General features: G+C 39.9%; 1 protein-coding gene across 1 annotated transcript; it reads left to right on the top strand.

Moving 5' to 3' along the window:
- The first annotated feature begins 856 nt into the window (after positions 1-856).
- IFNAR1 (interferon alpha and beta receptor subunit 1) lies at positions 857-31,603 on the top strand. The gene is made up of 11 exons (XM_063094809.1): positions 857-1,034; positions 12,085-12,208; positions 17,630-17,808; positions 19,889-20,040; positions 20,145-20,286; positions 21,159-21,273; positions 24,210-24,409; positions 24,513-24,667; positions 26,844-26,994; positions 27,738-27,880; positions 28,602-31,603. The coding sequence occupies exons 1-11, from the start codon at positions 962-964 to the stop codon at positions 28,866-28,868; spliced, it is 1,701 nt and encodes a 566-aa protein (XP_062950879.1). The 5' UTR covers positions 857-961; the 3' UTR covers positions 28,869-31,603.
- The last annotated feature ends 40,486 nt before the right edge of the window (positions 31,604-72,089 follow it).

Genomic DNA, 72,089 nt, shown 5'->3' on the forward strand with positions numbered 1-72,089 from the left:
TACGCCACAAAAGCAAGCAAAAGAAACAGAGAAAGAGAGATGACAGTCGAGCGCTTGCGTATCTTGGAGGGATGTTCTTGAAGGCCTTGAATAACACCCTTGAAAAGGGTCTCATATCCTGATTTCCAATTATTAGAAAATTAACAGCTGTGCATATTCAATCGCGTTGTTCTTTACATTCATTTTAACATGTAAATGATAATAATAGTTTAGTTGTTATAAATATTTGATAGCTTACTTCATCTCTCATCCTTTAAATTTCATTTTGCCTATTTTCATAATGTACATAATCTATTATTAAGGTATTTAAGGAAACAGCCATTTGAATGGTGGGCTCCATTGTTTTCTGATAAGGTCGGTGATCATAAAAGCTCAGAGACCACTGTTCCGCAGACCACCTCAAGCTCAGAGGCTGTCACGGTTCTCTCCAACGGGCCCGCGCGCTCCTCGGCCAGGTCTCCCCGAAAACGAGCGCTCGACGTCTCTTTGCTCTCCTCTGGAGCTCCCATCCTTCGCTCACAGCGCTCTGCACACAGGAAACGGCCTGGTTCGCTCAGCGGCTTCCTCATTCAGCGGCTGGGGACTCCCAAGGCCGCTTGCCAAGGCCCCTAGATCAGTGACAGTAGGAGGGAAGGGCAGGACAGGAAGCGCGCGACACGCGCCCGCCCCCCGGCGGCCAAGAGCGGCGGAGGAACTCCAGCACTGCGACGTCTGCGCAGGCGCAGTAGCAACGAGCCGCATTGCGGGGAGGCCTCGGGTTGGGTGCGATCTTCTGGGAATGAGAGGGTGGGCCGCGACTGCGCAGTCACTTGCCGGAAAGCGGACTCGCGAGGAGGAGGCGGGGCGGCCTGCAGCTTTCCAAGGCCCGCGCGCGTGCGCGGGAGAGACGGCTCCAGCGTGGAGGTTTCCGGTTCGAGGCGACTGAAGATGTGACTGACGGGCCGGCGGCGGCCAGCGAACGATGCTCGCCCTTCTGGGCGCGACTACCCTGGTGCTGGTCGCCAGGGCGCCGTGGGTGCTGCCCGCAGCCGCAGGTGAGAGGCGAGGGGGCGGGGCGCGAGGCTGGGCTGCGGCGGCGGCGATGGAAGCCCCGGCTGCTGGGAGGTGGTGAGAGGGGACAGACGCCCTCTGTGGGGAGCCTCTGCGTCGGTGCGCGGTGGTTTAGGGTCGGTAGCCTCAGCGCTCAGATCGAAGCTGACTTGGGCTGGAAAATCGAACAGGAGAAAGTGGTGTTCAGAACCCTTCCACGCCGCTTGCTTGGAGCCGGCGTCCCCGTTCCCGGGCTGGCGGACCCTCCCGGCCGAGAGTCTGCGGGCTCCCACCCCCGGGAAGCGGGCTGTGCGAGGGAGCCCTGAGTCGAGTTGGCTTCTTTCTGAAAAAACCGGCAGCTCGGCTGGCCCGATTGATCACAAACACGGCAATTCCTGAAACGCATTTGCTGAATTTAGTAAACAATTGCTCAATCCCAAGTGAGAGTGAGATGTATTGGAAGAATTCCTCCGCCCTCAGGGTTCGTACAGCCTATTAAAAATAATGATAGTAAATACAAAGGCAGGGAGACACCAGGCTAGTTTGCTGCAATTATTAATACTTAGCCTGGGTGCATCAGGGGAATGGCAAGTATTATAAGGTTGATGAAAGAGTGATAGGTAGTTCTGTAGTGAGGAGGGGTACCCAAAGAGAAAAAGTGCTTTGCATCCCAGAACAGAAATCCAGGAGGTCTGTGAGGCTGCTAGTGGGTTTAAAATACTTAACTATTTGCTTAGAAAGACATATAACTATGTGGTATGTGCTGCATGATATCCTATTTCTCAAACTCTACAAATAGGGTGCGAGGGTCCTGGTGCAACCCATAATAATTTCTTTGATGTCTTTTGTCCATAAGAAATTTGTATTAATCTTATGTTTGCTTTAACGTAAAAAGAATTTCTCTAGAATTTTTATGTAGAATTGACATTCCAGGAGGATGTGCATGAAGAAATTAATTTTAAACTTGGCTACAGGAGAGCTGCTAAAATATAATTTTTAGACAATTCGCCTTTATTGAGCTCTTAACTATGTGTCAAGCACTAATCTGTTTTAAAGGTATAAATTCATTTAACTTTTAGAACCACGAAAGATACTATTATCCTCATTTTATATATGACGAAACTGAGGCAGTGCAGTATTAAGTAACTTGCCTAAAGCCATACAGCCAGCCATAAAGCTTGAGTGGTATATTAAATCCTAAGAGTCTGGCCTGATAGCCCTGGTGCTTAACCAGCCTAGACTGTTTTACTAAAGGCCAAACAATTTAAATTCTTGATTATTCACCTACATGTTAGGTGCCTAACTATCAGTATCTTTCAATTAACTAATGTGCTTTTTTCCCAAATGGGTAATAATGTTCAAAACTAAATGAAATGTTAACACAAACTGGACATCATAAATGTTGCTCTTTCAAAAGTCATAAAAATATTCATACTTTTAACCTAGTACATTCACTTCTGTGATCCTAGACTAAGAAAACTATCCAAAATATGGGAGGACATTTTTATTCATATTTGTATGGAAATGTGTGTTTGGATTTATGTCACATAAAAAGATAGTGAACTGTTCTGGTCATGAAGATGAGTGTGATATGTTGGAAGCAACCGGGAGGGAGGGAGGGAGAGAGAGAGAGAGAGAGAGTTGGATTAAATGCCCATTTTTTAATTTTGCAAGCTAAAATGTGAAATTAACTTATTTTTTAAAGGGTATTGCTAATTTGAATAGAGCAAAATCTGTTAAAACGAAAATCCTGCTTGGTAACTTTATTTCCAGTCTCCCAAATGCCAGGATGCTTCTAACTCCAGAGTCTCCTTTCTTTAGCAATAGAGGAAGTTTTTTTTTTTTTCTCTGAGGAAATCCTAGCTCTACCCGCATCAGATTTCCTCTTCTTGTTTCAAGACCTGGAATTACTAGAATTGGAATATCCTGGACAGGATATTATAAATACTTTAAATGTTAATTGGATCTTTTGTTAGCCCCTGTGTATTAGTCCATTTTCTGTTGCTACAACAGAACACCTGAGACTGGGTAATTTATAAAGAAAAGAGATTTATTTGGCTTACGATTCTGGGACAGTGCATCTGGCATGGGCCTCAGGCTGCTTCTAAGCAGATCACATGGCAAGAGGAAGCAATGAGAGGGAGGTGCCAGGATCTTTTAAACAACCAACTCTGTGGGAACTAATAGAGCAAGATCTCACTGAGGCCCCCTCCCCCAGGGAGAGCATTAATCCATTCATGAAGGATCCACCCCCATGACTCAAACAGCTCCCAACACTGCCACATTGGGAATCAGAGTTCCACATGAGTTTTGGAGGGGACAGCACATCCAAACTCTGTCATTCCGCAGGGGTTTGGGGTATAATTCAATCCACTATACCCTATAAACCCAATTGCTGCCCTTTGGCTGCATACAATCTATAAATTCCAATAAATGGAATGGAAATTAAGAAGAATGGGATAGGGGGATGTGTTCTGTTCAGTTTCAGTTGAAGTTTCAGAGAATTTGTGAAACAAAATTGAGGGTAGTAAAATCTGATGGGCACCTTCTTAAATTAAAATAAATTAAGAATGTTCAAAAAATGTTTTCTCAGATGTTTCCCCTTTCAACCCCATACTATAATATCTAACTGGAAAATAGAGGAAGCAGTCCCAATTAAGAAAGTTCTATACAAGGACCTCTGAGGTAGAAAAAGTATGCAAGGAGATAACATGATTGCCCTAAGGCACAAGTAAAAGCTAGAAATATTGTAAGAACAAGAAATAAATTTAAAACCTGGTCTTTTAAAAATTATAGCTTATCAAAGCAAGAGATCAGTTCTTTATGATGTTTAAGAAATTCCTGTGAACCCAACATTATCTGAGTACTCTGACAGATACAAATTAAGTATAAAAGCTATATAGATTCTGCCTTTAAGAAACAATCTGGTTAGACACAGTTTAGCACAAATAAGCAGTTTTTTAAAATACATCTTTTAAAGATTCTGGAAAGATGGCAGAGTAGAAAGCACCAAGAATCTGTCTCTCCACCTAGAGGAAACTTGTACTGGCAGAATCTGTCTGATGTAACTGTTTTGGAACTCAGAGGTCTGTTGAAGGCTTGCAACTTCCAGGGGAAGGTTTGGATGGTCAATTGAGGTTAATTTCCGTCAATTTCAGCTCTTAGCACAGTAGCAGCTACCCATCTCCCACCTCCCAACACTTGTCAGGCAGCTGTGCTCATGTTTCTGGAGCAATCAGTACATGATTTGCAGGAGCCCTGTAGGCGAAAAGAAAACTGTAATCCAAATACTGGCTGTAATTGCTGATTGCTGCTTCTGATCACAGAAGTGCTCACAACAAAGAGGTGGGTGGCCATTGTTATACCTTCCCCCATTGTTGCAAACTCTCCCCCTCAAGTGATTTCCAGGAGATTTAAGGGCCAGCACCCTCTCCTTTGCCCACCCCACCCTCCTGCTTTTTTATTTTTTCCCCACTTTTGGGAGTTAGACATTAAAGACTAGGACATTAAAAAACACATGCATGTATGGAGAAAATTAGATAGCAACTGTGCATACCCAGGGAAAGGCTCAGAAAAGACCTTAAGTTTGCACCTTAGGTTGATCCTTGGCACAGAGACAGCCTTCAGCAATAAAAAGAGCCCCAAAACAATAAATAAAAACAATAACAACACAACAGCAAACCCTAGAAAGGGAGAGAATCTGATTTCCAGAGTTACCACGTTGTTAGATTTAAATGCCCAGTGTTCAGCAAAATATCACAGAGCATACAAAGAAATAGGAAAGTGTGACCCACTGAAAGGAAAAAAAGCAAATCAACAGAAACTGTCCCTGAAAAAGAGAGCTGACACACTAGGCAAGGACTTTAAAACACCTGTTTTAAATATGCCAAAAGAACTAAAGGAAGATGGGAAAAAAGTCAAGAAAATGATAAATGAACAAGATAGAACTGTCAATAAAGAGATAAAAAACCTAAAAAGAAACCAAAAAGAAATTCAGGAGCTGAAAAATACAATAACAAATGAAAAATTCACTAGTGGAATTCAAAGATAGATTTGAGCAGACAGAAGTGTTGGCTAATATAACCTCCGCCAGAAAAGTAAAATGGCGTTAAAGACCGAGATACACAAAATGGCATCTGAGAAAGTTTCCTGGAAAGCCCCCACCCAGAAAAATCCCCTAGCTGCAATGTCACCTTCCCATGCACACAATTTTGCCTGCCTATGAGAAAGTCCCAGCTCAGCTTAAACCCCACTCGCTTCTCTCCCCTTCCTTCTTAGCCAATAGGAACGGTCCAGCTCAGCCTAACTGGATATAAAAGGCCCACCCCGACTCTCCCTGCTGCTGCTCCCACTTTCGAGAGGGCAGCCCATTTGTTCATTTTGCCTGCCTAATACACTTTGGTTGAGTCCCTGTCTCCTGGTGTGTCTTATTTTGCGCTCGGGCCAGGGTTTTTCCTTTCAAGAAGAAAGAATCAATAAATTTGAAAATGGGAGGATAGAATTATCAAATCTGAGGAACAGACAGAAAAAAGTTTGAAGAAAAGTGAACAGAGCCTAAAGGACCTGTGGGACACCATTGAGCGGACGAACATTCACATTTTGGGAGTCTCAGAAAGAGAAGAGAGAGAGAAAGGGGCAAAGAGAAAATTTAAAGAAATAATGGTTGAAAACTCCCCCAAATTTAATAAAATACGTGACTGTAAACATACAAGAAGCTCAGTGAACTCCAAGTAAAATGAACTCAAAAGAGTGGATGAACACAATATACTCAAAAGAGGAAAGAACACCAAAAGAGGAATGAACACCAAGATGCATTGTAATCAAACTTTCGAAAGACAGAGAGGAGTGACTCATCACATACAAGGGATCCTTAGTAAGATTATCAACAGATATCTTATCTGAAACTTTGGGGGTCAAAAGTCAATGGGTCAGTATATTCAAAGTGCTAAAAGAAAAAAACTGTCAACCAAGAATCCTGTATCAAGCAAAACTATCCTCCAGAAGTGAGGGAGAAATAAAGATGCTTTCAAATAAACAAAAGCTGAGGGAGTTTTTTTTTTTTTACCTCTACACCTATCCTGCAAGAAATGCTAAAGGAAATCCTGAAAGGTAAAATGAAAGAACACTAGAGAGTAACTCAAAGCAATATGAAGAAATAAAGATCTCAGTAAAGGTAAGTACGTGGGCAGTTATAAAACTGTTATTGTAACAACAGTTTGTAACTCTACTTTTGGTTTCTATATGACTTAAGAGAATAATACATTAAAAAAATAATTATTAGTCTAAACGCTAGTATTACTATAACATTGGTTTGTAACTCCACATTTTGTTTTCTGCATACTTTAAGAGACTATGCATTTAATTATATTTTGGGTCATAAACTTGTGATTTTGTGACATCAACAACTGTGAAATGAGTAGGGACAGAGCTGTAAAGGAGCATAGTTTTTGAATGTTATTGAAGTTAAGCTGGTATAAATTCAAATTAGAGTATTATAACTTTAGGATGTTAAATGTGATTCCCATTGTAACTACAAGGAAAATAGTTATCGAATATACACTAGCAAATGAGAAAGAAATTCAAACATTTCACTACAGAAAAAATCAGCTAAACACAGAAGAAGATAGTAATGCAGGAAATGAGTGACAAAAAAAGCTGAGGTATGTAGAAAACACATAGTAAAATTATAGAAGTAAGTCCCTCTTTATCATTAATTACATTAAAAGGAGTAAAGTAAAAGGCAGATTGGCAAAATGGATGAAAACACATGATCCAACTATATTCCATCTAGAAGGAATTCACTTTAAATCAAAAGACAAACAGATTGGAAGTGAAAGGATTGGAAAAAGATATTCTATGCAAAATAAACTTTAAATCAAAAAAGGTTACAAGAGACACAGAAGGACATTATGTATTAGTAAGAGGTTCACAAACATTTATGAACCTAATGATAAACCAATCAAAATATATGAAGCAGTGCTGGCTGGTTAGCTCACCTATTTAGAGGGTGGTGCTTTTAACACCAAAGTCAAGGGTTCAGATCCCCTTACCGGACAGCCACCCACCAAAAAAATACCAAAAAAAAAAAAACAAAAACCCAGAATATATGAAGCAAAAACTAACAGAATTGAAGAGACAAATAGACAGTTCTATAATAGTGGTTGCAGACTTCAATACCCCCCTCTGAAAAATGGATAGAACAGCTAAACAGAAGATAAGTAAGGAAATGGAGGACACTGTAAACAAAGTAAAAAGGCAACCAACAAAATGGGAGAAAATATTTGGAAATCATGTATCTGATAAATGATTAATATCCAGAATATATAGGGAACTCTTAAAACCCAAACCCAACATTTTCACTTGAACATATGCATGTTTTAGGGAAAAAAAGTTTTGAAAATCTAGAATTTCCATTTAAAATAAGAATAAAATAACTTTGTCCTTTAGACATGTGCATTACTTTTAAAATGAAAACTATTCTTAAGTCAAAACTCAGTGTTTATTTTTCCTAAGTTTCCTTATTTGTAAAACTATAAACCCTCAAATCTAAATAATGATACATTATAAGGAAACATTTAAATATTAATTAGATTAATAATCTAATTTAAAAATCTGGTAAAAAAAAAAAAAACAACAGCAGCAAAACCTGATTCAAAAATGGGCAAAGGACTTGAATAGATGTTTCTCCAAAGATATACAAATGGTCGATAAGCACATGAACAGGTGTTCAACATCGCCGATCATTAGAGAAATGCAAATTGAAACTACAATGACATACTGTCTCACATCCGCTAGGATGGCTGCTCTCAGAAAAACAAAGTAACAAGTGTTGATGAGGATGTGGAGAAATTGGAACCCTTTTGCACTGCTGGTGGAAATGTAAAATGGTAAAGCTACTGTGGAAAACAGTATGGCAGTTCCTCAAAAAATTGAACAGAATTACCATCTGATCCAGCAATTCTATGTCTGGGTATATATATCCAAAATAATTGAAAACAGGATCTTGAAAAGATAATTGTACATTTATGTTCATAGCAGCATTATTAACAATAGCTAAAATCTGGGAGCAACTCAGGTGTCCCTGGACAAATGAATGGATAAGCAAAATTTGCTATATACCTACAATGGAATACTATTCAGCCTTAAAAAGGAAGGAAATTCTAACATTTGCTACAAGACAGATGAACCTTGAGAAAATTATGCTAAGTGAAATTAACCAATCCACAAAAGACAAATACTGTATGATTCCACTTATATGAGGTAGTTAATATAGCCAAAATTATAGAGACAGAAGGTAGAGTGGTAGTTGCCCAGGGATAGTGGGAGGGAGGAATGGGAAGTGTTGGGCTGGATCTTGGACCCTTCTACCCTGTCCTGTGCAGGTCCTGAGCCAGGTAAATGAGTGAAAAACTGAGCAGCTGCTGGCAAAGTGGACATGCTTTTTCTTAGACGCGAGCTCCTCCGACCAGCAGTTCAGAGCTGCTGCCTTCCATACCAAAGAGCACACACAAGGCAGCAACGAGCCAAAGGGTACAGGGGAGTGCATGCACACTAACACTACTCTTACGTGACTTGTTTACAATGGATGTGCTGAATCATACCCAGCCAGACATGAGGCAAGAGGGCCTGACCAAACTAACTCCACTTTCCTCACAGGAAGTTATTGTTTAAGGGGTACAGAGTTTCAGTTTTACAAGATGAAGAGAGAGAGATCGATGGTGGTGATGGTTGTACAGCATTATTAAATATTTAATACCAATGAACTGTGCGCTTAAAAATGGTTAAGATGGTAAATTGTATGTTATGTGCATTTTACCACTAATTAAAATGAGAAAAATACATCTTGTACTCAACAAGTATTTGAGAGCTGAACACAGCCACTTAGATGTGAAATTGAGTTGTATGGATTAAATGATACAGAGTTAAAGAGAAGAGCAAGATCAACATGAGCTGGAGTATTCAGGGAAGTTTTTCTATAAGGGGTCAAATGTGAGGTGGGTTTTGGATGATTTGGGTGGTCAGAGAGGAAGAGAAGTGCATTGCAGATTGGAGAGGGCAGAGAAGAAAAATGAGAAGGGAGGTAACCCCATTGGTAGAAGATTTGTGTATGGAGTACTAAGAAATAAGGTAGGTCCATAGATGGAAGTTCTTAAAAATAAACAGAAGGGTTCAGACTTGATAATGTTCAGCAGTCAAGACCTTTGTAGGTTTCTGAAGGACTTGGCTGACACAAATATCCATACTTCTATCTCTCAATTTTGTTATGTGAGCATTCTGTTCCTGTAAACAGCTGCCACCTTTGAAATCACATCAGTTCTCTATCAGATGGTCCCCAACTTGTGTTAACTCAATTTATGATTTTTCAACTTTATGATAGGCTTATTGGGATATTAAATACATTTTCACATATGATATTTTTGACTTACAGTGGGTTTATCAGGACATAACCCCATCATAAGTCAGGGAACATCTATATCTATTTCTGAATATAGAATGTGAAACTAAATTGAAGCTGTCAAACAGTTTGAACCTTGTATTCTTTACATCAGTTTCACTTTTAAGACCTAAGAAAAATTCTATTTTATACAGACATGGTTTGTCTTTCAATTGAAAGACTCGTATATGTGGGAAAAAATCACCATTTTTTCCAGCTATCTCAGATGCAGAGATACATTAGCAGCCTCCCTGTGCTGAAGGCAATCATTAGGATTTTTAGATTTTTTAAAATACAAGTGTACTTCAAAAAGTTTGTGGAGGAATTGAATTAAAAGATAAAAAATATGAACTTTATTTCTCAACATAAGTTCCATCAAATTTAAGACACTTTTGTAAGCAATGATACCATTTAGTCCATCCCTAAAGAATTGAGGATCTTGGGAATTTAACTATGTCAATTCAGTCTTTTTTACATTATTAACTGAAGAAAAATAGGTGCTGTTTAAAGACTTTTTTAAGATTAGGAAACAAAATGAAGTCAGAAGGAGCCATATCAGGACTGTAAGGTGGGTGCCTAAGGATTTCCTCTAGAAACTGTTGCAAAATTGCCCTTTTTGATGAGAGAAATGAGCAAGAGCTTTGTCATGGTGGAGAAGGACTCTGGTGAAGCTTTCTTAGGTGTTTTTCTGCTAAAGCTTTGGCCAACTTCCTTAAAACGCTCTCATAGTAAGCAGATGTTATCACTCTTTGGCCTTCCAGAAAGTCAACAAGCAAAATGAATTGAGCATCCCCCAAAAAACTGTTACTGTGACCTTTGCTCTGTCTACTTTTGCTTTGACTGGACCACTTCCACCTCTTGGTAGCCATTGATGTCATTGTGCTTTGTCTTCAGGATCATTAATAGAGGTTTAATTGTGTCCCTCAAGTTTTATGTATTAGAAGCTTGATCCCTTCCATGACTGTTGGGAGGATGAGAAATCCTGTTATGCTAATTGAAAAGTGGGGCCTTGAAGAGGTGATTGGATTGCGAGGATTGTGCATACTGAATGGTGGTCGCGGGTGTGGTTCTGATGGCTTTAAAAGGAGCCCAGTGAGAAGGTTAGTGCTCTCCCTGCTCTGCCATTCTTGCCATGTGACACCCTGCATTCCTGTAGAGTCACATCCCCAGATGTGTTCTCTGGACTTTGGACTTCCCACCCTCTGAAACTGTAAGCAATAAATTTCATTTCTTACTGTTGGGAAAATATAAGGAAAATGGTCAGGGCCCCACGGATGTTTGGAGTCTTGCCGAGCATCTGAGGTGGGTATGTGCGTGCGCATGGGTGTTCGTTGTCTAATGTGATTGCGCATGTGCACCCGGGTGTTTTTTTGGATTATGGACTTGAGTGTAAAGGACTACGGGCGCAGATGCGGAAAGCTTTGAGAGGATGACCCAGGAAGCCATATTAGGTCGAATGTTCCTAGTTCAGAATAAAGCCTATTATTTCTTCACCCATGGCAACAAGGAACTTTTCCTGTTACCTAGCGTGTAGACCTGAACGTGGAGGGTTCGTGACCCAGTCTGGACAATGGGCTCAAGGGGTCTTTGAGCCCTAGCACTAGCTTTACACTTACAAATCACGATTTCTTAAAAATTATGGAGTTTTGCAATCCATGCACAGTTTCAGGCATTTTTGTTACAAGCAACAGAAATGGACTAATACAATCATACTGGTAAAGCCATTTTTCATCTCCTGTTACAAAAATGCTTCAGGATCTTGATCCCCCTCATTTAAAATTTCCATGGAAAGCTCTGCTTTTGTCTGCAGCTGACCTGGGTGCAACTGTTTTAGTAGCCATCAAGCAGAAAGTTTGCTAAACTTTATTTATTTCTTCTTGTTGTTGTTTTGTTTTGGTGGGGGTTGGCAGTTGGCTGGGTATGGGGATCCGAACCCTTGGCCTTCGTGTTATTGGCACCATGCTCTAAACAAGTGAGCTAACTGGCTAGCCCTGCTCTACTTAAATTTTTCAGTCAGAATTGTGTAAGCTGAGCCAAATGAGATGTCTCTGGCATTGGCTATTGTTTCTGCTGTTAATCAGTAGTCCTGTTAAATTAGAGCATAAACAAGATTAATTTTTTCTTGCAAATAGATGTGGATGGTCTGTCACTGTGAGCTTCACCCTCAACATCATCTCATCCCTTCTTAAAATGATTTATCCATTGTAAACTGCTGATTTCTGTGGGGCTTTGTCCCCATAAACTCTTTGTAAAACAGCCATGATTTCACAATACCAACACTATAAATTTGATGTTTGCTTCAATTTCAGCAGAATTCATGTTGCTCTGATAGGTGCTCTTTTCAAACTGATGTCTTATTTTTCGTGGTGCCTCAGACTAGATCCTGTTCAGACATGTATAACAAGTTAATATGAATTTATTTTGGTGCAAAATAATTTTGCAATCCATGCATAGTTTTTTCATAATACCCATTTTCCATGAACTTTTTGAAGATCTCTCGTATACTTTGTTATATTTGAATGTATTATTTCTTTTAATCAGGGATGTGAGGGGAAGAATAACACTATAAAAAAATCTGTACAGTGTATTTATAACTGTCTTCTTTCTTGTTACCTTTATAGGTGTAGAAAAACTAAAATCTCCTCAAAATGTAGAGGTCTACATCATGGATGACAACTTTATCCTGAAGTGGAACAGGAGCAATGAGTCTGTTGGGAATGTGACTTTTTCAGCAGAATATCAAATGTATGTTACTCTACTTAATTTGCCAGGATAGCCTGAATAATTTTTTTTTTTATTAAATCATAATTGATTATACATATTTTTGGGGTTCAGCATTGACATATGTTGATCAAATCAATATTACTAGCATATGTATTGTTACAAATCATACTTATCCTTTATGCTCCTTGTTCAATCTCTCCCTATCCCCCTCCCCCCCACCCTTGATAATCCTAGATTTCTTCTCTCCTCTGAAAGAGTGATGGTTACTCTGTTGATTTGTTGCCTAGATGATCTGTCCAATGCTGAGAGGTGTGTTCAGGTCCCCCAATATTATCATAGAGCAGATGCCTCTTCTGTCACTCTGGAATGGGCTTTGTGGAGAGAGACATCCTCTTCTTTTCTTTGGTCTCTGCTGGTGACTCTCCTTGTGTCAATGCACTGGAGTGGCTGGCAGAACATCTGCACAGTGGTTGTGGCATCTATCCACTTTCATGGGCTGTGATTATGGTGGCTGTGGTGGGCCACCCACATGGATATGATGTTTTTGTCATGCCCCTTACCTAGTTGGTGGTGGCAATGGTGGTGTGCCTGGTTGTGGGCTGGGGGTCCAGTCCCTAGCTCCATTCCTCAAGACCCTGCGTGGGCCCCATGGCACTGGCAGTGTGCCTGGTCATGGGGGGGGGGGGGCGGTCCCTGGTTGCAGGCCTCAGGACCCCGGGCAGGCCCCATGGTGCTGGCGGTGTGCCTGGTTGTCCCCCCTTTCTGGCTTGGTAGCCCAGGGGACTTCTGGTCCTTCTAGGTGTTATAGGTGTTCTTTGGTGAAAAGAGACCTTAACTAGTTAATATAAAACTTTGTCTCTGGTTGTGAGTACTCTATTTTTTCTTTCAGTTCTGTGTTGGATTATTTGCTGTTTCCACCACTTAAACTCTGTGCTGGAACTAATTTGTTGTCCTTTGCTTACTTCTAAAATGGGGGAACTTCCTGTGGGGACCAGTACTTGAGCTCTGTGGTTGAGCTAAATTGCTGCTTTGCTGTTGATTCCTTAGGTAAGGGTTTCTGTGCAGCTCAGGTTTTAATGGTTGACTTTATAGGACTTCCAAGTTTAGTGAAATCCAATGCACCTGGGTCGTGTAGAAACACTGGTTCGGGCCTGAGTCTTTTCATCAAACTGCACCCCATATATTCCTGACCAGTCTCCTCTGAGTGGTCCTACACTGATTGGGGGGCAGATCAGCTGTTCTTACTGTGTCTCAGTGTTCTCGTGGGCCTGTCTCCCCCCACTGCCCATGCTGCAAACACTTCCCATGGGACGGTCTGTATGCCGGTCCCTTGCGATGACTCACCAGCCTCTGAGTGGCTCCTTTTTTTCAGTAGTTCCTCACTCCTATGTGGGTCCACAGGAGCCCTATTAGTGGTCTTGCTAGCCTGGGGGCCACCAAGGCCCTCTTCTCCCCTGCCACCTCCATGCAGCTTCATCCTAAGGGCACAGCTGTGGCTTTTGCTGGCTCCTGCTCTGTGCGCTCAGCAGCTCCAGCCTGGAAGCAGCCGGGACTCAAAACGGTTGGAGAGGTTTTTTATTTCTCTCACAGGCTTTTCTGGCCTTCATGAAGGTCTTTCCTCCTCTTCCCCTGAGCTCTAGGCACCCCAGCTTGGCTGTCGTTGCTTTTTAATAGTTGTAAGTTAGTTGATTTGTGAGAGAGAGTGAAGCTGGGGATCGTCTATTCCACCATCTTGACCAGAAGTCCTGAATAATTTTTACAATTTTAACACCATAATTCCTTTTCAGATTTGAGAAACATTTGGTTTTTCCATTTTTTAGAAATTTTATGTCTGTTTCACCTGATATTTATAACTTCATTTCTACAAAATAGATGCTTAGTCAAATTTATTTGGGCATTGAAGCAGAAGAGATTTGGGGATGAGAGTGGTAGTCAGCTTCTCTAATCCACAGCTGTACCTTCTCTGCTCTGGATGTTGCAGCTTCATTAAATATAAATTGGGGTGTGAACTGGAGCATATCTTGAGGATATGGGCAAGTACCCCAAAAGGCTTGTCCCAGGTCTTGGAATAGGCCACTAGGCTTCCTATTGCTCAGGCTTTTCTACTATCTCCATCATACACAATATTTTAATTTTAGGTACAGTGTGTATATGTCAATATATTTGACCCTGCATTTCCAAAGACTTGATGTTTCTAGAATTTCAGTGCTTCCTTGCTAGTACTGACTTTCTACTTAATAGTTGCCAAGAGTATAGGCACTCAGAGATTTGCAGAAGAAAGGACTGCAGAAGGGAACACAGCTCAGGAAGTACAGTACTTTGCCTCCTAGTCAGATATTGAAGCCCTGTCTGTTAACCATGTTCTCCTGTCCAAGAAAAAAGCAGGCAGAGAAGAAACAAGGTGTCAAGATCTCCAGAACCAGGATCCCACCACTTCAACCACAGTCATGGCACTATTGTCCTCTAATTGTTACTAAAACTGGGGTATTACCCACACAGCTTTAGTAATTGTGTGTGTACACACATATATAGGGCTTTTCTCAGAATTGATAATTTAAGAATTTTTATCTCTAGAGATTTTCTTTAAATTGAACTTTGAGTTTTATTACCAATTTTGTTCTTTGCCTCAGTTTGGAAGTTTCTTATGAACAACTGTTTTAGATACAGCAGGGACTATTGAGACCCTTATTTGTTTTTTGGTTTTTTTTTTTGACCAGCAAGGGGATCACAACCCTCGGCACCATGCTCAGCGCACCGGCCATCCCTATATAGGATCCGAACCCGCGGCCTCAGCACTACCAGCGCCGCCCTCTCCCGAGTGAGCCATGTGTCTGGCCCTTGAGACCCTTATTTTAAAGGGGTTATCCTTATGTAATGAACAAAGAGCTACAGACCATGCTCTCATACTCTTGTTCCTTCACACGTTATTGGTTATATTAATTCTGCAGCCCATAATCATCTTTACTCTTCCATTCTGACTTTAGCATCAAATGCATTATTCATTGCTTTCTTACCTTATTTTGTTCTGCTAGCTCTATAAACAAATTACCTTGTAAAAATATGTCAGACTACAAGTTTGGGAGACAATATAACACTAGCGTAGTGTAGTATGGATTTGAGCCAGGCTACATTTAAATCCATCCTCTGCTGATTATTCTCTGTCTCAGTTTCTTTATCTGTTAAATGGAGATAATAACTAATATGACCATATATAATTTATCATCCAAACCATGATACTTTTGAAAGTGAAAAGAGGCACTTCATTGTAGATAAGCTGGAACAAGTTTAAAGCAGGACTGCCCCAAGTAAACTTGGATCGGACACCCCAGTAATAAAGTATCTAACTTAGAAGGTTGTTCTGAGTTCGAATAATTATATTGAATAATTGTATATAAAGTATTGAATATTTAATAATTGTCTTGAATAATTGTATATAAAGTGCTTAGGAGAGTGGCACAAAGTAAGCAATCTACTGAGTTATATTTATATAATTATAATTAATAGCAGCAGACAGGTATATTTGAATATAGTCTTTCTCAGAACATAGGACATATACCACTGGTAATAAATGAAACACTGATGAATAAATAAGCTATTATGATTTCAGTGCCTACAGAACATGTGGAATCTAAAATATCAGTGATTGTAACTTACATCTAACATATCTAAATTTGTAACTTATTATGTTTATAATGTATACAATTCATTCTTTCATTCAACAAATATTGATTAGCTTCTATGCCAGACACTCTTCTGGGCACATAGAATACCTCAATGAATAGGAAAGACAAAGATGGCATGAATTTAAATTATGGCACTAGTTTTATGAAATGAATATTATATTGATTACTTATTCATATTTCAAGTTATATTTTATGATCTAATTATTGTATATGATAAAGGTTTTTTTGTTGTGGTTGTTGTTTTCAAGAAAATATAAAAGTAGCTACTGCTGCAGTAGTAGCTCCCTTAAATGCACAAGCAATTTTAATGGAACATGCAACCACCTCTCCTGGAGCAGGAAACACAGACAGATATAAAGGGTGACGGTGGGTTAAAAACCATAATAAGGCTTAGTTTTAAATTTTTGATAAGATTTTCGGTTTATAATAAGAGTTTCTGGATTTTTAAAAATAGATTTTGATGTGGAAGAGTTTTTCAGGAATATTTGTTTAAGGTATTTTTAATGCCAGTTCTAATCTCAGACCTCACACAGGTAAAGTGGAAGGGGGAACTTGCCAAAAATAAAGTGTTCCATAGGCTAGTACATATTTTTGGTAATTTTTTTAAAAGTTTCCTCTTTGAAAAATAAGGTAGATTTGTATTGAGGTCAGCACAATAATCATTTTGATACCGTCTCTGGTTTCTAATATCTTAAAGCATCTTTAAAATGATGTCTGCAGTATTACTTTTAAAATTAGTTAATATGGATCTATGAAATAAGCTTGACAAAATTGCCATCTCGGAGGATAGCTTCTCTGCCTTAACACAGGCAAAAATTCTAAAATATGTTAAGTTTTTCTGTCCCCCACTTTTATTGTAGCCTTTTTTCTCCTTTGTAGCAGGCACTCCATGCTAACTTGATTTTTTCATCTATTTTCCCCTTTTTTATTTATTTATTTATTTTTAAAAAGATGACCGGTAAGGGGATCTTAACCCTTGACTTGGTGTTGTCAGCACCAGGCTCACCCAGTGAGCCAACCAGCCATCCCTATATGGGATCTGAACCCGTGGCCTTGGTGTTATCAGCACCACACTCTCCCGAGTGAGCCATGGGCTGGCCCCTATTTTCCCCTTTTTAAAAAAGATGAACTTTTTGATTAACCAGTTCCACTTTGAAGAATTTATTCATTTATGTTAACATTTTAAGTTTTTTGTTTCTGGTGATGTACTAGAAGGAATTATGGAGACGGGAGGGATAGTTTGATTTTGGAGAGGGCAAATGAAGCCCAGAAACTGTACTGATTCTGAAGTCTTCCTTAGGGCAGGTAAGTGTGTTCGTAGAAGGAACTCAGAAGGGAATCATGAAATCCAGTTCCCATATTTTTAGTAAGATAAGATCCAGCAACTCAAAATAGTTTGCCAGAAGTCAAGGTATTTTGAACAAAGCCAACACAAAATTCACTTTTGCCTTATGGGTCATCTATTTCTTTGCTTCCTTGAAATCTGAATGGCAACCACCCATAAAATTATATATAGAACTGTATTAAAAAATTAACTATATGTCCAAATAATTCCATTTTATAAATAATAACTTGGTTTAAATGCACTCAAAAGGTGGAAGGGCATACACTGAAATGTTAACAGGACATTAACTCAAGTAGAAGAAATAACTACTTAAACTATTAGTAAATAGAAAATATTAGTAAGTAGAAAATATATTTAATACTCTTCTGTATTTATACATTTGCTCATTCATTTATTTGCTTTTTTACTTTAAAGGCCTAAGATGGATAATTGGATAAAACTGCCTGGGTGTCAGTATATTACTAGTACCAAATGCAACTTTTCTTCACTCAAGCCAAATGTTTATGAAAAAATTAAATTGCGTATAAGAGCAGAAAAAGGAAATGACACTTCTTCATGGTATGAGGTTGACTCATTTGTACCATTTCTAAAAGGTAAGAGAAGTTGCTAGCTGAATTATATTCTTTAGCAAATACTACCAGACGAGTTCATATCCTAAGCTCATTCATTTGCATGATATAAACTCTTCTGTCTTAAAAAAAGAAAAAAAAAGATTCCCTTAAACCTGTATTGCTCTCCTGCTATGACTTCATTTTTCTGCTTTCTGTATAGTAGTGGTTCTGAAAGAGTGGTCCCCAAGACCCTTTCAGAGGGTACATCAAGACAAAATTGTTTTTATAATAATTCTAAGACTTATTTGCCTTTTTTGTTTTCATTCTCTTGTATACACAGTGGAGTTTTCCAAAGGAGGCTGTTTGATGTGTGATGTGGTGACTGGTGACTGATCAAATGCACAAATCAGTATGGGATCCATCTGTCTTCTTTGTTAATCCAGACATTAAAGAAATTTGGGAAAATATGTAGAACAGCACCACTCTTCACTAAGTTTTTTGTTGTTTTGGAAAATATAACAGGTTTATCATTGTTATTTTTTAATGGATTAATACATTCTTTTAAATTTTATCAGTTTTAATTTTTAATATGCTGAATATCAAAAGACATAACCCATATAAACAAAAGCTCTTTGGGAGCCTCAATAATTTCTTTTAAGAGTATAAAGTTCCCTGTTACTGGCCAGGCACCAAAAAGAGTATAAAGGGATCCTGCGACCGAAAAGTTTGAGAGCCCCTACCCTACACCAAAACTCAAAAACATTATCTGGACTCCCTTTCTGTTCTTTTTCTCCCATTCCCTCTTTAACCCTCTCCAATCAAGCTTTGTTTCTCATCACTATACTGAAACCACTCTTCTCAAGGTCACCACAACCTCCACAGTGCCAAGTGAATTTCCAGTCCTCTTCTGGCTCAGTCCCTCTGTGGTGTAGGCATGGTCATCACTCTCTCTTTCTTGAAACACTTCATTTACTGGATCTCTAGGATGCTTCTCTTTTCTAGTTCTCCTGCTCATTGGTTGCTCCAGTGCCAGTTCCTCCTCATCTCCCAGACTTTTAAGTGTTAGACTGCTGCAGGGCTCAGTCATTGAACTTCTTCTCTTTCTGTGCTTACTCCACTGGTAATCTTATGGCTTTCCATGTACTCTTGACTCCCAAAAGTGTATCACTAGCCCCATTTCACCCCTGACCTTTAGACTTGTATCACCGTCTCTATTCAGCATGTCTACTTAGATCTTTAGTCATCTCAAATTGAAAATGATCAAATAAAGCTCTTGATTTTTCCCTCAAAACCTGCTCTTCCTGCAGTTTTTTTCATCTCAGCTAATGACATTACCTATTTGTTTGCTTACGCCAAGAGCTTGGAGTCGTCTTTGAGACCTGTTTTTCTCACATCCTACATCCAGTCAATCAACAAATTCCTTCTGATCCATCTTCAAAGTACATCTGATTTGTTCTCACTTCTGTCCCTGCTACCAGCCTTTTCCCAAGCCTCTTAATTTTTCGCTTGATTTCTTACCAGTAGCCTGCTTCCTCATGCATTAACTAGGATGATCTTCCTAAAATGTAAACGAGATCATGGCGCTTCTCCAGTCTCAACCCTCCGATGACTTCACAGCTCTGCTATGACTGCAAAGTTCTTCCTTTATTATCTGGCCTCCAGCCACCTCTCTCACTCATCTTATTTTCAACCACTTTCAGCCATTCTAGCCCCCTTACTGTCTTTTGAAAATGTTAAACACATTCCCATTTGGGGGGCTTTGCACTTGATCCTGCCTTAACCTGGAGTACTTTTTTCCTGAATATTTGTATGTCTACTCTCTTACTTTATCCAGGCTGCAGTTCAGATGTCTTTCTCAGAGGGGCTTTTCCTGACTAACTTACCTAAAACAGCACTTGCTACCATTTTTTGTCCCTTTATACTTTATTTTTCTTTATAGCCCACATGATATTCTATGTTTGTTTGAGGTTTTTTGCCATATCCCCCTTGCATATAAGCTCCATGAGTGACTTCCTCTGTTTTACTATGCCAGGCCTCTGTTAAGCACTAAGAATTATTTGTTGAATGAGAGTTTTGGTATTGTATTAATAAAGTTGCATAGTAATTGTTTTGATTTTTACAGCTCAAGTTGGTCCTCCAGAAGTACATTTAGAAGCTGAAGATAAGGCAATAATAATAAACATCTCTCCTCCTGGAACAAAAAATAGTATCATGTGGAATCAGGAGGACTTTAAATATAGCTTGGTTATCTGGAAAAACTCTTCAAGTATAGAAGTAAGCATTATTTTTAACCTTTGATGTGAGAGAAAAATGAGGTGAATTAATTCTAAAATTTGACTTTATACTTTTTTTTAAAGAACATCAATTTTTTATTATAGGAAAGAGCTGAAACTGTTCATGCTAGAGATAAAATTTATAAACTCTCACCAGAGACTATATACTGTTTAAAAGTTAAAGCAGAACTATATTTGCAGATGAAAGTTGGTGTCTATAGTCCAGTGCATTGTATCAGTACCACAGGTAAGGAGGATGTTTTGCTTTAGATTCAATAACAATATATATAGATTGGCAATATTACATTAGTTTTGGCATTTTCCCAATAGTTGCTGAAGTTTATATAATGGCTTAATAGATATTAAAACCATTATAACAGCATTTATATAAGCAAAGATATGCTGTCTGGGATTTTTGTCTCAAGTAAATAGTAATGAAAAGTAATTCTACTTAAAAGTCCAAATAGGGGCCGAGCCCGTGGCGCACTCGGGAGAGTGCGGTGCTGGGAGCACGGCGACACTCCCGCCGCGGGTTCGAATCCTATATGGGAATGGCCGGTGCACTCACTGGCTGAGTGCCGGTCACGAAAAAGACAAAAAAAAAAAAAAAAGTCCAAATAGTTTTAAATGACAAAAACTGTTTTTATTTGTTCAGAATCCACAAAAAAGGAGAAGGTCATTGCTTTAAAGTAAAGTTTTTCTCTCCTGCCTTCTTACCTCCAATTTCATTTGCCAGAGATAAGCATTGCTAGCAGTTTGTGTATATCCTTTCATAGTTTTTTCAGAACTTATATGAGTATATACACAGACCCACAGTTTTTTGGGTTTTGTTCTGGTAATTTGAAAAATAGGATTCTGCTAGGTATGTTTTACATCTTGTTTGTTTAACCTAATATATTGAGGATATCTTTCTATATCCATACATACATATCTGTCACATTCTTTTAAATGGCTGCATAGTATTACATTGTGTGAATATACACCATAATTTATTTAACTATTATAATGATAAAATGTAAGCATTTAATCTTCTTGCCTATGCTGTTAAGAATTCTTGCCATATATTAACTCAATAGAATAAAAATGTATGCTTTTTTTAATGTATTCTTTGGCTTCTAGTTGAAAATAAACTGCTTCCACCAGAAAATATAGAAATCAGTGCTAAAAATCACAGCTATGTTCTGAAATGGGATTATGCATATTTAAATGTGACATTTCAAGTTCAGAGGCTCCAGTAAGTTCTATTCCGTAAACTTCCTTTTGCTCAATTTATTTATGATTGTTTATACCCAGTTTGATCATGCTTCTTTTCACTTTACTCCTTGCATATAGAATGACTGAGAGATGGATATGAGATATTGGAAACTTGGGAAAATTAATTCCAGCCCCAGCTCTGCCAGTAACTAGTTAGATGACATTAATCTAATCACTTAATGTCTGTGGGCCTCAGTTTCTTTATTTGTTGTAAAATGGGTGTATTCTAATACCTCGGGTTTTTACTGGCTCTTTTATTAAAAAGGTGTGACTCTAGTTGCATGTATTATTTCCCCAGTCTGGACAGTGGGGATTTAGGCTTCAATGAGGTTGGGGCAGTGCGGTGGGGGTGGTGGGGGAGGATCCAGTCTACAGCACAGGTGAAGTTAAGTTGATAATTAGTAAAATAGTTTATTATAACTACAAGGTATTTAGTGTAAGCCTCATGGTAACCACAAAGCAAAAAATTACGGCAGTCAAACAGTAGAGAGAAAGGAATTAAAGTTTGGCATTACAGAAAATCACCAAATCACAAAGGTAAACGAGAGAGGAAGCAAAGAACAAAGGATCTACAAAACAGCCATAAAAGAGTTAACAAAATGGCAGTAGTAAGTTCTTACCTATCAATAATTACTTTGAATTTATAAATGGATTAAATTCTCTAATCAAAAGACAGAGTGGCTGAATGCATAAAAAAGCAAGATTTGAGTATATACTGCCTACAAGAGACCCACTTTAGCCTTAGGATACACATAGGCAGAAAGTGAAGGGATATAAGAAGATAATTTCATGCAAATATAAACCAAAAGAGAGAGTGGATGATTATACTTACATCAGATAAAATAGACTTCAAGTCAAAAACTCACAACACACAAAGAAAGCTATTATTTAATGAAAAAGGGTTCAATTCATAAAGAGAACATAAAAATTGTAAATGTGGATATATATTGCACCCACCATCAGAGTACCTAAATATATAAAGCAAATATAAATGAAAATGAAGAGAGAAACAGGTAGCAATACAATAATAGTAGGGCAATTTAATACCCCACTTTCAACAACGGACAGATCAACCAGACAGAAAGTTAATAAGGAAATACTGGAATTGAACTGCATTTAGATAAAACGGACCTAACATGTATAGAGAACATTCAGTCCAACACCAACAGAATACACATTCTTCTCTAGTGCACATGGAACACTCTCCAGGATAGGTATTATGTTAGGCCACAAAATAAGTCTCACCAAATTTAAGAAGACAGAAGTCAAATCAAGTATGATTTCCTATTACAATGGTATGAAACTAGAAATGAATAACAAATTTTGGAAAATTGACAGACATGTGGAAATTAAACAACATGCTCCTGAACAACCAATGGGTCAAAGAAGAAATCAAAAGGGAAATTTTATTTGCCCAAAGGTTAGCAGAAAGAAGAAAATAATAAAGATCAGAATAGAAACAAGTCAAATAGAGAATAGAAAAACCATGGAAAAAATTAATAAAACTCACAGTTGGCTTTTTAGAAAAAATAAGCAAAATTGACAAACCCATAGCTAGACTTAAGAAAAAAAAGAGAGAAGACTCAAATACATGAAATCAGAAATGAAAGTGGAGACATTATAACAGATGCCTCAGAAATGAAAAGGATCATAACGACTATTATGAACAATTATGTGCCAACGAATTTGATAACCTAGGGGAAATGGGTAAATTCCTAAAAACAAATAAGCAGAAACAGCCTACGAATGTTGAATCAGGAAGAAATAGAAAGCCTGAACAGACTGATAACAAAGAAAGAGATTGAAGTAATACCAACCTAACAAAGTACAGCTCAGGACCAGATTTCTTTACAGCTGAATTCAGTCAAACTTTGAAAGAGGAATTAATAGCAATACTTCTTAAACTCTTCCAAAAAATAGAGCTGGAGGGAATGCTTCCTAACACATTTTCTGAGGCCAGCATCACCACAAAAAAGAAAACTACAGGCCCGTATCTGTGAACATTGATTTTCCTGAATATTTTCAATGCGTGGTTGGTTGACCCCACAGGTGAAGAACGCGTGGACATGGAGGGCTAGCTGTGCTTGAGGAAGGTGTATGTGGCTTCATTGTATGTGGGCAGTGGACTAAGGAGACACCAAAGACTAGGAAATCAGTTAAGAGGATATTGTTGTTCAAGACTTGAACTGAGATGCTTTTAGATGTTGGTTTCTGAGCAAGTTACTTAACCTGTTTAGTCTCAGCTGAGTGTCAATACTTCATTCAGACTTGCTCTCATAACACTGTGACGTGTATATCTATTACAGCACTAATCCGTTGATGTACTGGTACATGGCTTTCCAGAGGGGAACGGTCCTATTTGTAGTGCTTGCTGATTATTGTGCTATATAAATATTCCCACTATGCCATTTTCAAGCTACCAGCATGATATCCTTTAATGTGGAATTGGAAAGATATGCACAGTCGCACAACATTATGTATTTCTACCATATAGATACAATAGACATAAATAGCCTCAAAAACATGGATAATAAAATACAGTAAAGGAACTAGGACAAGATGGGTTTTGAGTAGTTATTATCTTTTATTTGCAAGTTTTTATAACAACTTTTAGTAATGGCTATGTTTAAAAACCAGCATGCAACATTCCTGAAAATTTAACAGTTGTGCACACTGGCATGAGCCACCTCTAACACACTACTACTTTATTACATGCTGGGGAAATCTTTGGTTTTCTTTTGCCTTGGTTACATGTCTCTTCCACTGTATTGTGAGTTTCCTGAGGGTGGGAACTTTATTTCTCTAACCTTAAGCCCTAACAGAGTGTCTGGCATACTATAAATACTTATATAAATACTCAATGAATATTTATTGAATTAATGTGTTTGAATTAAAAATAAAAATTTGTCTTTAAAGTGCCTATTTAAAAAGGGATTCTGAGAACTATTCAGATAAATGGGAATCAATACCTAACTGTGAAGATATCAGAATTACCCAGTGTGTTATTCCTCAAAAAAAATCCTCAAAAGAAATTTACTTTCTCCGTGTACGGGCATCTGATGGAAATAACACATCTCTTTGGTCTGAAGAGAAAAAATTTGATACTGAACAACAAAGTAAGTCAATAGTTTTTACTTGAGTTTGTAATTCTCAGATTTGGTGCAAGTTCTTAAAATTGTTTTTCTAATTGAACATTATGTCTTTACAAATTTTTTCTAGCTATCATGCTTCCTCCAGTCATTAACATAAAATCCAGTAGCGATTCAATGCGTATCTATGTCAGTGACTCAGAAGAGTCTGAAAAAAGACCTGTGAGCCAGGATTACCCACCAATTTATGAAATTGTTTTTTGGAAAAACACTTCAAATTCTGAGGTAAAAAGACTATACTTGTATAATTTTGTAACTTAGAGTCATAGCTGTGATTTGGGGTAAACAAAGCTTGAATGTGAAATTTGGGGGAAGTTTTTAAACTTTAAGACTATGTGATTAACTCAGATATTTAGAATATGAAGAATATTAGCATTTTTCGTGTTTTGCGTGGTAGAGTTATGTATCACCTGCATCTGGGCCCAGTTTGATTTTAAAAAACAGATTCCTGAGCCCATTGCTGCTGAATCACAATCTCTGGGGGTAGAACTCAGGAATTTGCACTTTTAACATGATTCCTAGTTATTCATCTAACCAGGGTTTCTCAACACTATTGACATTTGGGCCAGATAATTCCTTGTGGGGGCTGTGCTGTGCATTGTGGGATGCTTAGCATCACCTCTGCCTCTCCACACTGGATGCCAGTAGCACTCCCTCCCAGTTGTGACCATGAAAAACAATCTCCAGACATTGTCAAATGTCCTCTGGTGGCACCTCCAAGGGGACAAAAATTGGTTCTCATGGGGCAAAAGAATCTTAGATATCACAGTCATTTGTGGCCCTCAAGAGAGAAAGCATGCCTCCAGAGTTCAACTTTGCCCAACAAAATCTCATTCCTTAGTATTTAATTCCATGATGGGGGAGGGATTAGAAAAAAATTATCTGAGAAGTCTCTTTAGGGGGGTAGTAAAAAAAAAGAGTTGAGAAACACTGGTCTAAACACAAATTCAAAAACTGGGGCTGGCCAGTTAGCTCAAACACTGGCAAAGATAATACACAGTGTCCTAAAATCTGCATGATTCCTAGATTGCTTTTCCTTTGTGCAATTACAATCAAGGAATCAACCTTTAAAAATCTTGTGCAGTAGAGTTGGTAAATTCTGTAACTTCATTTTCTTTTGGAATTCTAAGCATATTGCTTAGATTTGAGGAGTGACTTGGCTCTTTTCATTTTGACTGTCTGACTACTGTAACCACAGCATAATTTAGGCCATTGAGAATTATGGTCAGTTTTTGACTGTCCCTGGATCAGACAAACCTAAATTTGTGTCTCACGCAACCAGATTGTATAACTTCAGGTAAGGTGCTTTATCTCTTTGAGACTTTGTTTCCCACCTGCCAGTGGTGGTAATCATAGCAACTAAGTTTTTCAAAAGGGTGCTTATAAGGTTTCAAATGAGGTAACATATATGAAAATACCTAGCACATCATTTGACAAACAGTAAAGATTTGATAAATTTTAGTCGCCACCCGATCCTGTGCTAGATAATACATCAATAATTATGATAACAGCAACTCATTTATTGAATACTTAGTATGCATCAGCTACTATGTTAAGTATTTTACTTGAATTATCTCATTCATTGTTCAAAACACACCTGCCAGACGATGTGGTCCATTACATTGCTGTTATTACATGCTTGGGATGGAGGCTTTATCCCTGCTCCACTGATGCTGAGCTTTAGACAGTGGAGCCTCAGTGGGTGCGCTGTGAGCTGAGGCCTTAAGTGTGCTTGCATGGTTTGGTTTGGCTCTTATGTTTTCTCCTGTCTGCCAGGAGGAAAGCGTATTCCATGTACTTGTAGTCCAAGGGGGATGAGAGGCTGGTGGAGCAGACCTAAACCTCATCCACGGCCTCAGGGGGAGCTCCCCCAGCCAGTCCGTACACTTGTGAGTGAGAAGAAGAAATAGTTATGTTTCAAGCCACTGAATGGTGAGGTGGATTTGTTACACAACATTATTGTGGCAATAGCTAACTAATACAGATAGGAGCAGTAATTGTCCACGTTTTACAGGTCAGGAAAGAAGGCACCAAGAAATTAACTTGCTCAAGGCCACACAGATGTACGTGATACCATAATATGGCAGTTTGAGGCCAAAACCCCTACACTGAACCATTCTATCATTAATCAGACATAACTGGCAATTAAATCAAATCAGCATGTACTTAAGTTGGAGTTGTCTTAGGAATATATCATATGCATTTTAGGCAGCAGCATTTTTAACTGTCTTGATTTGGTTATAATTAGTTGCTGAAAACAAATTTGTATTTCTTAAACACATGCCACCTGAGTGGGAGAGGCCAATCTTAGATTGAATGTAAAAGAATTCAGAAAATAGATATTTCCTGTCTGATTTCATGAGGTGACTAAATTTTATCAATGATTTAATTGTTTTTATAGAGAAAAATACTAGAGGAAAATGCTGATTTTACTGTTCCTAACTTACAACCGCTGACTGTATATTGTGTCAAAGCCAGAGCACATCTTATGAATGGAAAGTGGAATAAAAGCAGTGTTTTTAGTGAGATTGTGTGTGAGAAAACAAAACCAGGTCAGAATCTTCTATTATATCTTTTTTTTAAAGTGTAGCTAGATGTAAAAATAATTCAGTACATTGGAATTGTAAAATATTTACTCTTAACTGCCAAAAATAGAGTATTTTCTTCATGAACTAGATGAATCAAAAGTAGACCTTCAAGCTAAGTATTTCAGTTTTACAAAATATTTTTAATGTTCAACTCAGTTCAGTGTTTTTGAATGCTTTATAATTCATCCAGTATCCACATAATTAATTTCTTTAATTATTGCTCTCCAGCATTTAGTAAGACTATTCATTTTAAATTTGCTTCCATAATCCTTAATATAATTATCATGTGGCAATCACTTAATTAGTTCAATTGTGAATTTTTTTAATGTGGGAATGGTTTAGTCTCATTTTATATTTTTAAAGTTTCTGGTGTTGACTTGGAGCCTTAGTCACAGAATGTATTTTAAAATTTTGCTAGTTGTATGTTGTAGAAGTGCTGAAGGATACTTACGGGTTTGGGCCTACATGTCAATACTTTATTCTTCCGAAAGGATCTCTTACTTCAGTTCCCAGGCCAGTCTTTAAATGTAGATGTCATTGCCTACAGTTGTGTACTCAGTGCTACCAGAAATATTTTTAAGGGTATTATTTAATAGATTTTATATTTCCTCTCATATGGCTAGTCTCTCACATAAGCTGTCAGCACTGTGAACGCATTTGTGTGTCAGAACATGTATTGATGCTAAACATTATTTGTGTATTTTCAGGACATACTTCCAAAGTTAGGCTTATAGCTGGAATTTGCACTGCATTATTTGCTGTCCCAGTTGTCATCTGTGCTGTGAAAGGCCTCTGGAGGTGCATCAATTACGTGTTCTTTCCATCAGTTAAACTTTCCCATGTGGCTGAGGTATGTTACTTTTTTTGTCAAGAGCTAGGAAATGAATAGGAAATATGAGGTACTTCAAAATGTTCATCAAAAAATAGAATTAAAAAATAATACGAATATTTCTATGAACTTTGTGAAGTACCCTTGTATATTTGATTTCAACAGAATATATAAGTTTTCTTGGTATCCAGAAAATAATACAGCCTGATTAGGGTATTTCCTTCAAAGTTTTCATAAGTTAAGTTTAGAAACAGTCATGTAGCATAATAACATAGCATGGAATACTAAGGCTTGTCCTTAATCTCATATTTTTCTGGCAATTTGGCTTCTTTGGCAGTTGTTTTACCATTTAAAGTCTTTGTGATTCTTCACGATATATCAAAAAGACTGAAACATCTATCAGTGTAGAAAGTATGTTCTGTGGATGAAGTCACAGATAATGAAACAACTGATGAAAACATGAGTTTACTTTCATAGCACATCACAGTTTTTTGTTTCACTCTCCTAAGAGGTTAGCATATTTCATGAAAACACTAAATGCTGAGGGCCTACACGTAGAGTCTGTGCCTGGCAGGTGCATTCACCTGGGGTGGTTTTATGCTTGCCTTGGGAGGCAGTCTAGGTAAGAGTTCAGGCTTTGGAGTTAAAGAGACCTAATGGTGAAGGGTTGGTAAGCTGTAGTTGGTTTGCATTTTTGTTATTTTAAAGACTACATTTCTATTTTTTTCCTTTCTTAAATTAGTATTTCTCTGAACAAACATTAAAGAATCTTCTACTTTCAACTTCTGAGGAACAAACTGAAAGGTGTTTTATAATTGAAAATGCAAACATGATTTCTGCGGTAGAAGAAACTAATCAAATTGATGAAGATAACAAAAAATACAATTCCCAAACTACTCAAGATTCAGGAAACTATTCTAATGAAGATGAAAATAATGGAAGTAAAACAAGTGAAGAACTTCTACAACAGGAAATCATATGGCCAGAGATTAACTCTGTGTACTGTTAGGTGGTTTTGTGGGAATTACACTGGCAGCCTGAGCTCCCTGCTCCTCTCAGTGACTATAAAGAGGATCCTCGCTTGTTGGGGAAAGAAAACATCTTCAGATCATAGGTCCTAAAAATACAGGCAACACTTAACTATTTAAAACTGAAATTACAGGAGTTTGGAGAAAAGTTTTCTGTGTTCTTTTCTGTGTGTAAGATCTTGACTTTTCTGTGTGTAAGATCTCGAAAGACCCGGCGTGGGACAGTCTTCTATGAGGAGTTAAATCAAGAAGATGGCCACCCGTGTTTCTAATGAGAGCTTAAGTCCTGCTGTGCTATGTGTTGTGGCTAAGGAGAGTATGAGGGCACTTCAAAAAGTTCATGGCAAGATTCATATTATCTCTTAATTATATTTTTCCCTTGTATTTGTGTTTCTGTCAGTTGATGCTGTCATGGGTGCTGCTGGTTACTACGTACGTCATCTATTCGTTCTCCATTCCCAGTATTATAGTTCATTATTTTTCAGGAGATATTTTGAACATTGGGTCTTTTAACACTGAGGTAGGCCCTTAGGAAATTTATTTAGAAAAATCTGAATTCCATTATCACTTGGTTTGCTGAAAAGTAGCTTATCCTAGAAAAGAGCCACAGATTCCAGAAAGATGACTCTTAAAAATGTTTGGGGAAGTTCTGTCCGTTTATACCAAGAACATTGGCTTCTGCATCACATTATCTTTCCCTTACATGGTTTAGGTTTAAAATCAGGTGATCTTTTACTACACATTAAGACTTCCTGATTTCATAATTTATTAAAACAATAGCTTCTCATTAGAATTGGCAGTCCCTGAAGTCATAGAGAAGTGGGTAGTCACCTAATTAGAGAAGTCATTATTACACTTTAAGATCTGAGAGCATTTACAGGTTAGTCACGGTGTATGCAAGAAGTCTTGTGACCAGAAAATGCCAATGACAGAAGAGACAGAGAAGTAGAATAATTTAGCAGGTAAAGAAGTAGGTGAGAAAATAAGAATAGTATATGTAATCAACTTTTAATTATTAACTCTCTACATTTGTTTGTTTTTATGGCTCATCTGTATCTCTTTTAATACCAGGCCAGCTGCTCTACACTGTCTGCCAGTGTTCAGGCACCCCTTCTGCTCAGCCTGCACGTACTCAAGAAAATGCAAATTATTTAATATCAGGGTGAGAGAAAAAAATGTAACTAGGAAGAAAAACCTAATTTTAAAAATTACATAATGCTTTCCAAAGGCACCTGTAGCCTATTTTTAGATTACTTGATATTTGGGATTATCCGTGAATATCCTTTGAAGGCAGGAAGTCTAGGAATTTGGGTGGCCCCTAGGGCAGAATTCTCACTCCATTTGTTGCAGCAGGGACCTGCAAAAGAGAAAGTTACAGAGGGCAGCATGCTGGGGAGTGTGTGTCACTAAGGCCAGTCTTACTTTTGTAGTTTCCTCTGCTGAGGTAACAGCATCGTCCTGGTAGAAGAAAAGGTTGAAAGCAGCTACACTGGGGAGGGCTGTGACAATCAGCACACCCTGGGCACATACACAAGTCTGCAGACCACACCATATGGGTTCCTGGCCCTGCCGCTCCAGCTTCCTGAGCCATTCTAGCAGAGTGTGACAGGCCATAGAGAAGGCCCAGGAATCTCCTCCAAGACAGCTCTGCTGGAGAATCCCTACGGTGACCCGAACACATCTTTTCATCTTTCTGACCAGAGGCAATTGGTTTAAAGCACGTCTTCTGGGTTGGCCTCATGTTTGTAAAGGCCCTGTCACTTTGGAAGTTTGCTTCTTTAAGGAGACTGGGAGCATGTCATGACACCCTGCCACCATTGCCTTTCAGAATGTGCCAGTTCAATGATCCTGTCCAGCACTTCTGGCCCTGCGTTAACCACAGGGAAAAGGATGCCTCAGACTGGATAGCCTGAAAAGAAACAACAGCTTTGCAGGATGTGGAGAAGAGAAAACTCAGACATTAGCATTAAAAGGCACCAGTGAGATAATTAGGTCCCTAAGATGTAGGAACACACATCTTCAAGTTATGAGACTATCTGGTTTTCAGTGAACAAGCACCTGAGCCAGCAGCAGCAGCAAAAAAAAATTTTTTTTGCTTTGTCTTCTAGAAATAGTTCTATTTCATCCTTCATTATACTGCTTAATCAGGATGTGCTTAGTTGTAAGGCAGTGAGTATTTGTTCTGAACAATAACATTCTTAGAAATGCCATGCACTGGGAACACCAATAAATTGCCTCAGAATTATAATATTCATAGTTCTTTGTCTGGATATAATCTAAGAATTGTATCTTTTCCCCAAAAGAGGCTATGATGTTTAAAGCAGCCTCAAATTGCTCTTAAGGCATTCAGGGGTGTACAGAAGCTCCCCCCACCCCCTACATGACTCAAACCACCTGACATGTTATACATTTGTTCTGTTTGGTGTCTGTCTGCCCCCACCAGAACAGAAGCTGGATAAGTGAGGACTTTATTTTACTCATTACTGTATCCCCAGCACCTATAACATTGCAGCGCCTTGCACACAGACAATACTCAGAAAGTAATTACAGAATGAATGAAATCTAAAATTGAACAAGCTGGGTGTTCTTGACTGTATTATTGGGTTTTGGAAGGACGTAAGCACGTTTTCAGTGTTTCTATGCAATAAACTTGTATCTTTTATTTGTATTTTTGTCTTAAACCCTGATGTTGTACACAATCTTTTATAATAAACACTGGGCCCCAAAGTCTTTGCATTTGTTTTGTTTTGTACTCAATACATTTTTATGCACCAAAGGTACTGCAGCTGATGCCTTTAAAAGGCATTCATTATAGAGGGGGCTGATACCTGTACCAAATGTCCCAATGCCACATCAAGCATCCTGAAGCAACCACTGTTGCCAATACTGTTGTGCAGAGCCTATGCAGAAAGAGCTTGTTTGCTTGCTTTTTTCTTTTGACACCCTCACATAAAGACTTGGCTGGAATACAACCTTCATTAAGTGAAAGTTTGCAGTGGTACTGCATACTCCTTGCTTTCTTTAACTGAGCTTCCTTCCATTTACAAATATTTCTCCTCTCAATCAGTATAAGTTCATTCTAAGGAGGCCCCTCAATCTGACAGGTAAATAGCTCTCTCCTGCCATCTAGACACATTGGGCTTAGAAGTTGATCACAGTTTGTAGTCAAGCGGAGAATCCTATATTTGTGTTTTTAAAAGTTTCCTCATTCTTTTTCTTGATGGATGGGGAAGCAAATATTAATAAATCAATTTATCTCTGATACCCGAGAAATGCCCTGTTACTTAACAGTAGTGACAAGTACCAGTAATACCCAGTTTTTCTCACTACTTTTTTTTCTTGGGCTTAGGGTCATCACAGAATTACAGATCTGGAGGGCAACATAAATATATGTGGATATTTGTGGTGGAGAATTTATGATGACAAAATAGAAATATTTTCTTCACCTGAAGGAAACAAAGGCAAGAAGAGAGAATTTGAAAGTACCTTTCATAAAAAAGATACACAAGGTTTCTACTCTTGTGTTCTGTCCCCACTTGGGACTCATGTTCTAGCAGAGAATATCATCTGGATGAGGGAGTAATTAATGAGGAGAGAGGGAAAAAAGTTGGCCGAGTACACCTCTGGCTTAGGGGAAAAAAGGTCTTGAGAAGTGGGAGAAAATGGAAAAAAATCACACCACCCAATAGCTGGTTTAAATTTAACATCGTTTCTCACAGTGACGCACCACTTCTGCCTCCCCCACCCACTGAGTTTTCTAGATCCATCATAGAGGAAGAAGCTGAGGGAAAATTGAATAAGAAAAACCTATTTTCCTATCTCTACAGTAGAAAGTCCATCTTTCCAATATTAGCCCTTAAATATATAACAAGTAGCATCGTGCCTTTTTGTGTACCTAACTCTATTGTCTAATCCCAAATTTTACAATGCCTTTAGTCCTCTAAAATTTTACTTATAGAAAGAGATGAACATGAATGTTATAAAGGTACATCATCTGCTCCGAAATCGTCCTAAAAGACCCCACCGCAGACACGTGTAGAAGTCATCTCTGTGCCCCATCTGTACCATATGTTTGTCTAGCATGCTCCCTGCGGAGGGGTTTTATACCAGTTGCCTTACGTATGTCTCCTTCTACCGCATGGCAAGCTCCATGAAATCAAGGACTGTCATTTTTTTAACTTTGTAGCTGTGATTGTGGGGTGTTGAAGGTACGTGCATTGACTAGATTCACCACTAGAGGGCAACAAGTTTAGGCTCACAACTGGCTTAAATAGATTCTTTTTTTTTTTTTTTTTTGTCTTTTTCGTGACCGGCACTCAGCCAGTGAGTGCACCGGCCAGTCCTATATAGGATCCGAACCCGTGCCAGGAGCGTTGCCGCGCTCCCAGCGCTGCACTCTCCCGAGTGCTCCACGGGTTCCGCCCTTAAATAGATTCTTAAATGGCTGTGTCATGAGGAAACATGAAGAAGGATGTGTAGCTGAAGACCGTGTACATCGTTCAAGGTTGCTAGACGCCGCAAATAAAAATACAGAACACCAGGTTACATTTGCATTAAGCTTGAATTTTGGGTAAACAACTTTTTTTAGCATAAGTATATTCCAACTATTGCATTAGACATACTGAAAGTTTTTTGTTGCATAATACTTCGAACATGCTGGCATTTTACAGGAAGAGATCATTATGAATTTTTAAGTATAAAAATGTATCATTCCCTCTGAAATCTACAATTACATCTACCACAAACATAGAAGTCACCTTTGTGCTGTGTTTATAAGTTCGGATAAACAATTTTTTAGTGTATGTCTCACGCAATATTTGGGACATTCCTGTGGTAAAGTAGTATTCATTTGATTGTCTGAAATTCACATTTAACTGGGTGTCCTGTATTTTCTGGTAACCCTAGTAATGTTAAGCTTCAAAAGTATGATGGGCTCCAGCTACATCCCTCACCTCCTGCCTCCCACTCAGCAAACTGCAACAATTTTCTGTTATTCTCTGAATTTGCTGAAGTTTCTCTTTTCTCTGGTCTTTTCCCTTGGCCTGAAACACTACCCCAAGGGTCTGCAAACTATGGCCCATGGCCAAATCTAGCCTGCTATCTGTTTTTGTACAGTCCACGAGCTAAGAATCGTTTGGGGATTTTTTTTAAGGTAATGGATTTTTTTTAATGTGATAGGGGTTTTTTAATGAAAAGAATAATAATATTTTGTGACATAGGAAAATTATATGAAATTCCAATTTCAATCCCATAAATTAAGTTTTATTGAAACACAAACATGCAAAAAGTACGATTGGGCCGTCCAAATCCCCAAACCAATATAAATAAGGCTTTATACAGAAATTAATATTAGTTTTATTTGTAACAGGTTTTATTTACAATTTAAAACGTGATTTAGAGAGTTAATATTGTAAACATTATATAGCCAGAAAAGTAAATTTCAGTATAGTCTGTCCAGAGGAGAACGTGCTCAGGGAGGCATCTCCATCCCGGGGGTGTGCAGGCCCTTCTGAGAAGTGTGACCTCTCGTCACTTCTCCCGTGGCTCTGATCACTTGTTTCATATTTTGGGTACTTTTGTGTTTGTCTTATCTTTCCCGATGGATGTGAGCTCCTTGAGGTAAGGAATTGTGTTTACTGGCTTTTGATTCCTCAAGCCAGTTGGTACCTGGTGTACTGTGAGTAGCTGCTCAATAAACAGTCTGTTGAATTGAAATGGACGTTTTCTTTTGAGTTCTTTGCTTCAGGTCCCTCTTCAGAAGCAGGATGACTTGCTCAAAAAGCAAGAATATTTTTGCCATCTGATTCTACCATATTGCATTTATTTGTGTACGTTTCTATTTTGCCTACTAGACTGTGCCCTCCTTCAGGGTAGGGACAGCCTTGTTTTCATGTCTTTACCCTCTTCAGCACCTACATTTATTGATCGCTTACTAAGAAATCAATAAGCTTAGATGAATAAATGAACCTCCAAACTCCTGTCCATTCCACTGTCTGCCATCTCGGTAAATGGACCTACAGTGCGTCTTTTGCTCAGACCAGAAACCTACGAGTTGTCCTTGACTCTTCGTTCCTCCTCGGTCCTTCACCGAGTCTTGTTGGTTCTACCTTCTGAGCAGCTCTCGAACCTTCCACCTCCACCCCAGCGCCCCGCCCCAGTTGAAGCCTCCATCTCGTCTCACCTGGGTGGTCACACACTGGCCTTCCACCCACCTTTCTTGCCCTGCTCCAATCTCTCTCCTCACAGAATAGTGATTCTTGAACAACATCATTCTGAATGTGCCAGGGGCTTCCCCATTGCCCTGGATGAAGCCCAAATCCCCGTCATGAGGTCCTGTCTGTCGTGGCCCCTGCCCCCCTCTGAGCCTCACCTTCCCAGCCTGGCCATCCTGACCTCGCTCCCATTCCTCACATGCTTCCACCTCAGATTCGTGGCACATTCTTCTGCCTGCGAGACACCCCTCCCTTTCTCCTGGCTAAGTTCTCAGCCTAAATGTCTGTTCTTCAGGGAAGCCTTCCTGATGTGTGTGACAGCTTCCCCCTCCAACCAGTCCAGGTTCTCCTGCTGTCGGCTCCCACAGCACTCCACACCTCCATGTCACCCTGGAAGTACTTGTTTAATGGCCTCTACTAGACCGATGGTTCTAAAGACGGGAGACTGGGATGGTCTTGTTCATTCCCGGGTCGCAGTACTCGGCATGGTGCCCAGCACAAGGTAGGGTGCCTGGCACAAGGTAGGTGCTCAATACATGTTTTTAAATGAGTGAACGAATTGGATGCCTTTACTTGTTCCCATGAATCCACACTGGCAAATGCCTCGGGGCCTAGAATGGGAGAAATTGGAAATCAGAAACAAAGGGGTTTGGGGAAGAGGTGTGTGAGTGGCCTCTGGGGACAGCACAAAGTGTGCAGGTCTCCATGCCTCCTGCGATCCTTCCAGAGAACATTCACCACAGGGCAGACACCCGACGGCCAAGTGGACGGGCCCAGTCGCCCGCGGAGGGCAGTCAGCCACGGCCCACAGCCCCCTCGGTGTTAGACAGTGGGCTTGTGACAGGCGTGGCCATGACAGAGGATGTGCACGTGCCCAGCAGCATGGGCTCCCTCTCAAGGCTGACCGTCCACCCCACAGTAGCCTCGACCGGTGCTGAGCCCTGCCCAGGGACACCCATCACCCACCCACGCTCCCACCACAGGGCCACTTGCACCCTGGAGGGGTGGCAATTCCTTTTTGCTGGGATTAACACTATATCCCACGTACCCAGCAGTGCATCAGCCCCCACCACTCTCCAAGGGTCCACAGAGTGATGGTGGCATTTTACTGGGTCAGCACAGCTAAGCCTAAGCTCCATTTCCCAGAATTTCCTTCCCTGTGTGGTTCCAGGTTAGTGGTCACCTCCAGAGCAGGTTGCCCCGATATGGAAGGAGAGGCAAGGCCATTGTGCAGCCCCACTGTCACCTTGGTGGCATGGCACAGCAGCTGGCCTGCGGCACCCCCTTTCCCGCAGAATCTCCTCCTCCGGCGTCTCCACGTCCCAGGCTTGCAGCTCCACGTGCAGGGCAGTGAGCAAACAGGGGTTCCCGTTTGCCTGGGGAGTTCGATTTGTCCCCACACATTCCACCAGGTCCCAGCTGTCCCCCATTCGGGTTCAGCTCTTTGCTTTCTGACTGCCAGCCCTGCTGCCCTTTGGGGACTTCAGACCTCTGCAAACGCTCAGGTAATAGTCCCCCGTGTTCTTCTGCACCTCCTGTAACTGCTGAAGGTCTGATCCTCACTATAAGCACCTGCGTTCATTTTCTGTTGTTCCTCTAACGAATTACCACAAACAGTAACTTGAAACAACACAGACTTATTATATTACAGCTTTCTAAGTTCTGTACTTCGGAAGTCCAAAATGGATCTCTCCAGGCTAAAATCAAAGTGTCTGCAGGGCTGTGTTCCTGTCCAGAAACTCTCAGGGAGAACCCGTTTCCAGACTTTTCCAGCTTCTCGGGGCGCCTGTATTCCTTGGCTGTGGCCCCTTCCTCCATCTTCAAAGCCGGCAACTGCAGGTCAGATTCTCATGTCACGTCACTCTGACCTCTGCTTCTGCCTCCACCTTCCACATTTAAGGATGCCTGTAACTACAATGGGCCCACCCAGATGATCCAGTGTAATTTCTGTTTTAAAGTCAGCTGATGAGCAATCTTAATTCCATCTGCTCCCCTAATCCCTCCTCTGGCATCTAAACTAACATATTCACAGGTTCCAGGCATTAGGACATGGACCACCTTTTAAGGGGAGGGCAGACATTATTCTGCCTATCATAACACGTGATTCTACATCACTCAGTGATTCTGCTTCTCTAATCGTACCCTAACTGATGCATTGCCTCAGACCAATGGACTCATTTTATATCAAAGGAGATGCAGCAATGAGCTCATGACCATGAGACCCAGTGGTCCTACCTAGTGATTGCTTCACCTAGATGCTACTGGCCTGATAGAACATTGGAAAGACCTAAAATGCCACAGCTAAGACACCGGCTGGTGGTGAACCTTGAGGGGCTGAGGAGCTAAGTTTCTGACAAGTAGAATACAGGGTCTGGGAACCAATGGATGAAGGTCCAATGACACCTCTCACCATCACTCCCAGTGTCCCACTGAGGAATTTGCACTTCCTGTCCCCACAACTTTATGTTTAGCTGAACTAGATGTCCTGGTTTCCTGATGCAGGGAGCAAGGGGTTTCTTTGCCAAAGGACACAATAAGGGTTCCACTAAACCAAAGCTGTGGCTCCTAGCTGGTTGTTTTGAGTTCTTCATGCCAGTAGACTGCAGGCAGAGGTAATTTACCCCAACTATTTCAAGGTGAAAACTACATAATGGGGCAAGGAGGAGCAGATCTGGAGCCCAGGGAATTCATAGGGACCCATCTAGGTGCTTCCATGCCAAGTGATGACTGTGAACAGGCAATTACAGTAGCAGAGACAGAAAAAGGCACAGTAACTGGGGGTGCAGGCTCCTCAGGGACAAAGACTCAGATCCCACCAGGCACGCAACCCAGGTCAGCAACGCTAGCTGAGAGCAAAGAAAATCTCAAATGGGAGGGAGAGGAGGGAGATGTTTCTTGTGGATTTAAGACCATCTGCAGGAACAGGGACTGCAGCTCTTCCACTAATCTCCCTATCATAAGGGTTTTTCTTCTTTTTTAATTGTGACTGGCCATCACCTGGAAGAATCATTTACAGTGTGGAGTGAATTAAAGTTGGACACAGTGGCTCTGCATGGTGCAGAGTAAGCCGTAGCCCATGCTCTTGGAGCCTCCCTTATCTCCTCAGCATTTAATGTTTCTAAGCATAAAGGAACTTCCAAATCCAGCACCTGTGACTCTTTACTAAGGGCTTTTTCTGGCTTCCAAAGCCCATCTTATACAAGGATTAATGAGAGTTGGCACTTGTGGATAAAGGCCTGGGATGCTGCTAAACATCCTCCAATGCACAGGACAGTCCCCAATAACAAGAATGAATGTTAAAATCAGCTTGTCAATTTCCACAAAAAAAAGCCAGCTGATATTTGATAGGGATTGCATTAAATCTGTAGATCAATTTGGGGAATATTGCCAGATTAACAATTTTAAGTCTTCAAATCCATGAATACAGGATTTCCATTTATTTAGGTCCTCAATTTCTTTCAACAATGTTTTCTACTTTTCAGTGTATAAGCCTTACACTTCTTTGGTTAAACTTATTCCTAAGTATTTTATTCTTCTCTTTTTTTAATTTTTAATGTTTGCAATTATCTTTAAGGGAAAGGGGGGGGAGGGACAGGGACAGGAGAAGTTCCAAGAGTTTAGTTAACATTTAGTAACAGAAGAATCATAGAAATACTCTAAAATCCAAATTGCATGACATAGAATATAAGCTTTACAAGCAGAGTTGTTAGAGCACAGCCTTATAACACCAAGGTCATGGGTTTGGATCTCCATACTGGTTGGAGTTTCTGAGGCTGGGAAGTCTAAGGTCTATGTGGTGGTGACGACAGTGAACCAGGAGTCTCACATTGCAAGATGGTGGAAGCAGAGAGAGCAGAAAGCTTATTCTTTTTGACGCTATTGTAAATGGAATTTTTTAAAATCCTATTTTCAGATTGTTCATTGGTAGTGTATAGAAACAAAACTTTTTAAAAAATTTATCTTGTATCCTACAACTTTATTGCACTCATTTATTAGCTTTAATAGTTTCTTTCCTATTTTTTTTATTCCTTAGGATTTTTTATAAACAAGTTTATATCATCTGTAAATAGGGATAGTATATTAGTCTGTTTCTGTTGCCTATAACAAAATACCTGGAACTAGGTGATTTATAGGAAAACAAAATTTGTTGCTTACAGTTTCAGAGCTGGGAAATCCAAAGTCCAGAGAATACATTTGGTGAAGACCTTGGTGGTGATGACAGTGACCCAGGGGTCTCACATGGCAGAAAATGGCAGAGCAGAAAGTGGCAGAGCAGAAAGAGACTAACCTCCTCACGTGCTCTCCTTTTAAAGCCCTCAGAACGATTATTAATCCATTCTCTACAGCATATTCCTACAATCTAATCACCTCTTCAAGGCCACACCTTTCAATTACCATAGTAGGATTTCCCACCCTCAACAGTTACAGTGGGGATTGAGCTTCTAATATATGAACTTCAGGGGGCATAATTCGATCGGTCCGCAGCAGATAGTTTTACTTCTTGCTTTCCAATCTGGATGCCTTTTATTTGTCTTCCTTGACTAATTGCTCCAACCAGAACCTCCAATACAATGGTGAACAAAAGTGAATAGAGTGTCTTATTCCTGATCTTAAGGGAGAAAGCTCACAGTCTTTCCCCATTAACCACAATGTTAGCTGTGGGGTTTTTACAGATGCCCATTATCAGATTGAAGAAGTTCCCTTTCATTCCTAATTTGCTTAGTGTTTTGTTTTGTTTTTTAATCATGAAATGGTCTTGGATTTTTGTCAAATGCACTTTTTGTCTCTACTGAGATGATCTTTTTTTCTTTTATTTTATTAAAATAGCATATCACATTATTTGGTTTTTGTATGTTAAACCAACCTGCATTCCTGGTATAAATCTCACTTGGTCATTGTGTATGATCTTTTTTATATGTTGTTGAATTCAGTTTGCTAGTATTTTGTTGAGAGTTTTTTGCATTTTTATTCATAAGGGATGTTGGTCTGTAGTTTTCCTTTGTTCTGATATCTTCGTCTGGTTTTGGTATCAAGGTAGTGCTGGCCTCTGTTTTGCATCCTTTTATGTGATGGTCACTCAGGTATGGTCACAAGAGAGGTTCAAGAAAAGACAAAGCTTATTATACTCACAGGTCCTAGGGACAGGAGGCAGGGGACACCACGCAGGGCCACATGGGGCACCAGAGCTGTCAGGAGGCAGGAGACAGAAGTGAGGAGACCACTGCCTTTCTTGGGAACAACAAGAAAGGGCAGGGCAAACAGTTCCAGACTGGCTGGTTTGAATAATTTCAATAGGCTTTGGGCCATAGGGATGGTTCCTAGTTGCCTGGAACTTGGCACTGGAATAATTAGGCAGAGTAATATTGCCTCCTGGGACTTACAAGCCAGATAGAGGAGAAAGGCTCTGGATTGGTTAGACTATATATCAAAGTCAGGCTTCCTGCTGGGCCCTGTATTAGTCAGGGTTCTCCAGAGAGACAGAATCAATAGGATATGTTATAATTATATGAGAGGGATTTATTAGGGGAATTAGCTCAAGTGACTATGAAAAAAAGTCCCACGATAGGTCATCTATAAACTGGATGCCAATAACGTGGCTCAGTCCAAGTCCAAAGGCCTCAGAACCAGGGAAGCTGATGATGTCCTTGGTGTAAGTTCTGGAACCCAAAAGCTGAAGAATCTCAAGTTCTGATGTCCACGGACAGGAGAGAAGAGTGTGTCCCAGCTCCAACAGATCGAGAGAGAGAGAGAGAGAGAGAGAGCTTCACCTCTTTCCTCTGTCTTTTGTTCTCTCCGGACCCCCAGTGGATTGGATGATTCCCACCCACACTGAGGGTGGGTCTTTCACACCCAGGCCACTCAGACTGTCACACTAATCTGTGCTGGAGACACCCTCATGGACACACCTGAAAAGATAGCTTTACCAGGTGTCTCAGCATTCCTTCATCTAACCAAGTTGACACCTAGAATTAACCTTCACAGGCCCTTTACTGTTGCTGAGAATTGAGAAGCCCTGGAAGGAGCAGTGTCTCCCCATCCAGAAAGATTTTTTGATATGTTGAAATATCATAATATACAAAAAAAATTAAATATATTTACAATATAGACTCATAGAATGAGTTGGGAAAGGCTCCCTTCAACTCTATGTTTTGGAACAGTTTGTGAAAATTTGGTGTTAATTTTTCTTTAAATGTTTGGTAGAATTCACCAGTGAAACCATCCTGACCTGGGCTTTTCTTCGTGGAAAATTAGACTATAATTGGATTGGATTACTAATTCAATCTCTTTACTTAGAGTCTATTAAGAGTTTCCATCTCTTCTTGAATCAGTTTTGGCAGTTTGTGTCTATCTAGGAATTTATCCATTTCATCTAGGTTATCTCATTTTTTGGCATGCAGTTGTTTGTAGTATTCCCTCATAGTTCTTTTGATCTCTCTAAGGTTGGCAGTAATGTCTCCTTTTCATTCCTGATTTTAATAATTTCAGTCTTTTCTCTTGTTTTCCTTGATCATTCTAGCTAAAGGTTTGTAAACTTTGTTGATCTTTTCAAAGAACCAACTTTTGGTTTCATTGATTTTCTCTTCTGTTTTCTAATTCTCTATTTCATTTACTTTTCACTCTAATATTTATTATTCACTTCTTTCTACTTGCATTGAGTTCAGTTTGCTCTTCTTTTTCTACTTTCTTTAGGCAGAAGTTTAGGTTATTGATTTGAGATCTTTCTTCTTTCTTAATCTAGGGGTTTACAACTATAAACTTCCCTCTGAGTACTGCTTTCACTGCATCCCCTAAGTGCACTTTTTCTTTTTCATCAAACTATGTGAGATTCATCATAGTTTGATGGGAAAAAAAAAATAATAATGGCTGAATTGGTTCATGACAGAGTGTGTGGTAGACGAGCCATGCTGAACTCAAAAGAACCTACATTCTGACCAGAATCATTCTGCCAGTGGCAACTTAATTTCAACAAAACAACATTATTTTTGAAACATTGAATACAGTTAACATCACTTGGCCACATATGGCTGGTACACATCATATTAAGCCCATCTCTGTTTACGTCCTGGAAACGATCAAAATAGTGCGACTGTGCCTCGAGAAGATCCTAAACACACACACACAGTAAATTTATTCTGATGATTCCAGCATACACTTAATTTTTTAAAGATTATCATCAAAGTGAAAGCAAATTTTTAATTTCTGGAAGGGAGGTAGTTTACTCTCCAAATAACTCAGCAGTTTGGAAAACACTGGCTAGAATTCTTCTTTAATGGTTTGCCTTGGCCCTTTCCAAAGGGCTCGATGTGAATCCTTAGACACTGTTACCCTCAGAAGATACTTACTCAAAGTATATTTATTCAGGGAGTTTCTTAAAGTTCTATTTGTGATTACCTCATCTTGAGCAATGAGGAAAAGAATACAAAAACAAGAATCTCAGGCTGCTCACCACGACCTGATCCAGGAGTGGTTTGGTGGTTGATTTTACTAAGCAAAACAGAGCAGTGGAGCAAATGCTCGGCTACAGCCTCCTCTACCACTACCACCTTCACCTTTTAATGAGCAGGACTTTGCAGTAAGGGAGTTGTTGAGAAGGAAGCCCCACATCCATGGTAACAGCTGTGGACACAGTGGGAAGAAGTAGGCCTTGCTTCAGGGCTGAGATGGACCTGAAAGGAGACAGCCCTGGCCCCAGGGAATGATCACCGCACTGCACCCCCTGCTGGCTGAGATGACTCATGATGGTCCGACTCAGCTCCTTACCCTCACTTTTGAACCATCAGCTAAAAAGGCAGAGAACAGAACAGTCAGAGACCAAAGAAATGACTAATACTTCAGCGTCACCTGCCCTATCCACCCCAGGGAGAGGCCAGACCATGCAGGGTACCAGCTGGAGGCTATGGCAAGGGTGGAGTGTGGGAACAGCATTTGGTATCACTACTTCCTTCTTTGTCCGCTGTAACCAGTAAATAGCAAATTATAAACGGTTTATGCCATCTCTTTCTACAGAAACTCATTAACTCATGTGGGAAGGTTTTGCAAGGACTGGAATAGAATGTTTGCCTTTCATCTTAAGTCAACTGTTTAACTCAGGGATAGAGGTTAACCACTTTTAGAAGATGCAAGAAAGCAAAAAACCTTTTCCCAAAATGATAGGCAGATTAGTTTGTTAGGTACACTGTATCCTAAAGTTCTCTTCCAAATTTCTTCTTAACAATCCATGAAACTGGGTCCCTCCTTACATTTTACTTGGAAGATTTGTCCTAAGCCCAATTTTTATGTTACTGAACATTACTCTACTTGCATCTCACCGACCATCTGTTCAGAGTTATATTAAGACGTTTTGCAATGTTAACTGAGCTTTCTGACTGCATGCATGATAGGAGGAACCTGGGATGGCTTTCTAATAGAGGAAGAACATGAGTTGGGTTCTTAATTTTCACCATCTGGCACCTCCCTCCTCCCAATCACATAGCACGTCTACAGTTCAGGCACATCCCAGAGGGCTCAATCTGAGAACTGCTCTCCGTCCTGTCTAAGCATGGCTGAGAGAGCATGGCAGAGGTGGACAGGGCTCACGTAACCATCCACTTCTCTGAACATAGAAAGCAGAACAGCACATCAGCTTCGATATGCCCTATGAATGTTCCTTTGCTTAAACCACAATTCAACATTATTCTGCAGGCAGTTCAAGAGGATGGCCTCTACCGCCTCTCCCACCTTCACCTCTAGCCTTTTTTCTCCTTACCTACTACACTCTAGCCGTATTGACCTCCTTTTTGTTCTTGAAGCTCTTTCCTGCCATGGGGCCTTCACAGACAGGGAGCTCCTTGCATCCCCACCCCCATGGTGGCCCCACCGTCCCTCCCCAACCATCCTCACCTGGCAGTCTCTTGCTCTCAGGTCTCAGCTTTCATATCACCTCCTCAAAGAGACCTCCCTGTTAATCCCTAAACCACCTCCTGATCATTTTCTGTAGAGGATATTGACTAAGAAGTTATTAATGAGATAGAAATAGAACACATGTATATCGCAGGACCGAAGTCCTTAGCATAGAAGGCCAAAGCCCAGCTCTCTAGGAAAACACATAGAAATGCTGAGATTGAGAAAGACCAGAAAACTCTCACAGGACTAAAGCCTTTGATGTAGATAAGAGAACTGAAGCACAGCAAAAGTGATTGCTCTGGGGGCAGTTGCCCTCAGTGCAGCTAAACCTAAATGATGGGAAAGTATGTGAGCTAAAATCTTCAAGGATATTCTGCTAGTTAGTGCTTGGGGGACATTCCACATCTTGCCCTAAACTGTTTCTTTGAGTTTCTTGGGGAGTTAAGTGCTTTGGTTATTATCTCATTGTTTCTTTTTGCACATCACATAGCTTAGTTTTACAACTCCTTTTGATGGTAAATTGCTTGAACTACTTTAAGTTACAGCTGCTTTAATAAAGATTGTCATGTAGCTAGTCTGTTTATGTTTTCACTATGATTGATCAACCACCTGTTTTTCTTCTGTAACTTTCTTGTCCTTACAGTAAAAACTGAAGCAAAAACTGACTCAGGGCTGTGCCTGGGCTCTCCTCTCTTGAAGGAGTTTTCCTCGGTGCAGTCCCTTCGGGCTTCTCATTGCTCTGAATACATGGGCTCTGAGTAATCTTTTGCACCTCCATCACTCTGCAAGAGGTGACAATTTTCTTCATTGTTCTTATCACAATTTGTCATTTTTTTATGTGTTTGGTTACTAGTTTATTTTCTGTTTCCCTCAGTAGAATCTAGACTCAAAGAGGCAGATATCAAGTGTGCTTTATCCACCAATATATACCCAGATTCAAGCATGGTTCCTGAAATATGTGGGCACGTGATTTATATCTGTTAGCGAAAGAATAAATAAAAGAAATAACTTCAAAAATGTTTATTTTCTGTAGAATCATAGCTGAGGATGTCATCTAGTATATGACTCAATAGTTCCAGCAAGGATAAATGAAATAAAATTTCCCATTAAAAAAAGTTTGTGTTTCTAGAGTGCTAAATTCAGGGCAGACTAATGGACTCATCAGAGTTGCCAAAAATTGGTGGCATTTCTATATACTAACAATGAACAATCTGAAAAGGAAATTTTTTAAAAATCCCATTTACAATAACATCAAAAAGAATAAAACACTCAGGAATGAATTTAACCAAAGACTGCTAAGTGAAAGAAGCCACTCTGTGAAAGCTACATACTGTGTGATTCCAACTGTACAGGGGTCTTCAAAACACTTATGGAAAGATTTGTATTATCTTTTAATTCCATTTTTCCATGAACATTTGAAGTATCTTTGTATGACATTCTCCAAATGGACATTAGTCCGAGAAAAATATATAAATGGCCAGCAACCATCTAAAAAAGACACTCAGCATCACTAATCATTAGGGAAATGCAAATCACGATGAGATGTCATTGAGATATCACCTTACACCCATTAGGATGGCCACTATCAAAACAACAGGAAATAACCAATGCTGGTGAGGATGGGGAGAAATTGGAAACCTTGTGCATTGTTGGTGGACATGTACAATGGTGCAGCCACTATGGAAAATGGTATGGAGCTTTCTCAAAAAATTAAAAATAGAATTATAGTATGATCGAGTAATCCCATTTCTAGGTATACATCCAAAAGAATTAAAAACAAGATTCTGAAGAGATATTTGTACACCCACGTTTACTACAACACCATTCACAGTGGCCAAGAAGTGGAAACAACACAGATTTTCAGTAATGGATTAACAGCTAAAGAAAATGTGGTGTGTACATACATTGGACTATTAATCAACCTTAAAAGAGAAGGTAATCCTGTCACATGCTACAAATGGATGAAGCTTAAGGACATTATGCTAAATGAAATAAGCCGGTCACGAAAGACAAGTACCATATGTATCTACTTGATAGAATCGTATATTATGAGGTATCTAAAGTAGTCAAATTCATAGAAACAGAAAGTAGAATGGGGGTTGCCAGGGCCTCAGGGACGAGGGAATGGAGAGCTGTTGTTCAATGGTATAGAGTATCAGTTTTGCACGATGAAAAATGTTGGTCGTACAACAACATGACAAGTTAACACGACTGAACTGCACATGTAAAAATAATCAGGATGGTAAATTTTATGCTATGTGGTTTTTACTGCAATTTTTCTAAAAAAGGAATTAGCTATGGATGTTTAGTCAAAGTCCATAATTAGTTGTTTTAGAAAAGAAAATAAAAATTTAGGGATTTTGTGTGTTTTTTATGTAAAAGATTTCAATCACGGTTTAGCCATTTTGCAAGTCTAGACTTTCAAATTTTGGCTTTTGCTGATGAAGAGCAAACCTTCACATTATTACATGTTTTTCATAGGAGATTCTTTGCATTTTATTTCCTGTCAACAATTAAAGAATTAAAGAATCAGATTTGGATGTTTTCAACACTGGACAAATCATCTGAGTTGTACACAAACTGAGTCAAAATAAATTGACCGGTAAATGAACTTAAACACTCCAGGATTAAAGGCTAATATATATTTTTTTTTTTTAAAAGATGACCGGTAAGGGGATCTTAACCCTTGACTTGGTGTTGTGAGCACCACGCTCAGCCAGTGAGCGAACCGGCCATCCCTATATAGGATCCGAACCCGGGGCCTTGGTGTTCTCAGCACCACACTCTCCCGAGTGAGCCACGGGCCGGCCCGGCTAATATATTTTTTTAAATGTGTCATTTTAATTTTTTTTTTTTAATTTAGGGAAGACTTAACAGTAACCACTTCATCCTTGGTTCCTGATAAATTATTTCCTCCTTTCTTCTCTGAAGGAAATCTGCTCTCTTATCTGCCATTGTTTTATCTGCCCAGAATATAGAAATGTTTTATTATAAGCTATGCAAGTCCTTTTTGAAAGTAAGCATAGAGTGAGTCACACAGGCTTTTGTCGATGTTGATATAAAGCAAGTCCCTATTTCCCTGTTGCCTTTACTCAGTGGAGAAACATGAATGCCAATGTTCAGACTGAGAAGTACGGCCGGGAAATTGGAGATGGGAAGACACTGAACATTTAATGTCTTTAAACATTTTGCTTGTTTACTCCTAAAAGAATTTTGTGAATCAGTGTGCTCCTCCGCACATTTTAATTGAAATCTAAAATATTTCCTGACAAGTTAAAATAGTTGCAAAGGATGTACTTTCCAGTAGGTTGTAAATATTAACATTTTAAAATAAACATGCTTTATCACTCTTATAAGTGCATACAATGAAATCTAATACCAAAACAATTTGACTTGCACCATCATCTACTTTAAAATTACCAAAACTCTTCTTTATTGGTTCTGAAACTTTATATCGTGAAAGTTGTCAGAAGCATAATGGAGTCACATGTGTTAAAAACCCTGACAAACAGAGCCAAGGAAAGCCATGGAGCGGGAAATTCTCAGGCATAAATGCCTGCTAACAAGAATCACCACAGGACTTGGCAAAACCACAACTTGGCACAAAAAATATTTTGGTGAGGATGTCTGCCCAGCAACTGCCTGCGCAACCTTGGACTGGTGTCACCTTTGTTATTGATCCATGTAGCCAAGGATAATTATTCCAACATAATTATGTAATCCTCCATCATTTTTCCTTTAATACCTTTGTCTTCTGTTACCTCCCTAAACACTCACAAAGTTTGCTATGGCCGTGTATTTCCATTGTGATGACCTATTCCCAGTTAAACTCATTATTTTTTAGAGAGCCTCTCTCTGTTATATAGCTTGACAACACTATTCCTTTTTCTCCTTGAATTCATATTCTTCTTACCACAGAAGTTTATCGTAATGCAATAGATTTATTAATCATCTATCATATATCTTTGCAATGAAAAAGGATATAAATTGATATATTTCTTTTTTATTTTCTATAGTCTCTGTTAAAAAAATTCTTTTGGATTGAATTATTATTGCAATTATTAATATACAATTAATCAAGACAAATATTTCACAGCTTTTGATAAATAATTTTTAGGCATAAAAAGCAAAATGTCCTTGTCTTGTTCCTATTCATAAGGGAAAGGTTTTCAGCTTTTCCCCTTTCAGGATGATATTGGTGATGGGTTTGTTGTATATGGTTTTTATTGTGTTGAGATATTTTCCTTCCATACTTAATTTGCTGAGAATCTTTATCATAAAGGGATGTTGAATTTTGTCAAATGCTTTTTCTGCATCTGTTGAGATAACTATATGGTTTTTGTCCTTGATTTTGTTGATGTGGTGTATCACATTTATTCACACATATATTGAACATCCTTGCATCCCTGGGATGAATCCCATTTGACACATACCCACTTGCTGGTGTATAATTTTTTTGATGTGTTGCTGTATTGTTTGCTAATATTTTGTTGAGGACTTTTGTGTCTATGTTCATCAAAGATATTGGCCTGTAGTTTTCTTTTTACGTTGTGTCTTTGTCTGGTTTTGGTATCAGGGATGAGTTTGGGAGAATGGCCTTTGCTTCAGTTTTCAAGTTTGAAGAGAATTGGTGTTAATTCCCCTTTAAAAGTTTGGTAGAACTCCACAGTGAAGCCAACTGGTCCTGGGCTTTTGTTTGTTGGGAGACTGCTGATTACTGCTTCAATCTCATTACTTGTTATTGGCCTGCTCATGTTTTCTATGTCTTCTTGATTGCCTTGGTAGTTTGTATGTGTCTAGAAATGTATCCATTTCCTCCAGGTTTTCAAATTTGTTGGCACATAGTTGTTTGTAACAGTCTTTAATGATTCCTTGTATTTCTGTAGTATCAATTGTAAGGTCTCCTCATTCATTTCACATTTTTGTTATTTGGGTCTTCTCTTTTTTTTTCAGTTAGCCTTGCTAATGGTTTGTTTATTTTGTTCATCTTCTCAACAAACCAACTTTTTGTTTCATTGATCTTTTGTGTCATTTTTGGGGTCTCTATTTCATTTAGTTCTGCTCTGATCTTAATTGTTTCTTTCTGTCTACCAATTTTGGGATTGGATTGTTCTTGTTTTCCTTATTCTTTGAGGTGTAGCATTAGGTTGTTTATTTTAAATTTTTCTATTCTTTTGATGTAAGCATTTATTGCAATAAACTTCCCTCTTAGTACTGCTTTTACTGTATTCCACATGTTTTGGTATGATATGTTTTTATTATCATTGTTTCAAGAATTTTTTTGATTTCCTGTTTAATTTCTTCTTGGATCCATAGGTTGTTCAGGAGCATGTTGTTTAATTTCCATGCATTTGTGTAGTTTCCCGACTTTCACTTGTTGCTGATTTCTAGTTTTAATCCATTGTGGTCTGAAAAGATACTTGAAATGATCTTAATTTTTAAAAAATTTGTTGAGACTTGATTTGTGACCTAACATGTGATCTATCTTGGAGAATGTTCTATGTGCTGATAAGAAGAATGTATATTCTGTGGTTGTTGGATGAAATGTTCTGTAGATATCTGTCAGGTCCTATTGGTCTAAAGTGTAGTTTACATCCTGTGTTTCTCTATTGATTCATTGTCTAGATGATCTGTCCAGTGGATAGAGGTGTGTTCAGGTCCCCAAATATTATTGTATTGAGGTCTATGTCTCTCTTTAGGTCTAATAGTATTTGCTTTATATATCTGGGTATTCCAGTATTGGGTACATATATTTTTTTGATTGTTATGTCTTCTTGTTAGATAGATCCCTTTATCATTATATAATGGCTTTTGTTGTCTCTTTTTGTAGTTTTTTATTTAAAGTCTATTTTATCCAATATAAGAATAGCTACTCCTGCCCATTTTTGGTTTCCATTTGCATGGTGTATCTTTTTCCACTCCTTCACTTTTAGTCTGTGTGTGTCTTTACAGGTGAGGTAAGTCTCTTGTAGACAGCATATGGTTGGGTCTAACTTTTTAATCCAATCTGTCAGTCTGTCTCTTTTAGGGAATTTAATCCATTTACATTTAGGATTGTTATTGAAAGGTATTGTCTTACTCCTGATGTTTAATTGCTTCTTGCATGGTTGATTTGAATATCTTTTGTTCCTTTCTTTCCCTTTTATTATTTGTCTTCAGTGTTCATTGGTTTTTTGAGGTGGTATGGTATAGTTTCTTTCTCTTTCTCCTTTGTATATCTGCTCTGTTGATGGTGTTCTTTCTCCTGCATTCATGTGGTGAATATTGTTTTTCAGGTTCCAGGTGTGAGACTGCCTTTGGATTTCTTGTACAGCTGGTCAGTGTGGTAAACTCCCACAGCTTTTGTTTGTCTGGGAAATACACTATTTCCCCTTCGTTTCTGAAGGATAACCTTGCAGGGTATAGTATTCTTGTCAGGCCGGGTTTTTCTTTTAGTACTTTGAATATATCATTCCATTCTCTTCTGGCCTATAGGATTTCTGCTGAGAAGTCTGCTTTTAGTCTGATGGAGACTCCCTTATAGGTGGCTTAATGCTTTTTTCTTGCTGTTTTTAGGATTCTCTCTTTGTCTTTGACTTTTGGCAGGTTGACTACAATGTATCTTGTAGAAAGTCTTTTTGGATTGAATCTGTTTGGAGATCTTTGAGCCTCTGGGATCTGGAAGTCAGTATCTCTATGAAGTTTTCCTCTATTATTTCATTAAATATGTTTTCAAAGCCTTTTCTTCTCCCCTTCTGGAACACTCAGAATAATTTGAATGTTTGTACACTGAAGATTATCTGTTAGCTCTCTTAGATTTTCTTCATTTCTTTAAATTATTATTTTCTTTTCTTTTCTTTCTTTTTTTGTCTGCTTGGGTTATTTCAAAAAGATTGTCTTCAAGATCAGAAATTCTTTCTTCTCCTTTTGCTAGCCTTCTGCTTCACTCTCGATTGAAGTTTTTATTTTGTTAAATGAGTCTTTCAGCTCCAGGAGTTCTGCTACATTCTTTTTTATGGTATTCATCTCTTTGTAAATTTCCTCCTTTGTAACCTAGATTTTTTTTTTCACTTCAACTGAGTCTTCTTGCATCTCACTGAGTTTCTTTAACACTGTTACTTGGAATTCTCTTTCAGACACTTCAAGGGATTCTTGTTGTTTGAGGTCTGGCATTTGAGAATTATAGTGTCTTTTGGTGGTGTCATATTTTATTGCTTTTTCATGTTTCTAGTATTCCTACATTGATGCTTAGTCATCTACTGGAGTGGTTGCTTCTCCTATTACCCTGGGGTGGCTTTTGAGAAGAGAGACTCCCTCCTGTAGATTTGTTATATATTGCTTATTGAGTGGGATGTTTTAGTTTTGGTTCTTGGTAGACTCAGTAATTTCAGTACTTCCAGGTAGACTCAGTTGTTCTAGTTAGACTTAGTAGTTCTGGGTAGACTCAGCCATTCTGGGGAGCTAGCCAGAGCAATTGGGCAAGGGAAAAAAATAAAATGCACCCAGATTGGAAAGACCAAAGTCAAATGGTCCCTGTTTGCAGAGGACATGATCCTATACATATAAAAACCTAAAGACTCTGCCAAAAATCTCTTAGAACTGTTAAATGATTTCAAATTGCAGGATACAAAATCAACACACAAAATTCCATAATGTTTTTATACTCCAACAAAGAACTAGCAGAAAAAGAAATCCAGAAAGCAAGCCCATTTGCAGTAGTTTCCAAAAATAAAAGAACCCTACAATGAGAACTAAAAGTCACTGTTGAAAGAAGTTAAAGAAGACACAAAAACATGGAAAGACATTCCATTCTCTTGGATTGGAAGAATTAACATTGTGAAAATGTCCACACTACCCAAAGTGATCTACAGATTCAATGCAATCCCCATCAAAATACCAATGACATTATTCACAGAAATAGAAAAAACAATCCTAACATTCATACAGAACAACAAAAGACCCTGAATAGCCAAAGCAATCCTAAGCAATAAAAAATAAAGCTGGAGGTATTATACTTCCTGACTTCAAATTATATTACAAAGGTATAGTAACCAAAACAGCAAGGTACTAGCCTAAAAATGAACATTCTGACCAACGGGACAGAATAGAAAATCCAGAAATTAACCCACATGCTTACAACCAACTGATCTCTGATAAAAGCACCAAGAAGATACATTGAGGAAAAGACTGCCTCTTCAATAAATGGTGCTGGAAAAGACTGAATATACATATGTAGAAGAATGAAACTAGACTGATACTTCTCACCATATTTAAACACTTAAATATAAGACTTGAAACTATAAAACTCTTAAAAGAAAACATAGGGGAAACACTTCAGGAAGTAGGACTGGGCAAAGACTTTATGAATAAGACCAAAAGCACAGGCAATGAAAGGAAAAATGAACAAATAGGATTATATCAAATTAAAAAGCTTCTGCACAGCAAAAGAAACAATTAACAGAGCAAAAAGACAATCTACAGAATGGGAGAAAATATTTGCAAACTATGCATCTGACAAGGGATTAATATCAAGAATGTAAAAGGAACTCAAACAACTTCACAGTAAAAAGACAAATAACCCAATTATAAATGGGCAAAGGAGCTGAATGGGCAATTCTCAAAGGAAGATATACAAATGGCCAACAGACACATGAAAAAATGTTCAACATCACTAAGCATCAGGGAAATGCAAATCAAAACTACACTGAGATATCATCTCACCCCAGTTAGACTGGCTATTATCAAAAAGACAGAGAATAACATATGCTAATGAGGACGTGAAGAAAGGGCAACCCTCCTACATTGTTGGAGGGACTGTAAATTAGTGCAGCCATTAGAGAAATCAGTATGGAGGTTCCTCAAACAACTACAGAAAAAACTGCCATGTGAACCAGCAATCCCACTGCTGGGTATTTATACAAAGGAATGAAAATCATCATTTCAAAGGGAGACCTGCACTCCCATGTTTATTGCAGCTCTATTCACAATAGCCAAGAGTTGGAACCAACCTAAATGTCCATCGGCAGATGACTGGATAAGGAAAATATGGTATAAATACTCAATGCAATACTACTCTGCCATAAAAAAGAATGAAATTCTGCCATTATCAGCAACATGGATGAACTTTGAGAAAATTATGAGTGAAGTAGGCCAGGCACAGAATGAGAAATACCACATGTCCTCACTTATAAGTGGAAGCTAAAAAAAAATAATAATAATAAATAAATAAATAAATAAGAAAGAAAGATACAACAATCACAATAATATATCAAATTTTCAAAAGGACAGAACAGAACTGAGGTTACCAGATGTGGGAAAGGGGCAGGGAGAAGGGAAGGGAGTGTCACCAAGAACTTGGTAAAGAGCCACAAGAAATGATTACATTGTGTCATGTTGAATATACTAATTATCCTGATTTCAGCATCAAAAAAAAAAGTAAAATTTCATTGGAAAACACATCTCTTAATGAACTGGATGGAGCTTTTTCCTTCTTCCTCAATGAGTGCATGTATCTGCAAATGAATTTTCCTTCTTGCCAGATTGACAGGATCTAAAACCTCCCCTGTCCTGTTTTCCTTGTTTTAGGGTGAAGCTTTGCGATGGGCCTAGAAGAAGTGTTGATGTGTCACTTCCACTTAAGTCTTGAATTCTTTTGGGTTATTGGGCAAAAGCTACTTAGTAAACATTCATCCAAAAGTATGTCCATTTAGTTGTTCAGCATCAGGGGCTAACATCATAAAAATAGAAACTCCCTGACATTATGCATCTCCTGACCAAGGACACATCACCACCTATGGAGCAGTCATGCCAAAATATCCATCCTGTCCTGGCCTTAGATCCAATTACCAACCTACAGGAAATACAGGGGACAAAGAAACAGACTACATGACATCACACAGAAAGAATTTGCAAACTCCAGACTGTAAGCAAGTTTATGGCAAATGATTTGGTTTCTTTAACAAATCAATTGCAAGGACAAAGAGGGAGGGATCATCTGTTTTCAATCGTGTGTGTGTGTGTGTGTGTGTGTCTGTGTGTCTGTGTGTCTGTGTGGTGTGTGTGTGTCTGTGTGTCTGTGTGTCTGTGAGAGAGAGACAGAGACAGAGAGACAGAGAGAGAGGAAATTATGACATTATGAGACAATTAAAATTTTTAACACTAACTGAATTTTTATAATATGAATTACTATTTTATTTTGGGTCAGGTAATGATATCACGGTTCCTTGTATTTTAACGAGGCATACTGAAACGTTTACACGTGAGTTAATACAACATCTGCGATTTACTTCAAAGTAACAGAGGATGCAGGGAAGTGAGTGGGGTTGTAGAGATGCTGTGCAGTGCAGTGTTTGGATGGGTCCACCTGCTGAAGTGCTGCCAAGGGACAGCCTAACACTGTCGGTATCTTCAGGAAGAACCTCCCTGAGGAGCACTGCCTTGCTCACCTGTGGGGAGCCCCCGCATGCATCTTATCCATGTAATGTCTTGTCCATCAGGGGTTGCCCACCTTGGAATAGCTTTGAAGACCATCCCTAGACCTCTCTCTTCCCAGTCCTACTTCCTTCCCTCTCTTGACAGAGTTGATCCTGGGAGCACTCCTACTAAACTTCCTGCAAGCTAACCTCGGTCTTGGAGCCTGCTCCCATGGAATGCACTCTGCAACAAGATGAAACAGGATTGGCCATGGGTTGATAATTCTTGAAGCTGGGTGTGTAGGCAGAATTCAAAGATGATCCGTAAGATCCCCACCCTGGTGTAAATACCCCATATAGTCCCCAGGACTGTAAATACAATGTATTTTACTCCTGTGATTATATTATATTATATAGAACAGTTGACTTCCAGATGGGGAATTATCCTGATGGGCCTGACCTAAATCACATGAGCCTTCTAAAAGCAGCGTGTCCTCTGGCTCTTCACAGAAGAGGAAGTCACAGGGTTTCAAAACACCACTGCTGGCTGGAAGGTGAGGAAGTCACAAGGCAAGGAATGCGGGTGGCCCGTAGGAGCTAAGGGCAGCATCGAAACAGGGCCCTCAGTCCAACTGCCAGGAACTGAATTCTGCCAACAAGAACAGGCTTCAAGTAGGATTTTCCCCCAGATCCTCCAGATGAAAACTCAGTCTAGCTTGACTTCAACCTTATGATATGCTGAGCAGAGAACCTAGCCATGCCCTCCTGGGCTTCTGACCTGTATGTAGAGCATGAGCTAATACACAGATTTTTTTTTAAGCTGCTAAAAATGTGGTAATGTGTTAGTTAATAGAAACCTAATGCACTGGGTGACTGGCACATGGATGTTTACTACCCTCTCTCATTTTTGTACAAGCTCAAAATTTTCCATAGTCATCACAGAAGTTTAAAATGTTGATTTCAATATTGCTGATTTAAGTTGAGCAATGGGTACTGGTGGCTCATTGTATTAGTCTCTCTAGTTTTAGGAACATATAAAATTTCCCATAGGCTACAGATTGAATTGTGTTCCCCAAAGTTCCATGTATTAGAAGCTTAAACCCACTATAATTCTTAAGAGGGTGGGAAATCCTATTATGGCAATTGAAAGGTGGGGCCTTGAAGAAGTGATTAGATTGTGAGGACTGTGCCCTTGTGAATGGATTGATCCATTAATGGAGTAATGGGTGTGGTTCTGATGGCTTTAAAAGGAGAGAGAATGAGGAGGTTATTCTCTCTTGTTCAGCTATTTCTCCACGTGATCTCCTGTATCTCTTGTACAATCACCACTGCCAAGAAGGCCCTCACCAGGTATGTTTCCTGGACTTTGGAATTCCCAGCCTCTGAAATTGTAAGCAATAAATATTTTTTCTTTACCAATTATCCAGTTTCAGGTATTTCTGTTATAGGCCACAGAAATGGACTAATACACCATAATAAAAAATTTCAAAAATTATGTTTAATCGTTGATCAGCAGGCAAATTGAATAGTTCCTCCCAGTCACTGGCGTCATTCTGTTTCTCAAGTGAATTGTCCCTTAGCTCAGTGCCCCAGAGATTTTCACAGCCAGGGACATCCTAGTGAGTGTCCAGAAGAGGGAGAAAGGGGTATGCCTTCCTTTATAAAGTGAGGTAGAGTGACTATGGAAGGGAGGGTGGAGAACCTCAGGACATGAGCTCAGCAGATGAGTTTTAGGCAAAAGTACTTGTGCAAGCTGAGAAACTGCAAATTGATGGCATTAAAACAGTGGTTCTCAACTGAACAGTTGTTCTCAAATACCCACAGGGGAATTTGGCACTGTCAGGAGACATTTTTCATTGTCACAACTGGAGAATGGGGGTAGTTGCTACACGTCTAGTGGTCCATTGCACAGGACAGTCCCTCTCCCCCCAGCAAAGCATCATCTGGCCCAAAATGTCATTATTGCCTTGGTGGAAAGATCATCTTCTAAAAGCATATGTGCCCAGTACTTCTTGGAAACTCACCAGGAACCCCCAGAAGTGCATATACCCCTGACTTTGTTGCTTCTTTGGAAGAAATGTTTCTTTATAAGTACTTAAATTTTTCTGTTAATAAATGTTATTGCTTGCTCTTGGGTAGGTGCAACGAGCATGTGGTCTTGCATTTGGTTACTGCAGATACAGGCCAGCGGTCCCAAGGCCTGCAGTGAGACATTCAGGCCTGGCTGTCTCTTCATGCTAAGGGAGACCTTAGAGGAACCCTGCAGAGCTTGGAATCGCTCCACATGACACCACCCAGATATGTGGGTATGGTAAGGTTGCCTAAGGGCAATGTCATTCTGAAGAGGTTGGTACCTTTGAGATGGCTGGAAGGAGGAGCAGATGGGAACCCTTCAAGGCCCTGACCTCCTTCCTGTGGGTTCCGAAAGTGGCCCCACTGGGCAGCATTAGCAAGTGACTGTCTGGGTTGAAATCCCCTTTTCTTACCCTTGGACCTCAGGGAAGTCATATTAAATCCGTAATCTTGTCTCAGCTCTCTCTTTGGAAAATAAAGGAAGAGGTCCATGCGCATACTTGATTGAACCAGTAGAGGGGAGAGCAAAGAGCAGGAGGTGCCGTGTGGTGAGGAGAGCCCATGGGAGAATAGAGAGGAGGCTCCGCAGCCAGGTGACTGGTAGTTTAGAAATTGGGAGACTTCATCTGAAATGACTACTTATCAGGTTCAAGTATATATTTATCCTGGCCAAGAAGAGTTCATTTGATTTCTCTAAAATCACAAACAACAAATGAGTTTTGATTTTGTTATTTTAAAGAGAGGTTGGTAACATGAAGCATTCATCTCGCGTATTTGTTTTCCTCTAAAATTAAACTGGGATTGTACCTTAACACTTCTCTCCGTAACCAGCCCTGTACCAGCTTTGGCTGGTATCTGCTTCCTGTAACTCATGTGTTTATGATGATAATCATCAAGAATAAATACATCGACTGAAGCCTGGGTCTTCCTAATTCTATTGCCATTTGTCATTTCAGGGAAAGGAAGTTGAAAACCAAAAGACCAAATTTGTTCATCCATTCAACAAACCCTGAGCGTGTACCGTATGCCCCCCTAGGGCATGTCTCTTCATTACCGTGTTCAAAGATCACTGGCTTGGACCAAGTACAAATTTAGGATGTGCAGTGCTTTTGTGTTGTTCCTTCAATTTTCAACGATTATTATGGAGAAGTGTACATTTCTCTGATTCTTTGCTGGCTGGTTGAACTGTTGACCCACTTCCTCAAATGTATAATGTTTTTTATTTTGAAATTTTCTCTTTGACTAAGCATGCAGTATCTAGCTACACTTCCTCTCCAATGTGGGGAAGCTTATATTTTTCATGTGTGCAACATAAAAAGCAAACACTCAATTGCCATAAGAAAAAACAAATTACTGAGTTCACCATACTAGACTATGAGAATGGATAATCCAGATTTATCACCAAGCATTTCTTTCTTAGGCAGCACAACGTTCAGTTTTGCAATCAGGCATGAAGCTATCTTAAAGGGATAAGGGGCTCAGGATTCAGCAACCCAACTTAAATCCCAACGCTGCCACTTACTGGCTGTGTAATCTTAGGCAAACGACTTCACCTCTCTGTGCCTAAAACCCAAGAAGTGCTTGGTAAGTATTATATGATACATCACTTAGTAATAAATATAAAAGTGGCATGTTCACACCAGTGTCACAGACGGATAGCTTCTAGCACAATTCACAGTTGCGGTATTATCTAGAAGTTTCTAGAACCATGAGCTTCAGATTCATCTTCTTTTAAAAGAAAAAGTCATCCATTATAAAATGAGGGATACTGATGCTGATTTGAAACCAAATCAAATCATCCTGCTCCTCAGTCTTTCCCCATCACAGTAAAGAGAACTCCTTTCTTTCAGTTGCTAAGAGCAAAACCTTGTGCCACCTGACTCCTCCCTCTCTCTCATGCCCCACATTCTGTCAGGAAATCCTGTCAGTACTACCTCCAAAGTATCTTGAATCTGACCACTTTTATCACCTCCACGGCTACTACTCTGGTCCAAGCCACCATCCAGAAAATTAGGTATACATCTAAAAAATGCTTTCACAGAAACATCTAGAATAATGTTTGACCAAATATCTGGGTACTGTGTCCTAGCCAAATTAACACATAAAATTAACTACCATATGATGTTCAATAAATTATTAAATAGTTAATTGATTCATTAAAATAGAGTTCAGAGGGCTCGCCGGTTAGCTCAGCCTGATTAGAACATGTTGTTATAACACCAAGGTCAAGGGTTCAGATTCCCAAACCAGCCAGCCACCAAAAAAAAAAAGAAAAAAAGAAAGAAAGAAAAATAGAGTTTAAATGCTTAGTTTAAGCTATTGTCATTGAAAGAAAAAAAATACACTACTTTTAAAATACTTTCAAATTTCAGGTTGGTTTTTTTTTTTCAGATATATTTTTTTCTCTAACCATAATTGTATTTAAGGTATTTTTAAGAGTTAAAAGAAAAATGTTCTAAAACTGGATTTTGGTAATAGTTACACAATTCTGTATAGTTACTAAGAATTATTGATTTGCACACTTAAGATGAATGTTTTGTGGCATATAAATTATACCTAAATAAAGCTTTCTTAAAAATTGAACAATCAGGCCAAGCCCGTGGCGCACTCGGGAGAGTGCGGCGCTGGGAGCGCAGCGATGCTCCCACCGCGGGTTCGGATCCTATATAGGAATGGCCAGTGCACTCACTGGCTGAGTGCCGGTCACAAAAAAGACACACACACACAAAAAAAATTGAACACTTAATTAGATGTTAATCATGTACAAACATTCCTATTTCATGACAAATATCCAAATGAGAGAGAAATCCAGGGCTGAGACAAAAACCAGATTCCACAGTTTGTCATCATAAGTGGAATAAGGTCTGGGGACACTTGAAAAATAGTGTTACAGACAAAATCTTGAGCAGACACAGGGAAATAATCTTTGAAAAAATAGCTTTGTTTCTGTTTACAAAGGCAACAAGTTTTTTCTTATAAATTTGGATGACACTGAAAACGTCAACTGCTGTGGAAAGACGAGGGCTGAAAATCACCCTTTGGATTTAGCCAGAAAGAAGTCCCTGGTGGTCGTGCTAGTGGCGGTCTCCCTCTGAGCTCAGAAGGGCATCAGCACTGGGCCTCTAAAGGGCCTGAAAAAAAGAGCTCTCTTCCTGCCACCTTCCTCCAGCTCAGCTCATCCACATAGGGGACAAAACCTTCCAGAGAAATGGGCATCGTCTGCTCACCTCTGGCTCCCTCGTTTTCTCCCAACAATCACATCATTCTCAGCCTGCACTTTCCCTTATTTATCCTCCCCTTTTCTACCTGGGTCAGCCACCTTTCTCTACTTTGCCAACTTTTCTTATTGTTTTTAGGGTAAATGGGATCTTTTTTTTTTTCCTATCCTATCACAAGTGTCCCATCCTCACAGCAGTGACCACAGTCATTGCAGTATTTTGACAGGTAGGTGATGGGACTCAGTAAGCCAAGGCCACTGCATGCTCAACTTCCCTGAATGTGGTGCCCTTCTAAAAGGCCCTGGACTGTGTGGGTTCACAGACACAGATGTCACTCACACCTTCAGACTTCCGTGAGGTCAGGGACGCACCAGTACAGACCCCACCCTCAGATGGCAGTTCCGGCAAAGGAGATGAGCTGGAGGAAGGGAAAGCCCAGCCATTTGATAAATGCTTCATGAATGCAAAGGTCTGGCTAGTGGGCCAAGATGACAGAGAGGGTGGCAGATTTCGGAGACTGTGAGAACATGCTCCACCTAACCCCCCTTGGCCCAGCCTCTCTCAATCACCAGCTTCCCCCAGTGCCCAGGAGCCATGGGAGTATCAAGGCCATGCTGAAAGGGCTGTGGGAACCCTGTCTGAAAGGCCTGGCTACAGGTCCACAGCAGTCAGCATCAGGGTGAGCAGCACAGCGGGGAGGGCCAACAGCACACAGTAGGGCTGCTTGCAGCAGGTGCAGCTCTGAGAATATGTGCCAGCCCTCCTTCTCTGTCTACATATCCCATCCACCTTTTTTCTCCCATCCAGGAACCCTTCGAAGGAATGACCAGAGAGAAGATCCCTTAAAAACCCTGGACTTCTAGCAACACAAGCTAAGGGACATCTGGATTATTGAGATTTCGGATTTTCTCTACAGGTGCTTATGGTAAACACACACACACTGAATTGAGCCTGGGACATTCTAGAGATCTTGTATATGGGAAAGTGATTCATTTTCATACATTTATCATTTATCCAGTCACCTTACCAAGCTAAGTGATACTAGTAAAACTTTTATCTGAGTCTCTTGGGTATTCCAGAATATCATTTCTCAAAGTGTGGTCCAGAAATGTTTTCAGGGAGTCTGCAATGTCAAAACTATTTTCATAATAAGGGATTATTTCCTTTTTTCACTCTCATTCTCTCAGTGGAATGTGCAGTGGAATTTTCCAGAAGCTGCATTATCTGTGCTAGTGCACCTGCTAAGAGTACAGCAGACATAAGAAGCCAGCTGCCTTCCTTTAGGCCAGAAATTAAAGAGATTTGTAAAGTCTTGTTTTAAAAGAATAGCATTTTCTCACCAAATACTTTTTTGTTTTGGAAAATATATTATTTTTCATAAAAAAATATGTTGTTTGTGTTAACATGTAATTGATTGGCTATTTTTAAATGAATTAATATGTAAATATTTAAAACTTTTTCTCAGTCCTAATTTCTAATAAGGTAAATACTTATATATCTATATCTATACCCCACATAAACAAAAGTCCTCTGGGGTCCTCAGTAAATTTTAAGAGGGTCAAGGGGTCCTGAGACCAAAAGGTCTGAGAACTGCTGTTCTAGAAAGAGTATCATACTGTATGCAAATAGTGATAATTTTGTATTCTTATATCAGATCATTACACCTCTTATTTACTTCTTACTTTGTTAGCCAGAATTTCCAGAGTCAGTTTAAATCATACAGTGAGAGAGTGGGTGCCCATTTCAGTTTCTGGCTGAAACATTAGAAAGCCTTATGTTTCCCAAGCTGTGTCCTGTTCCAGGAAATGTTGACAGGTGTTCCAGAAAAACAGTTTGAGATACCCAGCTCTGTTATTTTGGAGTTGTTTCAAGATAAAGGTTTCTCTTTTGGTACTAAAAAAGTAGCCTTTATTTCTAGTTTCTCTGCAATTGTGAGCAAATCTTTTTACCTACCTGAACCTCAGTATTTCTCATTTGTGAATGAGGCTGTTGGACTAAATAAGTACTTCTAAACTGTGGTTGGTTGACATTAAAATCATTTGTGAAATAGACACAGAAAAGCTTTCTTCACAGAAGAATTTCAGCCAATAGAGGAAAATTAATGAAAACATCATACAATTAGAATTTTGCAACTCCCAGTGAAATAATTGATTCAGGAAAGGCTCATCGATGGATGTTAAAACCATTCAGTGAAAAGTTGTTGGGGAACAGATTTGCACAGTGACCATATTCCACTCCACAATTGCTTACTAATTGCAGTGGGAAAAATGGAACTTTACCATCGACAGACCTGGCGGTCACCACCTTAACCAAGTGGTCACTAACATGACACACCCAGACATTATGGGCGTATGCATCCCTATGAAGTATTCTTTCCAAAATGTTTAACCTGAACCTCAGTGAGCCTTTAGCCAAGGGACAGATTCAAGTTTCGTGAGGCCTAACACATTCACAATGTTGGGAGAAACATCCCCTCTTTAAGAAAAAGAATACAAAATTAGGTACAAAAGTGAATATTTATGCAGAATGAGAAAATAAAATTACAAATTAAAAATCTCTAAAAGGGATTAAATATCATGAACATCCCAAAATCCAGGAAAATAACATACCTGTATTAATTAACTACCTCCCCCCACCCCCATTTCCAGCTGCTTGCTATGATCAATTGTATTTTATCCTTTTCTATAGAAAAAGGGTTCTCACCAAGGCTGCATGCGTGAACATGCGTGAGTCCCCACCATCACCCCAATTGACTCGGAGGCTCCGTGCATAAGCCTGAGCATTGCTAGTCTTTGGACATGCCCAGATGTCTCTAAAGTGCAGAGCTGAGAACTCTGTCTGGGCCATCTCTAGGCCTCCCTCACCCCCAGCTACACTTGCTGTGACTCACAACAGGATGGTAGACAGAGACTGGGTAAGAGACAGGAAGCCAAAGCCCCAGGGCAACAACCAGCTCTGTGACCCAGAAAACCAACATTTGATCAAAGGCACGCCTTGGCATGCTGACAGCAGTGGGCGGCTTGCTCCTCCCTCTGGCTGGGTTGGCCTGGTTTCTCCCTCCCCCTCACCCACGCCTCATAGACTCCTCCACATAGAGCTGGTCTTAAAGCATAAACAGAGCCCAGGATGCTGGGCCCACAGGGGTTAAACAGCACAACCCCAAAAGTAAGCAGAGCATCTGCCAGCCGGATGTGCTCAACCCATCAGCAGACCTCCCCAGGTCCCACGCCCGCCAGCCCCGGGTATCCTTTAATGCACATTCTGTCTCTAGGAATGTGCCTATTTGGAATATTTCATATGAAGAGAATCATACAATATGTGGTACTTTGTGACGGGTTTCTTTCACTTACCATCATGTATTCAAGGCTCATTCATGTTGTGGCATGTGTCAGTACTCCATTTTTGCTTATTGCTGAATAATTTCTGTGATATGGTTACACCACATTTTGTCTATCCATTCACAAGTTGTTGGACATCTAGGTTGTTTCCACTTTGGGGCTATTAAAAATAGCACTCTAGCTGCCCACTTCTGATTCACACTCAGCCACCTCCCTGAAGGCACTGTTGTCCCCAGCAGCCACACCAGGGCTTTGGTCCAACCTTTTCCATCCATTTCCTCTGCAACGTTTGATTCTGTTGACCAGCCCCTTCCTTCCAAGAACTCTGTTTTCCTCTTCCTTGGCCTTACTTATCTCGGCGTCATTCGTGTTCCCAGGGTATTCTCCTTTTTGCTTACAAGATCCCAGAGGCAGAGTCTGTGTTATCATTGTACATCCTTTGTAATGACACATGCCCTACCAGTTCTCAATAAATATTTGTTGATGAGAAGTCAGTTGAGCTGTTTGTGTACATTTGTTTCCAGAATGAGACAGGGTGCACCTTGACTACCCTGAATCTTGGTGAAAAGCTCTCTTACCTCTCATTAAAGGATCAAAAACCTCCAATTACTCTTCTACAGGACCTTAGAATGTACCCAGAAGATTCATTACCAGGATCTGATTTCTGGGCACACCGGGAGGGTTTTAGCACATGAAAGAGCATATGACCTTGAGCTGAGAGGACTCTTTGATTTGTATGCAGTACTGGATGTCATCAGAAGTCTTCGAGGAATAGTTTCCTGGGTTTCCTTGATGTTCGTAGTGCTTACTGTTACTTTCACACTTAGCTAAGTAACCTTTGATACTGTGTGGTTATAACGATAACCACACGACGTTCTGTCTTCTCTGTCAAGGGTGAAGAATTCGAAGGACTTTAACCACTGGTAAAAGTGTCTTCTCACATAAACCACATAGCAGCAAGTATTATGTGAACCAGGTGGTTAGTCTCACCAAGTGGGTTGGGTAGAAATGACAGCCAAGTGCAAAGTTGCCTGGGCTGGGTTGAGCATAGGTTAGCCAAAAAAGAAGCTGACTCTCTTCAATCCAGCCCTTTCCTGTGAGTTCTAAGCAGCCTCATGGCTGACCCCAGCTGCCGAAGTCTCTCTGCTGATGCCACCAGAGTCCAAGCTGTGTTTACCTGAACGTGCTCTGGGCCATCCCAGACTGCAGTCGTGCCTTCCTCTGCCATCTGGCCTTTTTCTAGCTTAGTGGAGCTGCTTCTAGGAGGGTGGGTGCTACCCAGTGGGGTGCCTGGGACAGGGACTGTCACAGGCAAGTGTCCAGGGTAGGGGCCTCTTCAAGGCCATGGTTCTAGAGGAGACTCCCCTCTCTTCTCCAAGGAGGATTCCAAGCCCTCCTTGTCCTGAATGTCTACCTTCACCAAAGGACCCATCGGCCCAGCCCACCTCATTCCGCCACAATGCCACCTCCGGGTCTGAGGGTGTCCTTAGAAGCTGGGAAACTCACCCTCCTCTTTCTCTGGCCCTACCTGGGGTGATCCCCTGAGTGAACCACTATATCCTCACCCGCCAGCTGAGACACACATTCTGCTCCTTTTGGAGTTGTCCCTCTCAGTTAATTCCTTCTCTGTCCTGCTGGGGGAAATGTTGAAATCTTTAATAGGATTTCCAGGACTTTCTCTGCCATTGTTGATGGTGAAACTGACCCCAGAGTTGCATGGTAAAACATGTCCCACTGAGGACACCATTCTGGCCAGGTGCCTCAGTGCCTTTGGGAGGTCTCCTCCTCTTTAGGGAGACAAAAGGGGCTCTTTGGGGCCCTATTGTTCACATACCACACACTTCTGGGGTTGCACTGAGAGCACTAAGGGGGCTAATCGATGCTGTCGGCTGGCAGCAAAGCCACCCACTCTGAGATCCTTTCCAGAGCCTGGTACAGGAGCATCTACCTGCTCACACTTCCAACCCAGACCACCTCCCTCGGGTGGGGGCTGAGCAAGAACACAGATACCGATGATGTTGGAGCCTCATCCCTGAAGCACTGGCCAACTGGGGGCATCCTGCTGATTTCATGAAGACCAGAGCATTATCATGTGTCTGTATTTTTAGGCCTCCAGAAGCAACAATACCCACCACCAGAACACAACTTTTGTCCACATCATGTGTGATGGTAGGTGAAAGTAGAGGCAAAGTCATCTCCATTTGAAGATGGTGTGATGGTACATGTAAGGAGCAGAAAAGAATCAACTGGAAAATGAGAAGAAACAATCAGAGAATTTAATCATGTAACTCATTAAAAAATAATATATGAGGGCCAACCCCGTGGCTCACTCGGGAGAGTGCGGTGCTGGGAGCACAGCAGCGCTCCCGCCGCAGTTCGGATCCTATATAGGGATGGCCGGTTTGCTCACTGGCTGAGCGCCGTCACAAAAAAAAAAAAAAAAAGTAATATATGAAAAACAATTTCCTACATAGAAACAAAAACCAATTAAATTAGATATAATGGAAGAAAAGGTTCCTTTCGCAAGAGTGGCAACAGCACATCAGAAGATGAAATGTCAAGGAATAAACTTAGCAAGAAGCACTTTGAGGGGTATAAAAGAAGTCTTGGATAAATAGAACGGTACGCTTTCGTCTTGAAAAATGTGTCAATTCTCACCAAACTATTTTCTAAATTCAATAATATCTCAATTAAAATCTAACATTTTAAATGAAAATGTTGCATTTTAAAATGCTTAAAAAGACTAAAATTTTAATCTTTAAGGGGGAAAAAAAAGACTCAAATCCTAACTTTATTCTTTACCTGAATATTAATTACAAATTGATCAAAAGGAAACAATAAAAGTCCTAAAAGATAGATGAATTTTTTAATATTAAACTATGGAAGCCATTTCTTTCCAAGGGAAAAAAAAATATGGAAACATAAAGGGAAATAATTGCAAATTTAATTAGATTAAATAATTAATGTATTGATTAATCTTTTTGAGAAAGTAATACATCTTTTACATATCACAAAATTCAAAAAGGAACAAAAGGGTCTTCAGTAAAGACTAGAAAGTAAGTCTCCCTTTCCACCTTCTCCCCTGGATGGTGCCCATAATATGCTACCATCTGTCTTTTTTTAAGGGGGATGCATACGCATGAAAACAAAGTGTGCTCATGCATCCAACCATTGACATTGTTTTCTTGTGTATCCTTACACATATTCAGTGCATGTACAGGCTTATTTTCAAAGACAAATGAGATGTACTATACACACTCTCATTCTCCTGAGATCTTTTACTTTATCCAGCTCAAAGTCCAACCTCTATCTGCACATTTGGTGTGGACTCATTCATTCCCATTTGTATAATAGTTCACATTCAGTAGATGGGAGTAGTTATCAGTACTGGCCCACTACCCCCTATCTAGAAATCTCAGGGGCCAGAAATGTGTTGTAATTTGGGGTTTTAGAAAGGTGACATGGTACAGATACTACCAGGGAGCACTCCCAGAGGGGCGTGGAGCAACACCATGTAATCAAACCGTTTATAATTCTCCAGGGAAAGTATAGTATAACTATTTCACATTTAATGGGATAATTAAGGACTATATAGAGCTTCATGTTAATTCAGGTCATGAGTTGTGGAAAAGTTTGTGATTTTCAAGAGCTCTTTGGATTTTAGAGTTTTGGACTGGGATTTATTTTCCCATGGACTAATTATTTTATTCTCAATTTTTTTTTTTTTAAACTGGGCCAAATTAGAATTTATAGAACACTCCATCCAGAATACATCATTTTTTTTTCAAGCACACATGAAGCATTTGCCAAGGTAGACAAAATCTTTTTTTTTTTTTTTTTTGCTTTTACTTCCCTATAGCTTTGTTTTTTTTTTTTTTTTTTTTTTTTAATTTTATTTTGACGATATACATTGTGGCTGATTATTGCTCCCCATCACCAAAACCTTCCTCCCTTCTCACTCCCCCCCTCCCCCCCAACAATGTCCTTTCTGTTTGCTTGTCGTATTCTCAATTTTTAAGAAGTCTTTCAACCCCAGGCTGAAGTATGACATATCCTGTTCTCAGTGCGGACAGTTCTGGCCTCTTGGCCTGTCTTCCCTTCTTATCAGCGCCGTGACCTTTGTGCCGAGGTGGGGTGAGTCCCAGTTTTTATATGACAACACTGGGTTGTTGGCATCTCAAGCCCAAAGTGCCACTGGAATTTCCCCAGGCCTTGGAACTACCTTGAGGTCAGAGCCACCAGCTCTGAATGGGCATCATTTTCATATGCAGGTCCTAGTCTGATTTCCAGGAGAGGAAGTCTCGGGATTCCCGATTCAAATTAAGGATGGAATATCTTTACGGTTAAAATTCCCTCTCATTGAGGTTCTCTAAAAGACAGAATTTCACTCACAGAGGATTTAGATCGATCTACTGCCGTGACAGTCATTGACTAAGCATTTTGCAACACTATGTTTAAAGTCTTTACATACAATTTTTCTTTTCTTTTTTTTTTAAGCAGGTTTAATTCATATATACTTGCTGTGCATATGCAAAATGTACATTTTTATGTTTTTACATCATGTGAAATCATCACCACTATGAAAATAATAAATATCTATCACCCCCAAAATTTTCATCGTGAACAATTTTAAAATAAAGGATATTGAAATTATAAGGGAAAGTAAAATTTTTCTCTTTGTGGCTGGCTGGTTGGCTCGGCTGGTTAGAACAAAGTGTAATACCACCAAGGGCAAAGGGTTTTGATCCCCTGTATTGGCCAGCCACCAAAACCAAAAAAAAATTTTTTTTAAATTTTTTTTCTCTTTAGCAAGTTCTTGATTGTAAGGGAGAAATCCAGTCGTCTGTCTTTTGGATCTGTTTTATTTTTAAAAAGCAAATAAAACTCCAAGGAAGTTCCAGATTCAAGATGACATGTAATTAATTCTACCCTATTTGTATTCCTTTATCTTCCACTTCAAAAAGAATCCAAGGTAATGTAATGTGGTATCCTGGATTGGATCCTGGAACAGAAAAACTCATTAATGTGGAAGCAAGTGAAATTCAAAAAGTCTGGAGTTTAGTTAATATTAAGATATTAATATTGGGGGCCGGCCCGTGGCTCACTCGGGAGAGTGCGGTGCTAATAACACCAAGGCCCCGGGTTCGGATCCCATATACGGATGGCCGGTTCGCTCACTGGCTGAGCGTGGTGCTGACAACACCAAGTCAAGGGTTAAGATCCCCTTACCGGTCATCTTTAAAAAAAAAAAAAAAAAAGATATTAATATTGGTTTCTGGGTTTTGAAAAAGTATCTTAGAATGGTAAAGTGTTAGCTTTAAGGGAAACAAGGGAGGCAAGGGGCATAAGGAACTCTCTGTACTATCTGTGCACCTTTTCTGTAAATCTAAAATTATTCCCAAATGCAAATTTTATATTTAAAAAATCTAATGATAAAAGTAGTTACTGAAGGAAAACCATGTTTTATCACAGCTACTGTGTTCTAAACTTAAAATTTAAATAACGGGCAAGCAATAGTATTATTTTTTAAAAAAATAATAACAAGCGCCGGCCCGTGGTTCACTCGGGAGAGTGCGGCACTGGTAGTGCCGAGGCCATAGGTTCGGATCCTATATAGGGATGGCCTGTGCGTGCACTGGCTGAGCGTGGTGCGGATGACACCATGCTGAGGGTTGCGATCCCCTTACCGATCAAAAAAAAAAAAAAAAAAAAAAAAAAAAAAAAAAAAACACGTTCCACTTTCCCTCATGATTGGTTTTTATCATCTTTTCTCCTTCCTTTCCATCGTCATCTGGGGGGTCCTCTACCTACCCACAGCAACCATTTCTAAATGCAAAGTTGAGCAGAAGGTTGGTATTTCGATTCTTGGAAATGAGACTAATCTGCTTCTAAAGTGAAGCGACTGAGGAATTCAGTTCGTGGACAGGAACAGTCTTTTCTGTCTGCAGTCACCCTGATGTGGATACTGCTGTATGTAGCGCGGGGGTAAATGCTTGCAGAAGGATACAGCGTGGAGAGAAAGAGAAAAAAGATCATTTTCCCTTCCCTCGCTGGAGCCTCCAGGGCCCTGAACTCCAGGGGTGAGTTTTGTTTCCTAGGCCCCAAGGAGAGAGCTGGGCAGACCCAACCCGGGCAGGAAGGCTTGTCTCAGAAGAAGGTAGTGGGGGCGGACCCCTTGGCTCACTCGGGAGAGTGCGGCGCTGGGAGCGCAGGTTCGGATCCTATATAGGGATGGCCGGTTCGCTCACTGGCTGAGCGCGGTCACAAAAAAGGAAAAAAAAAAAAAAAGAAGAAGAAGAAGGTAGTGGCCCAGCCGGCAGGGATGCTGATGGGGAGGACGCCTGCGGTGGAGGCAGGAGCTTGACTGGCAGGAGGGGGAGTGATGCTCGGGAGCCAGGAGTGGGCGGGGCGAACAGTGGGCCCAGCCCCTTTGAATACACTGAGGAGCATTCGGCTGAGCTCAGGGCAGGTTCAAGGGCTCCCCACGTTTTCTGAGCTTTGTCCAAACCTAGAGCCCTGGGAATTGGGGCATGGAGCCTGACTTAATTTGATTTCGATAGCAAAAATGATTGGATGGTTCTTATTTCCGAGTGTTGTGAAGCAAACGCAGAGCGGGTCCCCTCTCTTTAATAAAAGATGCCTTCTTCAGGCTGATGAAAAGACTTATCTAGGTCAGGAAGTGCAGAATCTTTTCAATAATCAGTTTTGTCCACTAACCTTGCTTCCTTTTTATACGACGCTTTATACTCGTACGTAGTTATCAAATTATTAAAGTCCTAGGTGTTGACGTTTAATTTTAGCTACAGTGCTCTGGTCACCACTATTTCTCAAGTGTCTAGAACAATGTCTAGCACATAGTGAGTGCTCAATAAATATCTGTTGAAAAATAAAAAAGTAAGTGGATCTGTCTCTTTCAATACTTGGATAAGTCAAAATGCCAGTTTTATATTTTTATTGGTGTTGCCTTCATTTGAATCAGTTTTTTAGGACAACTTGTTTTCTGAGGCAATGTGGGTGATGTTCACTTGGGAAACAGGAGTGTCCCTGAGTCTTGATTCAGAGATCTTCCAGGTAGGCTCAGCGGCTTCATTTGCATAGATACTCCTGTGCCACCTGGGAGAATGAGTTAGGAGGTATTTGCAGATGTATCCAGGTCCCTGGGTGTTTGACTAGGACAGTGACAGGAGGGAATAGTGCCCTCCCCACTGCATGTCCTGGGAGGGCCAAAGCAGGACAGGAGGCTCCCCCAACCAGGGACTGGGGGTGAGGCCCTTTGACAGATGAGAAGAAACTGCCACCCAGCGAACACCTCCCAGGTGCCCAAGCTAGTGCTTCCCTTAAGCTGCCGTCAAGGACGTTGAAGAGCTGTGTGAGTTGGTACTTCTCTGGCACAGCCGGATGGGCCATCCCAGTTCCTGCCAGGGGTTCCCCACCTCCCACACAGAGCGTCCAGCCACCATGGGAGCTACTGCTAGCACTGAGCAGAGGAGAGAGAAGGGGCTTCTACAGACCCCAAGAGCATCACGTGGGACTGAGGCACTCTGACTTGTCATCCTCTTCACAGCATGGTCACTGTCATCCCAGACACTAGATGCTGTATTTGATGATTGACCTGGGTGTCTTCTGTCACCTCCACTGAAATGTAAGTGTCACAAGCTCTGAGATTTTATTTGTTGTGTCCAGAACAGGGCCTAGCATGGAGTAGACGCTCAGTAAATATTGGCTAAATGGATGGAAGAAGGAGAGTAGGAAAGAACAAAGGAAGGAAGGGAGAGAGGAAGTCAGGACACAATACTGAAAACAATCTTGTGCTTTATGAGTATGCCTCACTGTCCCTGAACTCTTTCTGTTCTTGCCTTCACCAACAAATATCCCTAAATTGCTTTGTATGGTTATAGATAAATGTCACATAACAACGGTGTTCCAGGTTTCCAAGAAAAAAGAAAGTTCGTGGTGACGATAGATTAAGACTCTGCAAGAGAAGGGACATTCACAAGGCATTTCACATTGACAGGATATAAGATACTCGCTATATAACAATCTACTGCACAATGCCCGTGACCTTGCATGACTGTACCTGGAAGGAGTCAGCAGCGAAAGCTCAAGCTTGAGCATTGCCGAGAGTGCACATGAGGCATCTGGCATCTCTTTTTTTCTCTGGCCCCAGTTTTGTTTGGGGCTTTGCAAAGTCAACACCGTATCTGTAGAGAATGTCCTGAAACTACAGGCAGCCTGTTTTTTATGCAGTCATGAAACACGTGAGAAGCAAAAGATCATTTCCTCCTCTGTCCTGGATGTGCCCTCCACAGCCTTCTCAAAAAGGGTGAAGTAAAGCTGCCCCCTTGCCACTTTACTGGTGCTTAAAACTTCAGGACTTTCAGGATATAAACTGTAGTTAGTTCTGGGTTGTGAGATTTTGTAGGAATTGTTTTTCTTCTTTACATTTTTCTGTGTTTTATCGTTTTATGATAATGACCAAGTACTACTAATATAAGAAGGAAACAAACAGTAATAAAAGTTTGTGTGTATTTGTTTAGAAGTTCCAAACTGGTTAAAATCTTAAGTTAGCCCACATACTAAGGGCCCCAACAGAGGCAGAAGTCCTTTTAAAGGCAAAAGTGTCATTGTCAACAGCAGAAGCCAGGCTGGAAGCAAAGTGCCTGTGCCTGTGACCTGGCTTTTCTTACCTCTGATATCAACACACCTTTGGACATTAAGTAGCCCACTTTTTATCTGGTCCCTAGCAAGCTGATTTTAGTAAATGTGCAGGACTTTTTGATGACATATGGACACACTACCTCCCCACATACTCTGTCTTAATTTCCCAGACTCACGTGTTTTCCCTAGGCCTGTAATTTTTTAATCTAATATTTTGTATCATACATTCTTTTTTACTTATAAATCTTTACATTAAAAAATAATACACCCACATGGTACAAACAGCCATTCAGTATATTCATCATTCTAAGCTGCTTTAGAATTCTAGGGAGCAAAGTCCAGAGTTAATTTTTTTTTTTAATTGAATAGTAGAATCCAGCTGATTTTTCATGGGAACTGCCCAAGCTAATCCATAGAGTTGATCCAGGT

This window comes from Cynocephalus volans, chromosome 1 (assembly GCF_027409185.1).
Source record: "Cynocephalus volans isolate mCynVol1 chromosome 1, mCynVol1.pri, whole genome shotgun sequence".
NCBI classification, from domain to species: domain Eukaryota; kingdom Metazoa; phylum Chordata; class Mammalia; order Dermoptera; family Cynocephalidae; genus Cynocephalus; species Cynocephalus volans.

Excerpts from the sequence above, each read along its gene's own strand:
- IFNAR1 (XM_063094809.1), top strand. The coding sequence starts at position 962 with ATGCTCGCCCTTCTGGGCGCGACTACCCTGGTGCTGGTCGCCAGGGCG. Across the intron at positions 1,035-12,084 it reads GGTGCTGCCCGCAGCCGCAG|GTGTAGAAAAACTAAAATCT; the intron begins GTGAGAGGCGAG and ends TTACCTTTATAG. Across the intron at positions 27,881-28,601 it reads AACTTTCCCATGTGGCTGAG|TATTTCTCTGAACAAACATT; the intron begins GTATGTTACTTT and ends TTCTTAAATTAG.